Raw genomic sequence first — 63,583 nt, 5'->3', positions numbered from 1 at the left:
TTGATGCCAATCCCTCTAAAGTCAAAGCGGCGCTCGACCTTCCTGAGCCAAAAACGAAGCGGGATGTTCAGCGGCTCACCGGAAGAATGGCAGCCCTCTCGAGGTTCATTTCCAGAGCTTCGGATAAGGGGTTACCTTTCTTCAAAGCCCTAAAACTCCCGAAAACAAAAGAGCTCGTTTGGGAGGAAGAGCAAAAAGACGCTTTTAAACAGCTTTGGGAGCATCTGGCTCGACTCCCAACGCTGGCTAGCCCAGCTGAAGGAGAAACTTTATACCTATATGTGGCCGTTAGCCCGGCCACCATCAGCGCAGTATTGCTGAAGGAAGAGAGTAAGAGTCAGCAACCGATCTACTTCGTCAGTCATACACTGACGGATGCCGAGACTCGCTACCCTCTACTCGAGAAAGTTGCTTTCGCGGTAGTAGTAGCTGCTCGGAAGCTGAGGCCCTATTTTGATTGCCATCAGATAGTGGTCTTAACTGATCAGCCGTTGGAAAAAGTTCTCGGCAAGGTTGAAAAATCTGGTAGGCTAGCCAAGTGGGCTTTTGAGCTCACCGAATTCAGCATCAGATACCGTCCGAGGGCTGCCATTAAGGCTCAAGCCCTAGCGGATTTCTTGGCCGAATGCTCATACCAAGAAGCGCTAGACAGTGAAAAGAAAGTCTGGACCGTGTTTACGGATGGGTCTTCCACCGAAAACGGTTCGGGGGCAGGAGTAGTGATAACTTCTCCGAAGGCAAATCCTTTGAGTATGCACTAAAGTTTTCTTTTAAGGCCTCGAACAATGAAGCCGAGTATGAGGCAGCAATCGCCGGCCTAAAATTGTGCATCTCCTTGGAAGCCGATCATGTCTGCTTAAAAACAGACTCTCAGCTAGTTGCATATCAGATCAGTGGCAGCTACGAGGCCAAAGAGCCCTCCATGATAGCTTATCTTGCCAAGATCAAATCAGTCATTGCAGAGCTGAAAACTTTTGAGGTTCAGCTGATCCCAAGGGGTCAGAATACTCAAGCCGATGCACTCTCCAAACTTGCTAGTTCATCTTTTACCGAGCTGAACAGGTCTGTATATGTAGAAGTGCGTCGAGAGAGAAGTGTCGACGAAGCACCTGAAGTGTGCTGCGCTGACCCAGAGCCTAGTTGGATGGACCCCATCCTAGCTTACAAGCTTCGGGGAGAAACTCCCGAAGATAAAGCTTCGGCCTCCAAGATGAAGAGAACCAGTTCTAGGTTCATTGTCTTCAGGGGGGAACTTCTGAAAAAGTCCTTCTCAGACCCATTGCTGAAATGCGTGGGACCAACAGATGCAGATTATATCCTACGGGAGATTCACCTCGGCATCTGTGGGAACCACATTGGGGGAAGAACCTTAGCCCACAAGGCATTGAGGGCTGGATATTACTGGCCCACCATGATCGCAGATGCTAAGGAGCTGGTTCGGAAATGCGAAAAATGTCAAAAATATGCTCCAGTTATCCATCAGCCAGCAAGGGATCTTCAGCCGATCCTTAATCCACTCCCGTTTGCCCAATGGGGACTGGATATACTGGGACCGTTTCCAGAGGCTGTGTACCAGAAAAAATGGCTGATAGTTGGTGTCGACTACTTCAGTAAATGGATCGAGGCCGAAGCAGCCTCGAACATTACAGAGCAAACTGTCAGAAAATTTATCTGGCAGAATATCATCACTCGCTTTGGCATCCCGAGAGTATTTGTCTTCGATCATGGGAGGCAATTTGATAACTTACCGCTGAAGCGGTATACAGATCAGTTCGGCATCAGACTGGCATATTCAGCGGTATGCCACCCGCAAAGTAACGGACAAGCCGAGGCTGCAAATAAACAGATCTTAAATGCCCTCAAGAAGAGGGTGGAAGATCAAAAGTCCAAATGGCTAGAGGAGCTCCCTGGAACCCTTTGGTCCCTTCGGACAACTGAAAAAGAGGCAACGGGCCACTCACCTTTTGAACTGGTGTATGGTGCCGAAGCCGTCCTTCCAGTGGAAATTGGCTCTGAGAGCCTTCGAGTGCACCACTTCTCGGCTGAGAATGAGCGACTGATGAGGGAATCTCTTGATTTCCTCGACGAAGTAAGAGACTCAGCCCGAGATAGAATGGCCGCCTATAAGCAGAGAATCAGCAAATTTTATAACCGAATGGTCCATGCAAGGCCTCTCAAAATTGGAGACCTTGTCCTTCGGAATGCTGCTGCAGTCCAGAAAGGCCGAATCCATGGGAAACTCTCAGCTACATGGGAAGGACCTTATGAAATTTATGATGAGCTTCAGCCAGGGACATACCGCCTTCGGCAGTTGGATGGAACTGAGTTGAAGAATCACTGGAACGCTGATGTACTGAAAAAATACCATGTGTAAACCCTTCGGGGCAGAACAATCTTTGTAAGTACATTTTGAACTAATGAAAGGCCTTGGAGCCGCCATTTATATAAATGTCTACAACTTTTTATCCTTTCAAAATTTTCTTTGTTCTATCTACTCTTTAAGGGTTTTTTATTCAGCCTCGTCTGAAACCTTCGCCTTCGGGTAACTACGTTTCAGATTGCTGACAAAACTCGTCTTTTTAAAGAACACTGGTCTTTCAGCTGAAGTCAAACTTCAGTAAGACTTGTTCTCCAAAGACATGAGTCCATGGACAATTCTGGGATATTGCCTTAACTGAGCCTTGTATCCCAGAGAGCCATTATCCGAAACATTGCCTTAAGTTGGCCCTGTGTTTCGGGTATCCATTTTTCAAAGATAGAAAGAAAATCAAGGATAACAGCAACAGTTGAAAATTTTTAAATCAGCCTCGTCTGAAACCTTCGCCTTCGGGTAACTGGGTTTCAGATTGCTGACAAAACTCGTCTTTTTAAAGAACACTGGTCTTTCAGCTGAAGTCAAACTTCAGTAAGACTTGTTCTCCAAAGACATGAGTCCATGGACAATTCTGGGATATTGCCTTAACTGAGCCTTGTATCCCAGAAAGCTAATATCCGAAGCATTGCCTTCAGTTGGCCCTGTGTTTCGGATATCCAACTTTCAGATGAAGTCAATCTTCAGTAAGACTTGTATCCCAGAAGCATTGCCTTCAGTTGGCCCTGTGTTTCGGATACTCATTTCGAAGAAGTGAAGAAATTGCTTATTCAGCTGAAGTCATACTTCAATTTCTGGGGGGGCAAGAAGCACTATCAGTGCAAGTATGTTCGGCAGAATTGAAGAAACAGAAACAGTAAAGCATTCAAAAATAAAGCAACTGAAGAAAAGAGCATCAGATTAATAATTCATGCTCTAAAATTGAGCTACAAGTTCAATTTAACAGTATCGGCAGCCGCCCACAAGCGGAAAATAACAGCTGCCGAAATACGTACATAAGCAAAAAAAAAAATAAAACTGCTGTACGACAAGGCAAGCTGAAGCAAAAAAACAAGGCAAAAAATTCAGAAAGCGGCAAGTCTAAAGTTAAGCACATGATGAACCGCAAGATTCTGAAGACGACTGCCCGAGTTCCTATGCTTCAGCCTGAGGATCAGACTGATCAGCGTTGAGCCCCATGGTGGCCTCAGCCCCAGCAGCAGAAGAAGCGGGCTTTGCACTCTGCCGAGCCTCCCTTTCCCTCTGTTCAGCTTCCAACTCCATTCTCTCAGCTTCCTCTTCGGCTTCCTCAGCCTTAAGGATTTCAGCTTCGGCTGGAGTTGCATACTTCATATGAGGGTCTTCGGGATTCTGGACCCACTCAGCACATTTAGACCAGTCCAGCTTCGGTTCAGCATGAAGGCAGACTCTTCGGCATACTCGGAACCCGTTTCTGAAACCCATCTCATATTCCTCTTGGGTATAGACACGGACTTTGAGTAAAGCCTCAGCATCAGCCAGCTTCTTCTGGGTCTCCTCCAAGTCTTCCTTGGATTTCTTCAGCTCATCAGCGAGCTTGGAGGAGGAACCTTTCAGCTCATTCAGCTCCTGCTGAACTCGGGAAGCCTTTGTCTGAGCTTGGGCCACTTCGACTTTCTGGGTCATCAGTTGATCCTCAGCCTCATGAAGTTTAGCTCTTTGGGCTTCGGCAGCAGCAGCAGCCTCTGAGAGTTGGACATCTTTGGCCTGGAGCAGCTCTTCAGCAGCCATTCGGCTGGCTTCAACAGCCTCTAGACGTTGCTGCACTTCAGCTTGTGCAGCAGCTCCTTCCTGAATTCGGCTCTCAACAGCAGCCTTGAATTTGGAGACGTCCACTCCCATATGCTCCTGGAGGAATTTTTCCCCTTCCATCAGTGGGGGAAAAACTTCCTTATCCATAGCGTCGCAGAAGGTTTTGAGGGCTTCAGCAGCTCTTTTCTCATACTCCTCACCCTTCTGCTGCTTCTCTTCAGCTGCTGCTTGCTTCAGCTTAGCAAGCTTTAATTCCTCTTCAGCCACCTTCTTGTCGTGCACAGCAGCGTCTACCCTATCTTGTAGGGTATCTATCAGCTCTACAGTGAGAGTCTGATTGTGCACGAACTGAAAACAGGAAGACAAAAAAAAATAATAAATAAATAAAAAATAAAAAAAAATATATAGAGCTGAATTTCAGAGGAAATGAAGACAAGGAAAATTACCTGCATCATCAGCAGTTGGTTAGACCTGGCTGGGTCAGGAACTGATCTGCTGGATTCGCCCATCCCAGCAGTGGCCTTCAGCGACCAGATCCTTGCCCTATCTACTTCGGACATGCCAGCAAAATCGCCGAAGTAGGCTGCAGCTCCTTCTCGGTTCTGACCCCATATGAGGTCCCAGATGTGGTCTGGGATTGGAATTCGGGGGGCCGAGAAACCCATTTCTCCAGATTGCAGAGTCTGGAAAGAAGGGAAGGATGACGATGGAGCTTGATTAGCTTTGGATGGCTCAGCATCATCCTTCTCAGAGGAGTCAATTACTATGACCTCCTCTTCTTCAGGGGTGAGGACGAAAGCCTCAACCTCTCTTGCGATGTCTGCCGTGAAGCCCTCAGCACTGGACATCACGGCATCCTTGTTTTGGTGCTCAGCAGCACTCTCCTTAATTTCTTCTTGGACCCCTCCCTTAGATTCGGGAGTTTTCTGATCCACCTCCATCTCAGGAGGTGGCGGAGGGGTCTTTTGAGGTGATTGGGGTGGTGGCCGGGGAACCCTCGGCGATCCATTGCCTTCATCGGGTTCCCTTATTGCAACGCCGATGGTCATCGGCCTCCTCTGAAAGTCATGAGGGCCGATGATGGCCATCCTTCGGCGCCTTTTCAGAAGGGGCTGCTCGTCCATATCTGAGTCTGAGGAATCTCCTTGTATTTGGTCTTCGGGACGAACAGGAGCTTTGCCTTCTCTGTGTCTGTTACTCTCTTCAGACTGTAACAGACAGGGGGGAGGAAGAATGTGAGTAAAAAAAAAAAAAAAAAAAAAAAAGAAGAAAGAAAAAAGAAAAAGTTAAGTCTGAAAGCTCACCGAGGTATTCAGCAAAGCCTCGTCTTCTTCAGCTGCTCTAGCTGCAGCTTCGGCTTCAGCAGCTCTGGAGGACCCTTCTCCTCCTTCGCAAGCTTCGAGAACCCGTGCAACCTCTTCGGCTGTGCGGGCAGCTTCAGCTTCTTCGTCCAGCAGCTGAAACCAGGGGTCTCTCTTCTTCCACCAAGGCTTCTGCCTCTGATACAGAGCAACAGCCTCAATTTGGAAGTGGGAAGAGTCTAGATGAACTTCCCTATGCCTCGGCTCAGTGATAGACGGGGCCCGTTCAGTTACAACTCGTTCTCGGTTGACACCAAGACGAGCGTAGTTAATGCCAACGTTGGTCTCGTCCCGCTCTGAAAAAAGGAAAGGGGAAAGGTTAGCTCAGATAGGTTGGCACAGCATAAAAAAAGCGAAGCGAGAGAAGAAAAAGAGATAGTTAAAAAGCCTCGGCCCCAGCCGAAGAAGCTTACCATCCTTAAACTTTCGGCTGAGGCCAACAGCTGCTAGCATGTTCTCTTGGAAAACGTAATGCGTATCGGGGAGCCAAGTCTCCGGGATATGCTGCATTCGGCCACTGCCCCCCCGGTTCGGCAGCTTTCCGAAGATATGTTGCTGATCCAGGTTCGGATCCGCCCCGTTATCTGCGGGGGGACCTAGACTTCCCATTTCGGGATCAGGCTCAGCGAGGTACCGGGGAGCGCTGAAGACGCAAGGGTGGCCCGGATCTGTGGGTGCCCTAACCCAAATCCATTGACCTCTCCAGTCCTTGTCTGAAGAGTCGTTTGGCCACATGGTTAGGTATTGGGGCCGGGACTCAATCCGGTACCACCCAGAACCATGGCTTCCGTGCCCACTTTGAATATTTGGCACTAGCCGATGGAGCTTTTTGAAGCAGTGCAGGTTCGGCACGTACTTGAAGAACTTGCAGACCCATAAGTAAGTCATCACCCTTCGGATGCTGGTGGGAGTTAACTGACATAGTGAGATGTTGTAATGGATCAGCAAGTCTCGGATAAATACGTCCAAAGGGAACCTCAGCCCGTACTGAAGCTGTCTCGTGTACACCCCCACATACCCCGGGGGTGGACGATGGATTCTATCGGATGCCGAGGGCATTCGGCACCAGTACCCATCAGCTTCAAAAATGCCGTAATGCAACTCAATTTGCTCGGCAAATCGATATTGATCGGCATTCTCCACCCACCATGAGTAGGGGCGGTTCTTTATCATGGCCGAAGCAACTTCGGCATTCTCCCATTCTGAGAACCCGGGGAGGATATCCCAAAGGACAGCGGGAACTTCATCATCCCGTCCAGAAGCGCTCGGCTCCTCCGTTCTCTGAGGAGGAGCCGAGGAAAGGGGAGTCGCCCTAATCCCTTCAGCAGGATCAGACTCTGGCCTTTGTCCATTCCAGGTCCCAATCCTGTTCCTAGGATCGGGAATCGGCCTTGCTCTTCTTGGAGCACGGGCTCTACCTCTAACTCCTCTTGCCATTGATTATTTCGAAGAAAAAAGTCGAAAGAAAAGGGGAAGGAGTTCAAATTCGAAGAAAAATAAACTGAAATCAAAGGAATTTACCTTAATCTGAAGCGAAAGTTGCCGATTTACGAGTTCGTAGTGGCAAGTCTCAATTTCTAAGCTTAATGCTCGGGGAATTTGCGAAGTTTTGATGCGGGTTCTTGGTTTCTCTCTCGAGAATTCTGGGTTTGTGTTGGTGAATAAGTGAGGAGAGATGACGCGCCTCTGTTTATATCTCCAGGTACGGGATACGAGGAGTCTGCGTTTTAATTTCTCTTAAATACTCCACTAAGTAACCATTAAACACATGATCTTGTGATTAAACTGCCCATTATCCGTCCAACTTCCACAATCATTAACCGTTGTTATCTCATTAATTACGGTTTAAATTCAAATTTTTGGGTTAATTAAATCATTTACTTCCCTCCTTTTCTGAATTAAATCAAACCCGACCCGTCATCCTTCCAAATCGGGTCTGGGGGGCAAGTTGTTTGGGTCCAATTTAGTCCAATTGGGCCTAAGCACTAAATGATCCAATTAAAAGCCCAAGGTCAAGGTTCAACTCTCCAATTGTGCTAAAGTCAAAGGTCAGCCCACAAAGCAAGCCAATTGGGCTGAGGCCCAACCTTTCCATGTATGATGAGGTATAAAAGCCATCATATTGATACATTCAAAAGGGGATTCATATTCTGATTCATTCATAGATTCATATGCTCATTCATATATTCTGAGATATTCCACAAAAGCCTCAAGCAACAAACTCTCTTGCATAGTGTCTTCTTCTTACACATTGTACTGACTTTAGCATCGGAGGGGCCTTCCTCGGCAACACCCCCGAGGCTAGTTTACGTGTGTTTACTGTGCAGGAAATCCTCGGCCCAACATAACTTGGACCGAATCCAGCCTTCTCCATTTCAGCGGACCTTCGGCAAGGTCCCATTGTTTTCACCCGAAACACCAAGTATTGTTCTATTACAAGCGTACATGACAATATAAGAGTATACATATTTGATAATTAAGCTTAAGGTTTCATATGGTCCATTAATTTTGTTTTTGCCACAAGACATAATGGAATTTTCTTATGCATAGCAATGCAGGAATTACATCAGTGTCGATGTCCTCCCTTTCTAAAGCAGCTGGCAATTCCCAATCAAAAGAGTGCAATAAATTGGCAAGTGCAACCTCCATGTTAGCTACACCAAGATGTAAGCCAGGACACGATCTTCTTCCAGCTCCAAAAGGAATTAACTCGAAGTCACACCCAATAAAGTCTATCGAACTTCCAAAAACCTCTCTGGAACAAAATTTTCGGGGTCCTTCCAAGAGTTAGGATCTCTTCCAATAGCACATACACTAATGTTTTTGGGTAGAATGTCATACCCTTCTAATGTACTTCTATGGATTGTTTCGTTGCTATTAGTTTTGGGCTTGCAGGGTGTAGCCTAAAGGTTTCCTTCACCACTGCCTTGAAGTATCGTCGATCTTTAAGGTCATCACTGTGTATGTAACGACTCTTGTTTTGCATTGCATTTCTTAGTTCTTCTTGTACCTTCTTCATTGAATTGGAATGCTTTATTAGCTCGGTCATTGCCCATATTACCATAGCTGCACTAGTATCGGTTGATGCGATAAATATATTATGAAAAAAAGGAATCTAACCTTTTGTCAAGAAGAAATTTATTTTAATTCGGAGTACATAACAATTTTGAGTGAAACTGTCTCAAATCATCTCTAATTAAGTACCGAAAAACTTAATTAATACCTTTGAATCACTTCTCACTTAACATGACCTCAAGTTTATATACGAAGTATTAAAGACTTAACCACTAAACCATGTAACATATTTATTATATTCTTTTCATTAAAGTACATTAAATGATGATATAGTGAGTAAAAAATTAAAAATCAAACCTTTGCTTAATAAAAAATGGCTTCGTTTAGCACTTTTTTTTTTTTAGACCGATCATGTAGTATCTAAATGCTATTGCACATTACTTCCTCAATCCCCTTTTGTTTGGACCATATGCCCACTTTATATGAGAGATTTTTGGGTCAAATGGTATAAACAATAAAAGACAGAGGGACTGTAATATAATCAATCAATAATAAGAGATATTTTTCTCATGCAAAACTGTTGTTGGATTTCTAACAAACACATACAAATTGATCATTAATTGTCATTCATAAAACAATGTGCGGTATGGCCTTTATGGCCTGGCCGGGGTAGCTTGGTATATTCAGTGTTCTCCGGTAGTGGAGGGAAGCATGGGCCAATGTGCTACTCTGCAAGAAGAGTTACACTTAGCTTGGATAATTCTTGTTTGTTATCTTTTTCAGCTTCATAAATACACAGGAGTTAATGAGGTACGTAACTTAGTTTCTTCCAACTAACTTTGCTCCCCCATTTACACTATTACACAAACTCTTATACGTGGCTGGTCACATCGTGTGGCCAACCATCATAAGGGTTACTTCGTTAGTGTTATATGGGTTACTCGGTCGGTGTTACAGGAGTTACTTCGTCAGTGTGTAGAGGTTAATCGGTTAGTGTTATAGGGGTTACTCGGTCAGTATTACAGGGGTTACTTAATCAGTGTTATAGAGTTACTTTATTATTTTACAAGCGGCCACATGGTGTGACTAGCCGCACAAAAGACAAGCTAACTTTTACCTACACTAGGGTAGCTAACGCGCGCGATGTGCACGCCATAGCTAGTCATATTTGGGGAGCTATTCAATCGTTGGTTACATTAATAAGGGAAAATATGTAAACAAATATTTTAGGGGTATAAATGTCCGCACACTATTCTAAACAGTTCAATAAAAAGGTAATTAACATTAATGAAGACAAAATAACAACTTGCACATAGTATATATTAACGAGAGTAAACATGTAAATGCACATTTTAAAGGATATAATTGGCAACACATTATTTATAAGAATAATCTTGTACTTTTTATAACGTAGGGATTTAGTTGCGGGCTCTTCGATCCCTAACGATCGACTTATTTTCATGGTTCAATATTGTAAAAATTGTACTTATTACACGATAATATATAATGAATTAAAACCTAGGTTTTGATCATCACATTAAGGTTTCATTTGGCCTTAATATTTTTTAGCCACCAGGCACAATGGATTTTTCTTATGCATAGCGATACCAGGAAGCACATCAGTGTCAATGTCTTCTTTCTTAACACCACTAGGCAATTCCCAATCGAACGAGTGCAACAAATTGGCAAGTACGAGCTCTACGTTAGCAACACCGAGATGTAAACCAGGACATATTCTTCTTCCAGCCCCGAAAGGAATTAGCTCAAAGTCACATCCTTTGAAACTTATTGTACTTTCTAAAAACCTTTCGGGCATGAATTTTTCGGGATCTATCCAAGACTCGGGATCTCTTCCAATAGCCCACGCGTTCACATGTACTAATGTTCCGGGTAGAATATCATACCCTTCAATCTTGGTTTTTTGAATTGCTTCGCGCGCAACTAACAATGGCGCTGCAGGGTGTAGCCTAAATGTTTCCTTCATTACTGCTTGAAAGTATTTAAGCTCCTTAAAGTTACATTTGTTGATGCAATTCGTGTTTTGAATAGCATTCCTAAGCTCTTCTTGTACTTTGTTCATTGATTCGGGGTGCTTGATCAACTCCGTCATTGCCCAAACAACCATCACTACACTTGTATCTGCTCCCGCAACAAATATATTCTGTGAAAAAAACAATAGTAACCTATGTCAAGAAGAATTATAGTGAATAAGTTTTAGTTACCATGAGACCAGTTATTCTAAAGTTAAAGTTTATCTTTCCTTCAAATATTAAAGTATACTCCACAAAAGAGCTGAATCTTTGACATGATATGGCACGACAATATGATGAAAATCGAAATGAACATGAACATGAAATTATTGAGAAAGGGCACAAAGTCCACGTGTCATGAAAATCTGAACACAACCTATTTAGATAAATTGGTCAAATTACACAACTATCCTACATAATACATTATTTTTGATGGATTTTGTTAATAACACAAAAGAACAAAAGACATGACATGAACATGTCACGACACAACTATTTTCTTAGTCTTTTAAAAGATTGATCTAAATCACAATTCTTTTTTTGGTATGTCCCTTTAAAATTGCTCAATTTCCTATTTAAGTAACGTGGTCCCTACGACTCCTCTTAACTCTTTTGTCCACCGCATCAAGATTATATAACCACTCAATACTCTCAATACAACTTTGGGATAAACAAAATATATTTAAACCATCATATACTTACCATTAAAATTGCTTTGATGTGGTCCAAAGTGAGTTGATAAGAGGGATGGTGTTTTCTAAGGCGGAGTAGAATGTCAATTATATCCTCCCTCTCAGATTTAGGCTTGTTAGGGTCAAGATGGTCATTTATGATCTCTTCATAAAATGCATCCATTTCCTTAAATATCTTCTCAAGTCTAGAAAACTTTCCAGTTACTTTATCAAGCCACCCAATAATAGGAAAATAATCACTAAAAAAGAAGCTTGTGAACATGGCTTCTGCTTCATTTAGCATGCTATGAAATTTGCTCCTTGATAATCCTTCATCATCTTCGTACCTATCCATGCATGTAAGCCTATGTATTAGGACAAAGACGATATCTTTGATTGACATGAATCGATATTAATAGCGAAAGTTGTACAAGTAGAAGTTTTTGACCTAGTTTTAAACTTTTAAAAATCACTTTTGATCATCAGTAAAAATTAGTGACTACATGACAAAAACAATATAGTGAATCTTTCAATTTATTTTGATTCGAAAAGGCAGTGTATTAATCAATAAAAATTGATTTTATGCAACAAAAATCGATTCGATCAGTTGAGTAAAATCAATGGAAGTAGTCATCATATAGGCACTAATGTTCGTTAAAAAGAACTTTGTATATTATGTTATTCTCATAACTACATTCTTAGCTCTATTTTGATTATTTTAAAAGATGCATGAATTAAGATTTCTCTCAACTTGCCCCCCTTCCCATTCCACTTTGAAATCCCATTATTCAAAATTTAAAATTCAACGAGTTTTCATAATCATAATGTACAAGTATTATACACAATTATCTATACATGTATGCATGATTTATTTTTGAGTTACTAGAAAAAGTAATATAGGCGCATAGCACGGTGTAAAAGCTATTCACGGTTGATTTTACTCTAACTCTCTAAGCATCACCTTGATATTAGGAAAAATAAGTATCTCACACAGTATAACCCTAGAATTGCATATAAAAAGCTAAAGTAAACTATTTAGCTAAAATAAACATTAATTACACCAATCATATGCATGATTTTAATTTGTCATGCATTAATCAAGTAAAGATTCAAGCTATATATATAGTATGTCATAACACTAAAATTAAAGATAGCTTTATGGGATAGAGTTGTACCTCTTGCCGAAAGCAATCCTACATATATTTGAAGCTGAAAATCCCATAAGCAATTCACTTAAATTAACAATTTTCGAAGCAGAAGAAAGAGAGGAGATCTTCTTCATAACCCTTGAGACTTCTTCTTGTCGAATCGGAGCAAACGACTCTACTCTCTTAGAGCTAAGGAGATGAACAATACTTATCTTCCTTATTTCTCTTTGATATTCATTATATGGAGCAAAAGCCATGTCTAATCCATTATAACTTAGCCTTTGCATACTAACCAAGGGTGGTCTACTACAAAAGTTGAGGTCTTGTGTTTGAAGGACCTCCTTGGCTAGTTTGGCTGAATGAACCGCAACAACCGGCACATGTCCGAATCTCAAGCTTAAGATTGGACCATATGTCTTAGCAAGCTCAGCAAGGTATACATGAGGTTTCGAGGTGTCCAAATGGTGTAGGTTTCCTATGAAAGGGATTCCTTTAGGTCCAGGAGGATGATTAAATGATGGCTCATTTTTTGTGTTCTTTGGAAGAAGAAACAGATATAGTATGGTGAGGGAGAAGATTGCTAGTAAGGGAAAGAACAGCAACATCTCTTAATCTCTTATGGTAAAGCCGTAAAAGTATTAAGTATGTATAGATAAACAAAATTAAGCTACACCTTATACAGTGGCGGACCCAGGAATTTCCGACTGGTGAGTCACAATCGATAATCAAATATGTAAAAAAAAAATTTTACCAAACAACCAAATAATAGTACTAAAAAATACATCTAAATATTCAAACAGTACAAAATACAACCAAATGTTCATATAATACTACAAAAGATAATTAAATAGTAATGCAAACTTATTACAATAGTTCTCGACGAGTTTTCATGTTTTGATATCGATTTATGATATCTTCCATGCTAACATTCAAAAACAAATCATTCTCCAAATAAGTAATTAAACAATCATTCAACATTTGATTTAAAATAATCACTCAGGCACTCAGCAAGTCAGCACTTCAGCATTATCATTATTATCATTATTACCCCTAAAACAAAAACTTAGAATTCAAACAATATAGATTTAAAATAATAATAATCATAATTGTGAAAACTAAATAATAGCAGAGACAAAGAAAAGCTTAAGTTTGATAAAATCTGGAAAATTATAATCTTACTCGTCCCACTTCGCTAGAAGATCGTCCGTAAACTTATCGAGGTTAGTGCTATCCCATGGATCTGCATCCCGAAACTCAGTTAGAGGAGGAATAGAACAAAAAAGACGAACAGGGATAGAGTCATCCATTTTTCTTTAAAGTTTTTTCTCAATTTCTATTGCTTCTCTTCGATTAGGGTTTTCTGGAAAATTTGAGAGGAAAGAGGTTTGCAATTCAGTAATCTAAACTGCAATTTTATAACCTGCAAGTATTTGGAGTCGGTTTTGGTTTTAATCTTTTTTCTAATATCAGGCCTCCTGTTTTTCTTTCCTTTTTCTTTCGAGCAATAAAAATCTCAGCCCTTCACTACCCTTTTCCTGTTATTGTCCACCGTCCACGACTCCACGGAGACGGAGCAGGCGAAGAGAACGGTGGCTGGGTGGAGAACTGGAGATGAAGCGAAGAGGCGAAGAGAACTAGAGAAGAAGGCTAGGGTTTGAACTTTGAGGAACAGAGGAAGACAGTAACTCGGGAAGCTAAAGAAAGTTTTTTTTTTTTTTTTAAATAACTTAAAAAAAAATTTGGGCCCTGGTGAGTCACTTGACCCACCAGACACAAGCCCAGGTCCGCCACTGACCTTATATTTCTAGACTAGCAAAAATAGATAACGGTTCATTTTAATCTGTTTATCACTAAGTTGTATTATATTGGTAGATCCAAAAAGGACCAAATGTCAATGCATGATCATGGACCAATGTAAAAAAAAAAAAAAAAAAAAAAGGTAAATTTTTTTTCTTCTTATCTAGTCACATACTGTATAGTGTCTAGAAGGAACGTTGTATTGTATCACACGTATCTTTCGAAAATCTATTCTCAATTTCTACAATTTGAACTTCTAAATTAAATAAGTAATCGTCCAAAAATGGCTAACAAACTCTATATTTTTGAATAGGAAAATGTATACAATGCAGTTACAAAATAACACAAATTTTATTTTATATGTGGCTGGCCACACTATGTGGCAGGGTTACTCGTTTGGCCTGGTTAGGGGTTACTTGTAAGGGTTATTTATTCAAGGGTTACTCGTTTGGTCAGAGATTACGCGTTTGGTTAGGGGTAAATGATAGAGGTTACTTATTCAGGGGTTACTTATTCAAGGGTTACTCGGTCGGTTAGGGGATACTCTCACACAAAAAACGCACTAAATGACTGAGTAAGTAACCTCTGAATAAGTAACCCCTGAATAAGTAACGCCTACAAGTAACCCCTAAGTAGGTAAATCCTACATATAACCCCTGAATAAGTAACCTATACAAGTAAGCCTTGAATAAGGTGTTGTTTGGTTTACATAAAAAAAACATAGAAATTTTATAAGTAACCTATACAAGTAACCCCTACAAGTAACCCCTGTCACATGGTGTGGCCAAACAAAAAAGTTGATGTTACAGATTCAATAAATCTAAAGCTAAACACGTACAAATATAGAGTACAACAGAACAAATTTGCCATTTATTAGTCTTTTTACGTAATAGACTAAACAGTAATATCACATATGGACTGTCTAGGACGTCATCTGAAGCCCCAGATCAATCTTCGTCCAGCCAAGCGGAGATAAACTTAATTATTCGTAGTAATCTTATTTTATTTTTTAATATCAGTAAAACCTTTATAATATAATGTGTTAAAGTCAATAAATTGATGCGTTTACTAAACATATGTCTACAAATTCAACATAAGTTAGTTAACAAGTTACCATGTGAAATATAGGCTAATTAGTAATTATAGAGGTTTTGGTGTCGAAATTTTAGATAACTAACATGTCTTAACAACTCTATTCTTTTAGAGTTTAATATTTTCAATATCAACATAATTTGAGTTTTCGTATATTACGGAGTAGCTAATTAGTTTCTCTTTACTAAGAGAAGAGCCTAAAATTCGTCTTCAAACTTTCATTGCGTGCATATAAAACTTTAGTGTAGCCGTACTAATTTAATTAATATATAAGAAGTTTTGATGACAAATAACACGTGATAGAATGTAAGAATGATCACAATATCCCCCACAAATAATTATATTTGGCAACTACTAAGTCGATGGTATCTGCCTTGATGTGCCATCTAAATGATTTATATGTTCCCTACTTAATAGTGAATTGAATTATGCTGGCCCTAGTAAGGATTACACTCAATCAACTCCACAAAAGGACTGTACGATGCTACAACAATCATCTATCTAGTCCACACTAGGACTCTATGCTCCCTCTTTTCTATAATAATCTTTTCGTTATTATTTTTTTAATTTTTATCTTTTCTAACAAATCAGATACATATTATCACGACACGCCTTAATATTGTCCTTTTTAATCAATTGATATACGGTGGCCCGTACGTGATACAATTATATCATACTCACACATAAAATATTATTGTTTCCCCATGATATGGAGTATAAAATTATAAATAATTATTGTTCTAAAATTACATGCATTAACTAATTACCTCTAGGCATTGTTTGGGGCAATGACAAAATATTACAAATCTTATACCGATTAATGGAGAGAAAATGAAATCGTCATAGCTATCTAGGGTTGATCACTTGTTTCAAATCATGTGGATCCGATTGAAAGACTAAATTTATTTTTTCATTTTGGTGGGGTTTTCTTTTTTTCTTTCTTTTTTTTTTTTCAAAAAAATAGCATCATGTATATCACTATATCTTAAATACAATAGAAAAACCACGAGTAATCTACAAAACATGAGAGTGAGGGATAGCTCAAGTGGTTAGAGCTTCCCTCCCGGTGTCAGGTGATTTTGGGATCGATTCTCATCATTCGCCCTTGTGACTCTCCAAACACACACACACAAAAAAAAAAAAAAAAAAAAATCTATAAAACATGTACAAGCAGTGGCGGACCTGGGCTTGTGCCTGGTGGGTCAAGTGACTCACCAGGGCCCAAATTTTTTTTTAAGTTATTTAAAAAAAAAAAAAAACTTTCTTTAGCTTCCCGAGTTACTGTCTTCCTCTGTTCCTCAAAGTTCAAACCCTAGCCTTCTTCTCTAGTTCTCTTCGCCTCTTCGCTTCATCTCCAGTTCTCCACCCAGCCACCGTTCTCTTCGCCTGCTCCGTCTCCGTGGAGTCGTGGACGGTGGACAATAACAGGAAAAGGGTAGTGAAGGGCTGAGATTTTTATTGCTCGAAAGAAAAAGGAAAGAAAAACAGGAGGCCTGATATTAGAAAAAAGATTAAAACCAAAACCGACTCCAAATACTTGCAGGTTATAAAATTGCAGTTTAGATTACTGAATTGCAAACCTCTTTCCTCTCAAATTTTCCAGAAAACCCTAATCGAAGAGAAGCAATAGAAATTGAGAAAAAACTTTAAAGAAAAATGGATGACTCTATCCCTGTTCGTCTTTTTTGTTCTATTCCTCCTCTAACTGAGTTTCGGGATGCAGATCCATGGGATAGCACTAACCTCGATAAGTTTACGGACGATCTTCTAGCGAAGTGGGACGAGTAAGATTATAATTTTCCAGATTTTATCAAACTTAAGCTTTTCTTTGTCTCTGCTATTATTTAGTTTTCACAATTATGATTATTATTATTTTAAATCTATATTGTTTGAATTCTAAGTTTTTGTTTTAGGGGTAATAATGATAATAATGATAATGCTGAAGTGCTGACTTGCTGAGTGCCTGAGTGATTATTTTAAATCAAATGTTGAATGATTGTTTAATTACTTATTTGGAGAATGATTTGTTTTTGAATGTTAGCATGGAAGATATCATAAATCGATATCAAAACATGAAAACTCGTCGAGAACTATTGTAATAAGTTTGCATTACTATTTAATTATCTTTTGTAGTATTATATGAACATTTGGTTGTATTTTGTACTGTTTGAATATTTAGATGTATTTTTTAGTACTATTATTTGGTTGTTTGGTAAAATTTTTTTTTTACATATTTGATTATCGATTGTGACTCACCAGTCGGAAATTCCTGGGTCCGCCACTGTGTACAAGAATCATTTTTGTTAAATTGGGCACCAAATAGGAGCTCAGAGACATTAGGAACCTCGAAAAACACCTCAATGTATGTCAATAATTTAAGCAATATGATGGTGAGGATGGATCTGGGAGTCATAAAATGTTTTTAAAAAATCATATATGTCCACTAATCAGTCATATATATATGCTCATGGTAGCCTTTAAGTCCATGATGGGATTAGAGGTATGTCTGTAACCGATTACGTTGATAGTTAAGGGGCAAAATGGTTTCAACCACCTAAAAGTGACCTCTCGGAATCTCGTGAAGCACCTCGATCTCTTTTAATTTGTATATGAAAAACACTTGATTTTTTCAGTTATTGAGAGTGATTTTGATTTGATGAGCTCCTTTCGAATCAACTTGTTGCATCTTTGCAATGAATGTAGCCCCATTATTTTGTCAAAAACTGAATTTGAAAAGGATGCTCGCTGGGACCGCAGTAGTCTATTGGTGGCTTATTGGGGCTTACGGCTTGATCTAGTTGTCTTGAAATGTAGCTGTGTTTGTCACTTAAGACTTCTCCTAATCGAGACAAAGACATCCAGGTCCTGCGCGAATTTTTATAAAATTGGATCCTTTACTTCATGTAAGTAGTCCAAAATCAATACCGACATGTACATGTTATTTCATATAGTGTATTTGGGCCTAACACTTCGCGCGAGTGCGCGACTGATCCAGAATTTATTTTCCTCATTTTGTTATAAAATTGTTAGATTATTTGACTCATTTTGATTGTTACACTCGTTTTACTTGACATGACTTTTTTTATTTTTTATTTTAGAGCAGTGGCGGAGCCAGGATTTGTAACCCGGGGGGGGGGAATTTTAGATGTTTAATAATCGACAATAATTTTAAGAAAAAAATTGATTACATAAATTGTTTAATATATATTTGAAATCGCGTATGAGATATGACAATTATTCTTATGTGGTGAAAGAGGAGTTGTTAAGAGATTAATTGCATATTAAGAAAATTATTAACCAAAACAAATATTTTTTTTGCTGGTAAACCCCATTTTTAAGGTATGTAATCCTCAATAATCGATATATACGATTTATCAAATGATAAGCATTTAAACAAATTGATAGTAGATGTAAAGGGATTTGGGTTACATAAAAAAAAATGGAATTTAGGCACACATAGTTAAAAATATAAAAAAAATACGGAGACATGTGTTCATTACAAATAGTTTAATAACACATTAGTAATCACTATCAACAAGGCGGTACTTGATTAAACAGTTAAATGAGAGTAGTTAGAGGTTTGAATACTTATAATACTTTGTATATATAAATAATACTTTGTATATATAAATTATATACTATAAAATGAAATTCAAAAACAAGTAAAAAAAAAAAAAAGGGCAAAATCCAAAAACAAAAAAAAGAAGTTAAATGGGAGCACTTTGTATAAACTATATAATGAAATAAAAATAAAGTCCAAAAATAGCAAAAAGAAACGAAAAAATGATTGGGTAATGATTCCATTTTTAAGGTATGTAATCCTCAATAATCGATATATACGATTTATCAAATGATAAGCATTTAAACAAATTGATAGTAGATGTAAAGGGATTTGGGTTACATTAAAAAAAAATGGAATTTAGGCACACATAATTAAAAATATAAAAAAAATACGGAGACATGTGTTCATTACAAATAGTTTAATAACACATTAGTAATCACTATCAACAAGGCGGTACTTGATTAAACAGTTAAATGAGAGTAGTTAGAGGTTTGAATACTTATAATACTTTGTATATATAAATAATACTTTGTATATATAAATTATATACTATAAAATGAAATTCAAAAACAAGTAAAAAAAAAAAAAAGGGCAAAATCCAAAAACAAAAAAAAGAAGTTAAATGGGAGCACTTTGTATAAACTATAAAATGAAATAAAAATAAAGTCCAAAAATAGCAAAAAGAAACGAAAAAATGATTGGGTAATGAATCGAACTTAGGATTAAAGAGAAATACAAGCCTTACTCAAGCCCATCAACCACCAGACCAAATGTTGTCTATATACAAGCTATACATGTAATGTATTTATTCTTATTTTCAACATCTACTTAAGCTAACATAAAACATTATTTTTTTTTTTTGGAAAATGGGGGGACAACTGTCCCCCCATGTTCCTACGTGGCTCCACCACTGTTTTAGAGATCCTTTCTTTTAAAATTTACAAAGTAATGATGACTGTCTTATGTTCTTATATACTCTGTATATTTCTTAAACTTACTGTATACATTCATAAGTCCTTTATTTCTTTAATTATTAATAGAAGTAAATATATTTATATACGACAAGTCAAAAGTTAATCAATGAAAATTATACATACGAAGTAAAAATATTTCTTAAAAAATTAGTATTGAGAATTCGCAATTTGCTGATGAGATCTCATAGGTCCTTTGTTTTTTGTTTGTTCCTGGTTGTTGGGGTCTTTCCCCAAGTTTTGCATCAAAAAAAAAAAAAAAAAAAAAAAAGGATATTTTCTCATGTACTATAAGAAAAAAAAAGATATTTTCTCATGTACTATTATTCATTGGAATTTTTAACATGAGTGGACAAACCTTTGCCCGCTTCTCCAATAATGGACTGACCTTTAAATCTGCCCGTATTAGACACAAGTTTAACATTTTTCTCCCAAAATGAACTCAAATAACTGGTGACCTGTACAACCGGTTATTTTTCTTTAATTATCTTTTTTTTTAATTAAAAATCTTTAATTTTCTTTTTTAAATTAACAAAATAATTTTTTTTTTATTAAAAAAAAAAAACAGCCCCTCACCTCATTGCCAGCCACCCCCTTCTCCACCTCTCCTCCCTTTTCGACCATCCCCTCACTCATTCCTCCATCACCTTCCTCCATCTCATTTGCCATGGATGAACCAACTCAAGCTTCATCTATCCTCTCCAATTTTTTTTTTTAATTTTTTTAATTTCAATTTTTTTAAACTTATTGTTGGGTTTTTTTTCCCTCTCTCCTCCCAAAGTACACCACCATTGCTCCACCTGCACACCATCTCCGGCAGCCCCTAACCCCAGCCCAACCATCGAAGACCTCTTCCTCCCCTTCCCCCGCCACGAAACCACCCCTCCTCCTTCTCACCCCTCAATCTCCCCTGCTTCCTCACTCCAAACCCACGCACGACCGTCCACAACAACCGCAAGCCACAACCACCACACTCACACTATCTTAACCCACCGAAATCACCATACCAACCCACCCCACTACCACCAAGATCCAAAAACCCACCTCCTACCTACCCGAAAACCACCCTCTCACCAACACCAAGATTTGAAACCCACCCCACCCATCTCGCATTCAAACCACGAAGCTACCCCACACCCACCTTGTAACCAACACCACACCTTTCCTCCTATCTTTCACCATTTTTGCTTTAGATATGAGGTTTCAAGCTCAACATCAAAATATCTTGTCTAGGGTTTCAACTTCGAAGAAGTGCCGACATCTCCGATGAGAAGGAGAGCAGGCGACTCTGATTGAGAGGGATGTGAGACTCCGATGGTGGTCGTGGGGTAGTGGTTGTTAGATAAGAGAGAAGAGAAGGAGAGTTAACGACAACAAGAAGGCTGGTGGTGGTGTGGTGGTTGAGAGACTCCGACGAGAAGGCCGACAACTTGATTTGGACCGTGGTGGAGGTGTGGTGGTTGTGAGAGAAGAAAGAAGAGAGAGAAAAGTGGCGGTGGCTGAGAGGGAGGAAAGGGAAAAGGGATCAGGAGGAAAGGGAAATTAAAAAAAAAAAAACCTTGACCAATGATAAAATGACAAGTGGCGTTTTACCTGATATAACAGGTTGGGTGACCTGTTTGGTCCATTTTGGGAGAAAAAATGCAAACTTCTATCCAAAATGGGAAGATTTAAAGGTCAGTCTATTATTGGAGAACCGGGCAAAGGTTTCTCCACTCATGTTAAAAATTCCATTTTCATTTGCATTTGTCTACCACTTGCATGATATTTATTAATTTGTATAGCTAGTTACTAGACCAAGACATGCATGAATTAAACACATTTGATACCATAATAAATCCATAAAAAATAATGCTAATTATTCTCCTCTTCTTCCTAGCAACCCTTTCTCTTATTTTTCTTCTTCTTACAAAGCACCAAAAAAATGAACCATTTCATCCTCCATCCGGACCTAAAGGCCTCCCCTTTATCGGAAACTTACACCAATTCGATTTCTCGAAACCACACTTATCTTTTGCAAAACTCGCTAAGATCCATGGCCCTATATACACACTGCGATTTGGAAGTAAAAATGTTGTTGTTATTCAATCATCGACGATGGCAAAAGAAGTCCTGCAAACGCAGGACTTAAACTTTTGCCATCGACCTATATCAGTTGGCATGCGAAGACTAAGTTATAATGGTTCAGACATAATGTTTGCGAAAGACTTTGAGTACTTCAGAGAAATAAGAAAGATTTCTGCTCTTCATTTGTTTAGTGTAAAAAGAGTGCAGTCTTTTGCTCCAATTCTTCAAGATGAATTTACAAGGCTTATTCATAAGATTTCTTCTCTTGCTTCTGCTTCTAAAGTTGTCGATTTGAGTGAATTGTTGTTTCTTTCTGCGAGCTCCAATATATGCAGGCTTGCCTTTGGTAGGAGGTATGTAATTATTTCTTCGTTCTTTAATACTTGCATCATTGCACTTTTATGTTATTTACATTTTTTTTTCTTTTTTTTCTTTTATAATTTTTACCAAATAGATGACTAAAAATATTCATGATTGAAGTCATGCATTAGTAAACTAAAACTTTAAATGGTGCAAGTGACAATAAACTGCGAAAATAGTCCACTTGTTTCAAAATATTGGTGATGCGAGTGAAAAATAGGATAAAAGTTCAAATAGAAGTAATACACTCCGTGATAATGTGGGCCATAACCATTAATTCAAAATGCAGTAATGAAGAGAGTATACGGTGTCATTTATTCATTTTCTCTATTTTTGAAATTTCTTCTTATATATGTTAATCTAGCTAAATTGACCTGTATTTGATGATTCAATTCGAAATTTAATATTATCTAAAATCATTTGTACTATCTTTGAAATTTCTTCTAAAACAACGAAGTTTTTGTTAATCTAGCAAAATTGACAACATGATTATGATTATTCATGGTTCCAAAATTTTTAATCCTTACAAAATTACTTGACAAATAATTAACCCAACTCAAACTGACTCGCCGATAATATATTTAATAAATATACAATTATTATAATAAATCTATAGGCTATAGAATATATGACTACTCCTCATATTTCAACCCAATCCGAGCCTAAAATGAACTCAAACAAGTATTTGTCAATGCACGATCCGACTTGCATTGTCTCGACTTGGACCGGACCCGAAAGTTCAATTGTTAGCTCCAAATATATGATATTCTCTCTGTCTCAAAATAATTGACCATGTCAATATGCTATTTTGACCTTAAAATATGTATAATTAAACATTGGTTAAAATAAAAATACAAAAAATATTGATATAATGAAGCTTGATATTAATAAATATTTAGCAATATATTTCGTGACAAAATTTGTTTTTAATATGTTATGACAAAAACAATGATCAAAATTAGTATACAAATAGTAAATGTCAAACATGCCAAATATTTCGAGAAATATCATTTAAAATAGAATTAGAATTTAGAAATTCACATATTCGGCCAATTCGGGTAAGATATAATGTGTACTTTTATTTATTTTGGGGGGCTGGCTGGGTGTTGGGTGATGAGGTGGGATGATTAGACGTGTGTCCTTGGATTCTTCGAGCTGCCATCAAGCTTCGGATGAGGGGAGAGTTGAATATCTATCATTACCCATACATTAAGGTTGATAATCGTCATGATGAGCAAGATAAGATAAAGATAAAATGTCATTATTGTCTAATTTTTTTCCCCTAATTTATTTGTCTAGATCATTGTATGTACTCCTTTCATAGCTAAAATTATCACAATTATTTAATCATCCCATCAAATCTAAATAATTAAAACTATTTAATTGCCCCTTCAAATCTAAATTATCGCAACTATTTAATTAATTGTCCCATTAAATTTAAGGCCCTTGTTGTTTGAAGGGATTTGGATAAAAAAGAAAAGAAAGGAAATGGTTTTAATTATGTTCCCATGTTTGATTGAATAAATGACATGAGAATTCAAAGGAAAGGAAGGGAAGTGAGAGGAAAGTCCCTTTACAAATTTTTAGCTTTCCTTTCCTCTTAAAATTGGAGGAATTTGACTGGAAAGAGAAAAATAAAAGTTATGCATTATAAATTTCCTTTCTTTTCCTTTTATTTCCTTACGTTAACCAAATATTGGAAAATAAAATCACCTTCCTTTCCCTTCTCTTCCTTTTGAAAGGAATGGTGTCCTTCCAACAAGTGTATTTTTCCGATAGAGGGTTCAGAATTATTACGGAGCTAATTCTTCAGTAAGGTCAAGTGATCGGGATGCCTAGGTGGAGGCCGCTTCCGATCAGTAATATCGAGGTACAATTGATATTACAACTTAATCTTAACTGAACCCTTCGGGTCGAACCCAATCGAATCACCGATCCGAGACGACGAATTAATCCGAAAGGATTTAATGAGTCGACAGAGTTTTACGAATACAGACGTCGGACATCGAGCCTAAGGCATCGAGACCGAGCGTCGCAAAATCACAATCGACAAGTATGAGCATAGCCATAGCTAGGCTAGGCTAGCTCATCATAGGCATTAGGCGCGCCATAGCAGCCTTAGCATCATGCCTAGGCGCTATCGCAGCCTTAGCGTGATGGCTAGGCACCATGGCTGGCTATCGCTAGCACCAGGCGCGCCAACACAGCCCTGGCATCATGCCTAGGCGCTATCGCAGCCCTAGCATAATGCTGGGCGCCATCGCAACCCATCGCAAGCCAGGCAGCATCACTAGGCGCACCATGCGTGCCCTAGGATGGTTGGGCACCATCGCAGCCCAGGCAGCATCACTAGGCGCACCATGCGTGCCCTAGGATGGCCTGATACCGTAGAGGCCTTAGCACAATGTTGGGCGCATGGCAGGACCACACGCACCAAGCACAACTAGTGCTAGGCACTGGCGCATGCATGGTGCGTGGTGCTTGGGCGAGGCATGTGCGTGCATGGTGCATGGCCGAGGCTGATGCATGTGGCTGTGCGAGTGTATGCGAGGGACTAGCAAGCTAGCAACGTCAAGCCAAGCATGCGTGGCTTGCTAGCAGCACGCATGCTAGGCATTGCGTGCGAGAGGGGCTGATGCGTGGCGCGCATAGTGTGCGAGTGTGATGCGAAGCAAGAGGCCAGCATGCGTGGCTCGCTAGCAGCGCGTATGCTGGGCCATGCAAGCATACGGTGCAACGATGATGCGTGGGATGCTGGCACCAGCGCCAGCACGCACCAGCAAGCACCAGCGCCAGCACGCACCAGCAAGCACCAGCGCCAGCACGAGCAAGCACCAGCGCTGCTGCTGGGCTTGTGCTAGCATGCTGGGCTAGCTGGCACAACCAGCTGGCCAGCAGCCTTAGGTGATGCGGTTTTGTGAGGGTGGGGACCAAGGCTTTGGGAAAGCCTTGGGGAGCAAGGCATTGGTCCCCCCACCTCTCCATGGTCCTCACCTAATGCTCTCTCTCCCTTTGACACTTGTCGAATTGTGATTGCATTTACTTATTAATTTATTTTAGAAATAAATTAATTAGCAAATGAAACATTCTCCCACATTGGTTGGGGAATGAAATACAAGGGTTCATTTCCCTATAAATACCAAGCTTGGGTATTGGGAAATGAACAACCTTGAGTGGAATTAAAAAGGCAACTCTAAGAAAGAGTAAACCTTTGATTCGTAAAACTCATAGTTATTTTGTCCGGGTCTTGACTAACCTTCAACACTTAGGACGCTCGGGTCGGGTCGAGGGTACGATCCGTCGGAGATATCGTCTTTTCGGGATTTTGAAGTAAGAGCTCTTTGGGAGCGAAGCACGCGTCAAAGGTATAATTCTCGTTCTTAATCTTGTTTGATTAAGTTTATTATGCTTGTTTAATTGCTTTAATTAAGGGGCGGGTCTTGGTGGGTTTCCTTCCGCGTAGTGTCGGGTCACTACGAAACCCTACACCTTTCTCTTCTTTTCCTTTACTAATATTGAACAAAATAAAGCCTACTAGCCACAACTATTTAATTGACCCATTTGCTAATGCACAATGTCTATTACGTAATTAACATCGTGTAATTATTACACTCTCTTCAATTTGTCTGATAATCTAGTACTATTTCATTTGCATGGTCCTAAGATGTGTTTTTGACTATCAATATATATACGAAGTAATATTTTCAATTATTTGACCCCAAACCAATTTATTTTTACCTTGTTAATAATTGGTTAAGTAGTACGATCAAATGTATTATGTGTGAGAGTAATATAAAGTTGTAGCTTCCATTATTAATTTGAAACAATCCATCCGACTTTAAATGAAATATAAGAAAAATAAAGGACGAAGGGAATAATCATTAATATCATGAGACAATTGAAAATAACAGATCAAAAAGAAAATAGTGCAAACAAAAGGGGATGTAAAGAGCATCCATCATATTAGCATCACCATTTCACATGATAAATTATTTATTTTATGTGCATTTATGTAAAACTATAGTCAAAGTTGATATATACTTCTGTAGCATAAAATTCAAATGAGTATTTTTGAGATTTTTTTAAAGAAAAACTACGTTAAACATTTTAAATTTTATGAAGAACTAGTTTATACAAAATGTTGTACGAAACTACCTTATAAAAATATTGAATGTTGTAAGGAGCTATCTTATGCCAGATTAAATGATGAAAGGGAAGAAGAATTCGGGGATAAAAAGCTACTATTGGGAAACTGGGCATGAAAAGGGGAAAAGGGTGGGAAAAAGATCATTAAACATCTCTTATGCAAAGCGTAATTTCGTCAGAGGGTAGCTCTAGCTTCTTACTCCCTATGTGTTTTATTACTTTTTTACGTACAACATTTATTGTTTTATATAGTTTCTTACAAGATTTTTTTGTACAGTTTTTCACAAATTCTAAAATGTATAAGGTAGTTTTGTTTTTTAATTTTATTTTATTTATTTTTTATTTACTAAAATTCTATTTTTACAAAATTAATCTTCTTACTCGTATCTACATACAGTTATGAAGAGGAAGAAGAATTTGAAAGAAGGAGATTTCACAGCCTCTTTAATGAATTTCAGGCCATGTCGACGGCCTTCTTCATCGCTGATTATTTCCCCTCCATTGGCTGGCTTGATAAGCTGACCGGAAAATACTCTAGGCTTGACAAGGTGTTCAACGACTTGGATTTATTTTATGAGGAGATTATTGACGAGCATCTTGACCCAAATCGACTCGAATCTGACCAAAAGGATGTCATTGATGTTCTGCTAAACCTTATGAAAGCGCGTAACCTTTCATTTGAGCTAACCTTGGATCACATTAAAGCAATTCTTATGGTAATTTGTTCTCTTAAATCTTATTCATGATACATTATTATTGCTGATAATGACTTGTTTAGTACTGACATTTGATCGTAAGGGATGGAGGAGGAAGATTTTTGTTGATGACTATACGGAATAATTACTTTTGGTTTATGTAGCCGACCTCACTTATGAGACTAAGCCTTCGATTGATTGATTGATAGTACTAACATGGTACGTCTTTCACAGAATATATTCGTAGCAGGAACAGATACGAGTACAATCATGGTCATTTGGGCAATGACTGAGCTAATCAAGAACCCAACAATCATGAGTAAAGTACAAGAAGAGCTTCGGAATAATTTATCCGACAGTAAGGGTTGTATCACAATGGACAATCTTTTAAAGTGTAAATACTTTAAGGCAGTAGTGAAAGAAACATTAAGATTTCACCCTGCAGCTCCAGTAACATTTCGAGAAACACTTAAAAAAAGCAACATAGAAGGGTACGATATTCTACCTAAAACTCACATATACGTGAGCATATGGGCTCTTGGAAGAGATCCCGAACATTGGGAAAACCCGGAAAAATTCATGCCCGAGAGGTTTATGGAGAGTTCAATTGATTATAAAGGGAACGACTTCGAACTTATTCCATTCGGGGCTGGTAGAAAAATATGCCCGGGAATGGTTCTTGGTGTAGCTAGTTATGAGCTTGCACTTGCCAATTTGTTGTATAATTTTCAATGGGAATTGCCTAATAGTATGAGCAAGGACGACATTGACACTGATACGTTGCCTGGTCTTGTGATGAGTAAGAAAGATCCACTTTGTCTTTTGGCTAGGAAATTCACATAGTTTGTTATGGTTTAAGTGGTTTGATCCCGCCACCCAAAGTCGGCCTTCGCCACAAAATGATGAGACAGCCGGAAAGGTGGAGGCCGGGGTGGCTCAGCTTGAGAAGAACTACATACTATTTTTTGTAAAATATATATAAGTCACGAAATGTAGTTGAAGTCGAGTATGTGAATTGTGCATACTATTGATATGTTGTACTTAAAACAAAATTATATATATAAAAAATCTTTTAGCTTATGTTTTCTTTACCTTATTTTTGTTAAATTGAATTTTTTTTATCGATTAACTTATTTTTACAGGTACTCTTTTATATTAGTTCTTTAACGTCATTAATTTTTTAATAATTAAAAATTATTTTTATTAAACTGAATTATTTTTTATTAAATATTTTATTAAGATGATTCTCTGATGAAATAAGCTACCAAGGCTCCATATAATAAACACATATTAAAACCCTAACCTTTGGAAGTGAAATTAAGAGAGCTCCTATATAGATTTGTAACACAGTACATTAATTATCAATAAAATTAATATTTTCGTATATTTTCTTGCCTCTTTATCAGTATATTGTAGGTTTAAAATTTTTATGATTAACACAAACTTGTAACCAATTTTTAAACGCCGCCTTGATATTGATGTCATTAACTAATTCTTGCATGTAATTTTAGGATTTTAACAAAAAAAACTTTTGTGAACTTGAGGTTTGACATTATGTTGAACATAGGGACCCTAATTTAACATAGTGACTTTTTTTTAAAACTTGTGTGGACTTGATTCACGTTAATATTATTGCGAACTTAAGATCCACGTGTATCAACTAACATTATGTTGAATATATAGTCACGCTATTTTTAACATACGGATCTTTATAATTCATATTGTCTAGTATATTAAAAACATTCATTATAAAATATTTTGATCTTATATGATCTTTATTATAACACAATAACTTTTATTTCAACATAATATAACCTCTATTTTGAAATAGTCACCTTTTTATTAATATAACAACCTTTATTTTTTATTAAAAAAATATTTAAACATAGTGACCTTAATACTAATTGTCCACAATAAATTAATGTGATCAGGTCTGTTTGGTATGAAAACAATAGGACCTTCGGCAGGCCCTTTTCAAGGAAGAAGACTGATCTCGGACCAACTGATGAATGGACTGAGGGTTTCTTGCACAACAAACACACGTAAACTAGCCTCGGGGGTGGTTGCCGAGGAAGGCCCATCCGATGCTAAAGTCAGTTAAGTGTGTTGAGAGATAAAAGCTATATAAGTGAATTAATTTCTCGAGGCTATTTCTGAATCCATGATATGTGAGACAATTGATTGCTTTTATACCTTTGCTCAAAATATGAGGACTAGGCCCTGAAGTCATATGGGCTTGCCATGCTGACTGAGCTTGATTGACTTTAGCATGTTTTGGAGAGTTGAACCTTGCTTTAGGCTTTTGTAATTAAATCATTTGGATTGGCCCAATTAGGTTGACTAAATTGGACCCAAACAAGGTCTATTTAAGATTTTACAAGATTTTATTTTAAACTTGATTTTATTAAAAACATCTTAAATACTCGTATAATTATTTGCCACAAGACAAAGTGGATTTTTTTTATACATTGTTAATCCAAGTTGCACATCAGTGTCAATGTCTTCCCTTCTTAAACCACCAGGCAATTCCCAATCAAAAAAGTACAATAAATTGGCAAGCATAATATCCAAGCTAGCAACACCAAGATGTATGCCAGGACATATTCTTCTTCCAGCTCCAAAAGGAATAAGCTCAAAATCTTGTCCAAGAAAATTAATCGAACTTTTCATAAACCTCTCGGGCTTGAATAAATCGGGGTCTTTCCAAATTTTAGGATCCCTACCAGTAGCCCATACGTTGACATATAGTAAAGTCTTGGATGGAATATCAAATCCCTCTATGGTGCAATTTTGCAATGTTTCCCGTGGAACTAATAATGGAGCTGCTGGATGTAATCGGAATGATTCTTTTACTACTGCCTTGAAGTATTCAAGATTTGAGAGATCATTTTCTTCGATATACCCTTTGTTTTGAATCGCATTCCTAAGCTCATTCTGGACTTTCTTCATTACATTTAGTGGCGGACCTGGGCTTGTGCCTGGTGGGTCAAGTGACTCACCAGGGCCCAAATTTTTTTTTAAGTTATTTAAAAAAAAAAAAAAAAACTTTCTTTAGCTTTCCGAGTTACTGTCTTCCTCTGTTCCTCAAAGTTCAAACCCTAGCCTTCTTCTCTAGTTCTCTTCGCCTCTTCGCTTCATCTCCAGTTCTCCACCCAGCCACCGTTCTCTTCGCCTGCTCCGTCTCCGTGGAGTCGTGGACGGTGGACAATAACAGGAAAAGGGTAGTGAAGGGCTGAGATTTTTATTGCTCGAAAGAAAAAGGAAAGAAAAACAGGAGGCCTGATATTAGAAAAAAGATTAAAACCAAAACCGACTCCAAATACTTGCAGGTTATAAAATTGCAGTTTAGATTACTGAATTGCAAACCTCTTTCCTCTCAAATTTTCCAGAAAACCCTAATCGAAGAGAAGCAATAGAAATTGAGAAAAAACTTTAAAGAAAAATGGATGACTCTATCCCTGTTCGTCTTTTTTGTTCTATTCCTCCTCTAACTGAGTTTCGGGATGCAGATCCATGGGATAGCACTAACCTCGATAAGTTTACGGACGATCTTCTAGCGAAGTGGGACGAGTAAGATTATAATTTTCCAGATTTTATCAAACTTAAGCTTTTCTTTGTCTCTGCTATTATTTAGTTTTCACAATTATGATTATTATTATTTTAAATCTATATTGTTTGAATTCTAAGTTTTTGTTTTAGGGGTAATAATGATAATAATGATAATGCTGAAGTGCTGACTTGCTGAGTGCCTGAGTGATTATTTTAAATCAAATGTTGAATGATTGTTTAATTACTTATTTGGAGAATGATTTGTTTTTGAATGTTAGCATGGAAGATATCATAAATCGATATCAAAACATGAAAACTCGTCGAGAACTATTGTAATAAGTTTGCATTACTATTTAATAATCTTTTGTAGTATTATATGAACATTTGGTTGTATTTTGTACTGTTTGAATATTTAGATGTATTTTTTAGTACTATTATTTGGTTGTTTGGTAAAAAAATTTTTTTACATATTTGATTATCGATTGTGACTCACCAGTCGGAAATTCCTGGGTCCGCCACTGATTACATTGGGGTTTTTCATTATCATCGTCATTGCCCAAATTACCATAGTTGTACTAGTATCAGTTCCTGCTACTATGATATCCTGAAAATCAGTTAAAGTTTAGTGTTAAGATAGTATTTTTCCTACAGGTATTGTAGATTTCGTATTAAGGAAATATATCTTTTTATATTTGTAGAATAACATAATTAATAAGGAAGATAAAAAAATAAAAAATAAAAAAAATAGAAAGGAAGATTGGAGGGATTATTGTACTATTTTAAGTAATCACCATTATGACTTAATTACCGAACGATGTAATTGAAGTTGTGAACGTAATCAGTAATCAATATCAATAATTTTTTATATTTGCTGGTTAAAAATTTTGCCTCCATTTTTCATTTCCTTTAAATTTTAATTTTTAAATTTTTTTTTTTGCTAAATATTCATTAATTTTTTAAAATTAAATTATTTTCCTTCCATTTTTTATATAATTTTTTTATATAAATATTATTTTTTAATATTTATATAATTTTTTTTTTTCCAAATACACTCTAATAGAATAATTTGATATATTTTTCATATATTTATATTAGGTGTTTTAAAAATAAATGAACATAGATAAGGTAATATGTTTACAATAGTATCATCATTCAATAATCTTGTATTATTATCATTCGATTTTTTTAATTTCTCCAAATTTATTATTTTAGCATTAAATTTTGTTTCAATTAAAAAAGAAAAATAATTTTGGTACTATACATTATTGTACATTTTTACTTCAATTTTTAGAAGTAATATTAATAATACCATGCATCCGTAAAAACATAATGCTAATTGTACATGGACGGGCAAGTATCATATACTAACCTATTCAACCTGATTTGAAACTGACCCAATCAAAACCTGATTATGATTTCGACTTGTATGGACACAAAAATTAGCATGACTCAAATTTAATATAGCCTCGACCCAACCCATCAAACCTAACCCATTTACCCGAGTTCACACCTGATCAATGTAGTATATGCCAAAATTTGTGCAAAAATTACCCACCATTTATATTTTCAACTAAAGAAAGGCATTCTTAACTATTCTATTAAATATTGGGTCGGTCAAAATGTTTCAACAATGGAGGTTTATATGCTTATATTTAGCACTGTCAAATTTCAAACCGAAACCATTTAACTGCCCGAATCCAACCGACCCTAATGAGAACCGAACCAATTAATAACCGATTTTTTGAAATCGAAAATCGACCCGAACCGTATTTTAGTGAACCCGAAACCAAACCGATCCGAGTAACTTTAAACCGTTTAAGAACCGAACCAAATCTAAACCGAACTGAAAGAAAACTGAACCGAAAATGAATCGAACCGTTTCTAACTCGAAACCGTTTAAACTGGCATAAAAAACCGTTTACACCGAATCGTTAACAAATTGCTACCTGTTTGCACCGAACCGTTTATAACCGAACTGATTATAAACCGAATCACTTATAAACCAAACCATTTATGAACCGAATCACTTATAAATCGAACCGTTTACAAATCGCTTACTATAAAGAAAAGATTAAAACCAAGTTAAAAGGTATTTTAAATGAAATCTATGCACACATGTGTTTTTTTTTTTTTTTGAAACATAATTATTATGCACACATGTTTATTAATTAATTAGATGCATTCAATTAGCCAAAGTGAAAGCAACATTAAACACACCTCAATGAGCACATCCAAATCATTTAGAAATAACTATACACACCACTATACTAGCACTAATCAATCGAAAACAATCACTTTCCCCCTCTACACTACTCATAATCTAAATTACAATCTAGGAAAACAAGATTACAAAACAAAGATTAAAAGTACAAAACTAAGATTATAACTAAATCTAAGCCTAAACTAATCTAGGAAAACTAAGATTACAAAACAAAGATAAAAATACAAAACTAACTAAATCTTCATATATAACTTTATGCAAATATATAATGATAAACGAGTCTTAATTATCAGTCTTGTTGACTAATTAAGTATCGAATACCAAATTGCAAATTTCGATGTCACAACAACTCATCAAAACGTGATTATGACACTATTAATTAAATGATCAAATAAGAAGCAGATAATAATCTGATAGTAAAACAATAATACATTAATGCACTAAACTTTTATAATCTACTTCGTAATAAACTAGTAAGATCGGTATGGCTAAACTTGAAACATAACATGATATGTATTTATAAAATTAATGAGAATTTGTATATAATATGATGTCTAAATATGAAGTGATGAAGTCTCGGCTTGATATAAAACTTGTTAACCAGCAAAAAGTTAGAAAGTACTATCAAATTTCAAACCAAAACTGTTTAATTGCCCGAATCCAAACGACTCGATAAAAAATCAATTTTTTGAAATCAAAAATAGACTCGAACCGTAATTTAGTAAACCTGAAATAAAACCGATCCAAATAATGTTAAATTGTAGAAGAATCGGACCCGTTAACGAATCCAACCAGTTAAAAACCGAACTAAAATAAAACTGAACCAAAAAAGAACCAAACCGTTTCTAACCCGAAACCGTTTACACCGAACCGTTAACAAACCGCAACCCGTCTGCACCGAACCGTTTACTACCCGGACCGTTTACAACCCTAACCGAATTTAAACAGCTCAAGAATAAACCGAAACCGAATCGAACCGATAATTATTTAAACCGAACTGAAACCGACCCGTAAGACACTTGAACCGATTTCAAACCGACCCGATTTCAAAACGACCCGATTTCAAACCGAACCGATTTCAAACCGAACTGAAACCGAACTGTCAAACCGTTTTGACAGTACTACGTATATTGCATGGGAGTTAACTTAAAAATATTCTTTTATTAAATACAAAACCTTAATTTTTCTTAAATTTCTTTCGTTTTTAATAAGGCCTAATGCCTCATTATTTATACCCTTAATGTCTTTGGTAAGGTATTAAAATCAATTTAATTATTTTGTTTCACTTACATAATTAATTGTTGTTTATTGTTAAATTATTGTATAATTAACACCATAATTTATAAGGGTAAGAATAATTACCATTAACACTGCCTTAATGTGATCCAGAGTGAGCTCAAATGAAAAGCAACGCTCTTTCTTGAGTTGGAGCAGAATGTCAACCATGTTTTCTCTTTCAAATTTATGCTTCTTTAGGTCAAGATGCTCACCAATGACCTCTTCATAAAATTCTTCCAATTTCTTGAATGTTTTCTCAAGTTTTGAATATTTTCCAGTTAGCTTATCAAGCCAACCGAAGTAAGGGAAGTAATCTGAAGTGAAGAAGCCGGCGAGCATGGCTTGAGCTTCAGTCAAAATGTCATGGAACTTACTCCTTATCCCTTCATCATCCTCGTACCTGTATATTGAGACATAAGAGAATAATATCAATACTCCCTCTATTTCTAAATAAGCATCACATATCAATTACCAAAGTGCCATTACTAATCTATTCATTTTGGACGGTCAGATCTATTCAAATCTCACGGTCCAGATTAGTTCTTATATATAATGGGTTCTTATATAGAGGAGGGTTCTTATATGAGCCTTCCTCTATATATATATATATATATTATGTGATACTATCTCAAAGATATTATTGAAAATTATAAGATAATTATCTTGCTCTTTTAATCTAGGATTTCATAATGTTATGCTCTAATGAAATAAGTCGACAAAGCCCTAACCTTTAAAAATGAATTAAGAGAACAACTAGATTTGTAACACATAAAGTATCAATAAAAGTATTATTTTCTTGTATTTTTTTTTATGGACATATTGTAGGTTTAAAATTCTTATAATTTACATAAATTCATACAGAGTAACAAATTTTGAATCGCCCTTGATATTGATGTCATTATTGCATGAAATTTAAAGATTTTAAATCAGGTTCTTACTAAATATCTTAAATACTACTATATTTATTTGCTACAAGACAAAGTGGATTTTTTTTATACATTGTTAGTCCAAAGCTGCACATCAGTGTCAATGTCGTCTCTTCTTAAACCGCCAGGCAATTCCCAATCAAAAAAGTATAATAAATTGGCAAGCATAATATCCAAGCTAGCAACACCAAGATGTAAGCCAGGACATATTCTTCTTCCAGCTCCGAAAGGAATTAGCTCAAAATCTTGCCCAAGAAAATTTATCGAGCTTTTCAGAAACCTCTCAGGCTTAAATAAATTGGGGTCTTTCCAAATTTTAGGGTCCCTACCAATAGCCCATAAGTTTTTTTTTTTGATCTGATCTGAACAGTGAACCCCATTGTTTCAATTTTTTTTTTTTTTTTTTCTTTTTTGTTCTACTCACTTTCTATGCATATTAGTCCATCCTCTTTTTTTGAAGAAATTCTTCTTTTTTTTTTTTTTTTTTTTTTTTTTTTTTGTTCTAATCACTTTATTTTACTCTATTTTTGTCTTACTCCTTTTTTTCATCTAATTAACTCTCGGGTTTTTAACTACACATTATTATACCATTTTCACACAATATCTCTTACTACTTATGTTGATTATTTTTTTTTCCTTTCTTTTTTTTTTAATGCAACATTTCGACCTACACAAAGTAATAAGTGGTTGAGTTGCATTTGCATTGTAAAATATTTTGCACGTTATTAGCTTTGTCAGATATTACTCCATCTGTTCCATATTATTAATTTGTCACATTTGTCATCTTTAGCTAGCGCTTCTTTTTGTATGTTATGTTTCAATAATTTCATCAATTAAAATAATCATTTACACATTTTTCCTCATATTTACCTACTCCAATTTAAGAGTAAACTGCTAATTAATGAAGTTAGCGATTTTACCATACCCTTTCTACCCCAAATTATATTGAAAATTCTATGGTAGTCATCCTTAAAATGACTACCATTATACAAAATTTTTTATTTACTGATTTTTGATTTATTTTTTTATGTCAAAATTAATTATAAATGTATTTTCTTATTTATAAAATTTATTTTTTATTTTTTTGTATTTTCATATTTAATTTATGATTTTTTTTAATATAGTAATAATAAAAAGAAAATTTTGAGAATTAATTAGGAAAATTATTAAAAAAATTCCAAAATTATTTCAAAATTAATAAGTGAATTTTAAAATTAGATAAATAATTTATAATTAATTTTGAAATTAAAAAATAAATTAAAATCAGCCAATAAAAAATTAGTATAATGGTAGTCATTATAAATTAAAATAAAAATAAATTATACCCATTTTTCCACCAAATATACTTAAATAAAAAAAATTATATCCGTTATAAAAAATAAAATATATACCTAATATAGCTAATGTACTTAAATTAAAATAGTAACCTAATATATACCTAATAAACTTAATGTATTTAAAATAAGTTATATACCTAATACCTAATATACTCCTTTCAAAAAAAAAAAATACCTAATATACTTAAATAATAAGTTAAAATAAAAAATAAATCTTATCCATTATAATGGTAGTCCTTATAAATGAAAATAAAAATTAAATTAAAATCAATCAATAAAAAATTAGTATAATAGTAGTTGATTAGGGGATTTTTATCCACCAATCACCGTCTGACAAGTGGACCAACCAGGTTCCGCCACGTGTCCTTCACGTAGGCCAATAGGAGCCTGCCACGTGTCAATCACAGATACGTCCTCTACGGACCAATTGAGACACGCCACGTGTCCACCCATGCCAAATGGGAAAACCGGCCAACAAGGCCCAATCCTGTTTAGAGGCCCGGTCAGCCCTAGGTTTACCCTAAACCTAGAGAGTGGAACGCTTCTCAAGACTATAAATACTTAATTAATCCTCATTAAGTAAAAAAAACAGAACAGAAACATTACGGAACACACTAATAACTGGCTGATCTTGCTAACAAAGCAGATTACCAACATTAAACACTCTCACCTAGAGAGATCTTATTACTTTAATTTCCGCATTAATTACTCCTTAATCAGGTACTAACTTGACCGTTGGAGGCGGAGCTCTCAGGAGTCTCCGTTATTTTGCAGGTACAGGCGTCCGGTTCCAGTCTCGGAATTGTAACTCTCCCGCAGGACATCAGAAAACCCCGAAACATTTGGCGCCGTCTGTGGGGAGAGTACTTCAGAGATGGCATCCAAGTCTGTACCGACTCCTGAAGAGAGGCGTCCCCTAAACGACCCTCAAGTTCAGTCGGACCATGACACCGAAAGTGAATTTGAAGTTGAAACTCATACAGCTCCAGACGGGACCCTAAGGGCCCGACGTACCCGTCATACCGAAAGGAGGGAACGGGAGCATCTTCAAACAGGAAGCGAGCCAGCAGGCGCACTGCCTGCTCGGCAACAGCCGACTGATGGGTCTGCTCCCATCACAAGGAACGAACTCATGACCTTCATGAGGGACTTCAAGGGAGAGATTCAAGAGTTGATCAACAAGAAGCCGCCTGCTTCAGTCAAGGAGCAGTCGGCCAAGAAACCCTCCACTTCACTGAAGAGGAAGCCAGTTCAAGGGCGAGAGGCGACTCCTCATCCTAAATCTAGGAAGCGGGAGCCACCTGCCCTTGATTTCACAAAATTCCGTTATCCTACAGGAAATAGGAAACCGGTTCGTCATATTCAGGCGGACGGGTCAAAGCAAACATTCACAGATGCTCGGCTACTGCTAGAGCAGAAGAAGAGTGACCGATTGTCAGAGTCGGCTTCTACTTCAGACTTTCAAGACAGTTTGCGAAATGCCTCAATGAGGCATACTCAGTCGTACCATGAGAGTTAGTCAGGCGGCACCTCCCGTCAGTCCGGCTTTCATAGTGCCCAGGCGGTACCAAACTTACCATTTGTGCCGCAACAGTATTTTATGCAGCCACCTCCATTTGGTGGACCTACAGCAAAAAACGTCCAACCTATGGACTGGCAGCTACGGTTGCTTAGACTTGGTGAACAGCCGTCGGCCTTCTCCAAGGAAATTACTGAAGCCGCTCAGCCGGCCAAAGTGAAAAATGTACTAGTAGGCGCCTATGACGGCACTACTAACCCAGAAGACCATCTGATGGCATTCACCAACCTGATGTACCTTCAAGGGTTGGATGATCCCACTTGGTGCAAGTGTTTCCCAGCGACTCTCAAAGGAATCGCACAGCAATGGTTCGGCAACTTGCCGACTGGTTGTGTAAATAGCTTCAGGACGCTTGCTTACTTATTTGCCTCCAACTTCGCCATGAACATCCCTGCGAAGAAAACGACCTTGATTTGGGAACAATTCAGCAGGGCGAGAAGGAGGGGCTTCGCTCTTACATCAGGCGGTTCAACCTGATGAGAATACAGATTCAAGGGTTACCGGATGAGGTAGCTTATACCGACTTTTTTAGAGGTCTCAAAGACGGGTCTACCTTCAAATTTGATTTGGTTCGAAAAAGGGTGGCGACTCTTCAAGAGGCCTTGATTGAAGCAGAAGCCTATATACAGGCGACTGATCTGTGTACGGTTAAACAGTCGGACGGGAAAAGGTTCGACAAAAGAGAAGGACGACAGAAACAATCGTCAAACAAAGATGAGAAAAGAAAAGAGGTCTGGGCGGCTGATTCCTCTAAACAGCCGGCCTAGAAAAAGAAAAAAGAATTCAAACCATACTCCCCAAAGTATGCGTTTAACAAGGATAACCAGTTTATCCTAAAAGAAATCAAGGGACGGATCTCAATTGAGAAGCCGGTCCCCATGAAGGGTTCTGCAAACAACCGGAACCAAGATAAAATCTGTGCTTATCATGATGACGTTGGTCATCACACCAATGACTGCATTAGTCTCATGCGGTACCTAGACCGCCTGGCTGAGCAAGGTGATCTTGACACTTATGTCAAGAAATCTACGGGGAACACTTCCTCAAAAAAGCTGTCGGCCAAAAAGAATCAACAGGCCGACAGCTCCGATACAGATGATGCAGTCGTCTACTCCATTGCAGGCGGCTTCTCAGGAGGCGGCCCCACTATTAGGGGCAACAAAGATAATATAAGGCGGTTAGATGTAAATTCCGTTCACCAAGAACGGCCGTCCAAATATACATTTCCTGAGATTGTCATCACTGAAGAGGATCTAGGAGGGGTAAGGGGGCCGCATGACGACCCTCTCGTTATTGAATGTAAAGTGGCCAACCAGAGGGTTGGCCGAATCCTCATAGATACCGGGAGTTCCTCAGATCTCATCAGCAGCAAATGTCTGTCGAAACTGAAATATCAGACTGACTGCATACATCCGGCCTCCCACCCTTTAATAGGGTTTGGAGGAGGAGTCGTCCACCCACTGGGACGAGTAGATTTACCCATTCGCTTGGGCGAAAAAGGGGAAGGACGAAACATGGTAGTCCGGTTCCTAGTAGTAGAGGAACTCTCGGCCTACAACATGATTCTGGGTCGACCAACCCTGAATAATTCCAAGGCTGTTATAATCCCGTCTCTTATGTTGCTCAAGTTTGAGAGGGATAATGGAACTGTCGGCTCCCTAAGGGGAGATCAGAGGATGGCCCGAGAGTGCTATCTCTCGGATGTCAAGCCCACTGTTATGGCCACTGGGTCAAGTGGAGAAAAAACAGACCTTGACAATGTCAAGGAGAGTGCGCCTGTTCAAGAAGCAGGCGGCAAAAAGAGAAAGGCGTCCCAGACAGATTCCACAAGAAAAGCAAGGAAATAGCAATCATTGGCAGAGGAGCGGCCGGATGAGTTCCGCCCTCAGCCGGCTGGTGAGCATGCGGACCTGATCTTAGACGACTCACGTCCTGACCGAACAGTCAAAGTTGGGACGACTGCTCTGAGAAACCTTGGTGACGACTTTCACAACCTACTGAAAGAATACAAGGACATCTTTGCATTTGAAGTCCATGAAATGCCAGGCATTAGTCCTGATCTGGCGGTACATAAACTCGCTGTGGATCCGAAAAAGAAGCCGGTACGGCAAAAGAAGCGGAACCATGGCGAAGAAATAAGTCAGGCGGCAGCCGCCGAAGTTAAAAAATTACTTGATGCAGGGTTCATTCGGCAATGTTACTTCCCAGACTGGGTTGCAAATGTGGTGCTTGTTAAAAAGCCGAATGGCACCTGGCGAATGTGTGTAGACTACACAGACTTAAACAAGGCGTGCCCCAAAGACAGTTACCCTCTGCCTAAAATTGATAACCTGGTCGACTCAACAGCCGGCCATGCCTTGATGAGTTTCATGGACGCCTATTCTGGTTTCCATCAAATTCCCTTATGGAAGAAAGATCAGGAGAAGACGGCCTTCGTCACTGATCAGGGGTTATACTGTTACACGGTCATGCCGTTTGGTCTTAAGAATGCCCCGGCTACCTTCCAACGAATGATAAACACAGTGTTCTTTGATCAGATTGGGAGAAACGGCGAGGCATATATTGATGATATGATTGTCAAGACTAAACTTCAGAAAGATCATCTGTCGGACCTCCGAGAAACTTTCGCCACACTCAGGCGGCACCATGTCATGCTCAATCCCAAGAAATGTGTATTTGGAGTTGAGTCTGGGAAATTTCTCGGATTCCTTATCAATCAGAGAGGAATAGAAGCGAACCCTGAGAAGGTGCAGGCGGTCATTGACATGCAGTCGCCTCGTACCATCCGAGAGGTTCAGAAGTTAACAGGTTGTTTGACGGCCTTGGGAAGATTTCTAAGCCGATCAGGCGACAAATGCCTATACTTTTTCCAGGCAATTAAGAAAAAGGCAAGGTTTGAATGGGGGCCGGATGCTGAGGCCGCCTTCCAGAAATTAAAAGTTCACTTGCATTCCTTGCCGAGGCTGGTCAGCCCTTTGCCCAAAGAGGTTCTCTACATGTACCTGGCCGTCTCTGATCATGCGTTAAGCGCTGTTCTCCTTGGTGAAAGGGACGGCTGTCAGCTCCCGGTCTACTTTGTCAGTCACGTACTGAAAAATGCCGAGTTGAGGTATCCCCTAGTGGAGAAATTTGGTCTTGCACTCTTCATGGCTGTTAAAAAAATTGAAGCCCTACTTTTTGGCACATACAGTCGTCGTGTATACAGACCAACCTATCAAGCGGCCGCTGACCATCATGGAGTCGTCAGGCCGAATGATCAAATGGGCCATAGAAATACAGAGCCTCGAAGTTACTTTCGAGCCTAGAAAAGCAGTGAAGGGGCAAGCCTTTGCTGACTTTATTGTAGAGATGACTCGTCCTCCTGACTCTCAAGTTTCAGACCAAGTATGGAAGGTATATGTGGACGGAAGCTCTACTTCAAATGGTTGTGGAGCAGGCGTCATATGTCAGTCGCCAGAGGGCGACCGGTTCGAGTATGCTCTACGCTTCAGTTTTCAGGCTTCAAACAATGAGGCAGAATATGAAGCTTTACTAGCTGGGATCCGCATGTCCAAGGCGGCAGGGGCAAGAAAAATAGACGCCTGTTCCGATTCACAATTGATAGTGAGTCAGTACAATGGCGAATACGAAGCAACCCATCCGGCCATGATCAAGTATTTACAGGCGGTCCGACAAGCAGTCGGCTCCCTTGAGGATTTCCATCTGATCCAAGTGCCGAGATCAGAAAACAACCAGGCGGATGCACTGTCAAAATTAGCATCATCCGCCTCCTCTGATACTCCTCGAACTGTTTTTTGGGAAGTAATGGAGAAGAGAAGCATCGAGGAAGACCCTATTGGAATCCTAGACAGAAGCTCAACCTGGATGGATTCAATCAGGGCATATCTGACAAACGGTACACAGCCGGATGATCCTCAACAGGCGGCAGCACTGAAAAAACGAGCCTCCTGTTTTGAAATGATAAAGGGAGAACTTCACAAGAGGGGGTACCTTCAACCCTTCTTAAAGTGTGTTACTCCAAAAAAGGGACGAGAGATACTAGATGATCTTCACTCTGGTTACTGTGCTTCTCATATAGGTGGTAGGATGCTTGCTCAAAGGGCAAGGCGGCAGGGCTACTTTTGGCCTACTTTGGAAGCAGATGCAATGGAGATGGTGAAAAAATGTGACAAGTGCCAAAGGTTTGGCAAACTAATTCACCGTTCGGCTACTGACCTCACTACCATTCACAGCCCACTACCGTTTGCTAAGTGGGGCATGGACATTCTGGGTCCATATACGCCTGCTACAGGCGGAAGGAGGTACATACTTGTTGCCGTCGACTACTTCACTAAATGGGTAGAGGCGGAGGCTGTAAAGGGAATCAAGACGAAGGATGTAATTTCATTCATTTGGAAAAATGTCATCACTCGGTTCGGGGTTCCCATGTCTATGGTTTTTGATAATGGTCCCCAATTTGAGACGCCTGTTCTCAAAAGCTGGTTGGGAGACCAAGGAATTGCACACTACTTTGCATCTGTCGGCCGTCCACAAGCAAACGGCCAGGTAGAAGCCTTTAATAAAATCATCTCAGAAGGTCTCAAGAAAAAGATTGAACGAGCAGGCGGCCTATGGGCGGATGAACTACCACATGTTCTCTGGGCCATTAGGACGACTGAAAAAGGGGCGACTGGAGAAACTCCATTCCTCCTAACTTACGGTGCGGAAGCTGTTCTTCCAATAGAACACTACGAGCCAACTCTTCGAGTAATGCTATATGACGAAGAGGCAAACTGGGAAGCCATGCGCCTGGCATTAGACTCACTTCCTGAAAAGAGGGGCAATGCTGTCTTGCGCCATGAGATCTATCGCCTGAGAATGACTAGATCATACAACAAAAAAGTACACAGGCGTCCACTCAAAGTAGAGGACTTTATACTTAGAAAAATGGAAGCAGTTGGTAGGGCTAATGAGTCTGGCAAACTAACTCCCAACTGGGAAGGACCCTACCGAATCTATGAGGAAGTCAGGGACGGTACCTACCGTCTGGAAACACCAGATGGACAACCGTTGCCTCGAACTTGGAATGTAGATAATCTTAAAAAATATTTCTATTGAATGATGTAAAGTAAAGAGCTACTTAATAAAAGTTTGCACTTACTATTCAATTTTGTATTACGAGGGGCATGCCGTCTGTACCTTTACAGTCGGCTACTCTCCAATGAGTTTTACACTCTATCTTCAGAGGGGCATGCCGTCTGTACCTTTACAGTCGGCTACTCTACATTGAGTATTTCACTCACAATAGGGGCATGTCGCCTGGGCATATAGTCGGCTACTCTCCATAAGAAGATGGCCGACTGGTTCCAAGCACATAGCCACCCCCTAATACTTAGCTAAAAAGATTAGGGCCTGGCCGACCCTGTGCCTAACAGGCGGCTACCCTCCTTTTACTTAGCACCAACGTTCACCAAGAACTTACCAAGGCCACAGGCCGAATGATCAGACCAGGCGCCAAGCCAACTGATCAAATCTACAAAACTAATACGACCTGTCCCAACATCATAGCAGGCGTCCGACGGCATCCCTCCGGATGAAATTCGTCGCAGAGAGCAGCTCCCTTTTGGGTGGAACATTGTTCTATAAACTAATTACACGGCACCTATACGACTGTCCCCAAGGGCAACCACGTAGCCGTTTTTGAGACAAGGATAACTCTATCACTAACCAAACCAGTGGTAGCAGTTGACATCTGAGTCAGATGACCGCCTGTATTACTTGGGATAAATGCAGGGGGTAGCTATTGAGTTAATAGCCAACAAACATTGGCGAATCAAGGGGTCTAGCCGGCCTAAGCCGCCTGGTACCTCTACTTCTCAAACAAAAGTGACGGCGACTGAGTAACTCCAACGTTAACTCATAGTCACTCCCTCAAATTTGGTATGGAACCTAAAAGGTTTGAGTCGTCCGCCTGTTTTTAACAAACAAGGGCACTCAAACCCCTATTCCTACTAGGTAACCTATTGAGTTAATAGCCAACAAACATTGGCAAATCAAGAGGATCAGCCGGCCTCTGCCGCCTGTACCTCTACTACTCAATCTAGATTGTGACGAAGATAAAGTAACTCCTATGTTCACTTAATAGTCACTCAAACTTAGTATTGAGCCTAAAAGGTATGAGTCGTCCGCCTGTTTTTAACAAACAGGGGATCTCAACCACTACTCTTGCTAGGTTAACAAATTATGAGTTAAAAGCCAACATTGGCATAAAAAGAAACAACTGGTACCCGCCGCTTGCTATCTTTACTAAATTCCTTGGCGACTAGGTAATACTCTATTTACTTGGTCAGACCACTTTCCTACTTGGTTAAAATTACAAAAAGACAGGCACGCCTGCCTAAAAAGGATCCAGACAAAATAGTTCGAATACCGATTGAATAAATGGCCGACTGATCGTCTATCCTGGAAACAAACAACCAGTCGTCCAGGGGCACAGGCGGCGTACTAACTATCCGTTCCTGTCTGCAACGTTCGGCCATGTACAACAGTCGGTCTAGTAAACAATTGGATATTAGATATGGAATACTTGGACAAAGTAGAAGCAAAACAAAAATTCATTAAAAATAAGCCGGTCATTAAAGACCAGCAAAATATTCAAAGCCCCGGCCCCCTGGCCGGGTAAATACAAAGCAAACGGCACGCAGGCTGTGGAAAGAATACATTAAGCTTAAGAAGGGGGCAGTTCAGTATTAGCAGCTGCCGCCTGGTCAGCACTCTTCTTGCTGGACTCGGCTTCAGCTGCATCCTTTTTTGATGCCTCACCCCCAAGTGGCACAAGCGCCACAACCGGCTCCTCCTCCTCCTCCAACGCATCTCCCAACGCCTCTTCTTCAGCAGCCGCCAGGATCTCTTGATTATATGTTTCCGAACACTGGCGGTACGTTCTTTCCCAAGAGGCAAAGTCGGCATTGGGGAACAGGCGGCCCCAGGTCATGCGCTGGATTTGAGCGGAGTCTTCCATCATCTCCCGGACGAGCTCTTTCTTCTCTTGCTCGGCCTTTTCCGAGAGCTCTTGGGTAAGACTCTTCTCTTGGCTCACTAGGCGTTCTTTTACGCTGGCCAAGGATTTCTCCATGGCTTCGTAAGAGTACATTTTTTGGCGAAGAGGTTTCAGCTCGGCCTTAAGATTTGTGATGGTCGCCTCCAGCTCGTCATTCTTCTTCTGGGCCGCCTCTAACTGAGCCCGAACAGCGGCGGTAGCCTGCGCCTGATAATAAAGAATATCAATGGTCAGTACTTCATTTTGGGAAATTTGAAACATTGCCTTGTCACAGTCAGAGGCGGCCATAGCTTTTGCAGCCTTTACCTCTTTGTTCTTCCGATCAAGCGGCTTGCGAAGGCCGTTAACTCGGAGCAGGGCCTAAGTACAAAAAAAAAAAAACAAAAACAACAGGCGTCAGTTTCCAAACAAAAAAGATAACAGGCGTCCTGGAATTCAAATACTCAAAAGAGTATACCTCAGCAAGGACCCCTGCAATCCCATCAAGGTCAAGGGTGCCGACACCCCTGACCGCCTCCCTTTCAGATGGAGGAACTACTTTGATCATTGACTTGGCTACCTCTACCAAGTCAAGCCCCTGAGGGCCGGCTGCATCAAGCGTAAAAAAGCAAGTTAGACCTAGTCAAGAAGGAAGCAAGTGTAAAAGTTTTTACGAGTAATTGTCCATACTTCTAGGCGGCCCCGCCGGGGTTTTAGAAGAAGTGGCCGGCTGCTTCTCAGCCGCCACTGTTTTCCTGGAAGACCCAGGAGAGCTTGCAACAGTCGTCCTCCGGGCCTTGGGGTCCGGCTGTTGCGAGGAAGAAGCTCTTGGAGTGCCCGACTAAAAAAAAAAAAAAAAAAAGTTAGTATATGCATAAGACAACTCCTAAAAGAGGAAGAGTTTCGAAGCCTACCAAGGGTGCCCCCTTGTTGGGGGAGTCGGTACAAGACTGTTTCATGAGAGAGGCCCGCAACATGGCCGCCGCAGTCTTGGATGCTGTTATTTTACTCATGGCGTCAGCTGCAAAAAATAAACAGCAAAGTTAGTAAAGATCCCAAGCAAACAAGGCGTGAAAAAACAGAGTATTTGTCAGGCCGGCTACCTCTAGAGCACCGACTGCTGAGGCCACAGGCGGCCAAAAAGTACTCGTCATAGAGCCACTTGAAGCTCGGGACGCAGTTTAGGGGTACTTGCTCTCGTACCCCTGAAGTAGAGTTCACCCTAGTCTCTACTTTGAAGAGTCCTTTGTCTAGGATCTCTTTTTTAGCCTTTGGGGGAACAGGCGGCATGCTGCGGCCGCCTGCGAGAAGAGGCGGATCCCTATTCCACTTGTTAAAGCGTTTGTTCAGCTCCGTGTCTGAACCCTCGATAATAAGGAAGGTGTTCCGCCAATCCTTCCATTTGTTCGCCTTACCTCTCGTCATGAGGTAGCCCCTATGGCTTGTTAATTGATACTAGCCGGTACCTCCCGACTTAGGGGTCCGGCTGAGATAGTTCATGTGGGCGAAAGCCTCAAAGCTTGGCTCCACCCCGTACATTTCGCACCCGGCCACATAGCCGAGTACGTTTACCCAAGAGTTGGGGGCTAACTGCCATAACCCCAAATCATACCCATCTAAAATCCGCTGAACAGCCGGATGTAATGGGAAGCGCAGTCCAGCTTTGATGGCCGCCACATAGCAGCCAAAGCAGCCGTCATCATAGCTGGTACCAGCCGGCCAGACGACAGTGTCTTCTGGATCCGGCACGAACAGTAAAAATTCGGGGCCCATTCTGTGGTTAGCTATAAAGCTCTCCACTTTGTCTTGCATGGCTGCGATCCGGCCCCGGGGTACCGTGCAGTAGTAGGGGGTGTTTTCCTCTCTGTAAGAGGCGGACGGCTCCGCCCAATTGTCCCCCTTCTCAACTGCATGAGAAAGCCTCGCCTCTTGTAGGCGGCTGTTTCTTTCTTCTGAGCCTGGAGAAGCGTGGCCAGAAGAGCTGGACTCGGACTCATCCTCTGACGAGTCCGAAGAGGACGACTCCTCCCCTCTCCCAGAGGGGCCCGCCTCCTCTCCCTTAGAAGGAGCAGGAGGAAAATTAGACATATCAACGGTGAAATGGGAAGGGACCACCTTGACCCCTCCCTCAGAACTGTCGGCTTGGCAGCCGCCTCGTTTCACTTCTACATCTGGCGCCTGGTCAGATGTTTCACTAATGAGCACCCTTTGGGAGGAGCCGTCCGAGTTTGAGATCATAGCAGTCTTTTTTGTTCTGGCCATCACGTTCTGCATAGACACAGATACAGTCGGACTTTGTATAAAGTGCAAAGATGGGTCCAGAAAAGGGCAGGCGGCACTCCTAGTCCTAGATTCAGCCGTCCCCGGTGACCGGCTGATCACTAACTTAGGTCGTGTCGTGTGCTTCCGTGGTGCCATTTCAAAAAAATAAAAAGAAAATTAAGAGTAAGAGAACTGAGTTACCTGAACGAGTGACGGTTGATGAAGTTCTGAAAATCCTGTGCAGTCGGCTTGTCAGAACAGGCGGTAGGCAGAAAAGGTCCGAAATGTCAGAGCAAGTTCAGGGGTCCGAATGTTCTCGCAAAGTTCTCAAATGTGAAAATGACCGAAGTCAGCACTTCCTTATATAGGCAAAGTGAGAAGGCGAAGGGTTGCTTCCAAATTCAAAATTTGGGCGGGAAAATCTCTCGGCCATTTGCAAGGTGACACCTGTAGCAGGCCGTCGCCTGTCACCGTGCGGCACCTGTCACAGGTGACACGTGACCAGTCACGTGCCACCTGTGAGGGGCAAATGATTAGGGGATTTTTATCCACCAATCACCGTCTGACAAGTGGACCAACCAGGTTCCGCCACGTGTCCTTCACGTAGGCCAATAGGAGCCTGCCACGTGTCAATCACAGATACGTCCTCTACGGACCAATTGAGACACGCCACGTGTCCACCCATGCCAAATGGGAAAACCGGCCAACAAGGCCCAATCCTGTTTAGAGGCCCGGTCAGCCCTAGGTTTACCCTAAACCTAGAGAGTGGCACACTTCTCAAGACTATAAATACTTAATTAATCCTCATTAAGTAAAAAAAACAGAACAGAAACATTACGGAACACACTAATAACTGGCTGATCTCGCTAACAAAGCAGATTACCAACATTAAACACTCTCACCTAGAAAGATCTTATTACTTTAATTTCCGCATTAATTACTCCTTAATCAGGTACTAACTTGACCGTTGGAGGCGGAGCTCTCAAGAGTCTCCGTTATTTTGCAGGTACAGGCGTCCGGTTCCAGTCTCGGAATTGTAACTCTCCCGCAGGACATCAGAAAACCCCGAAACAGTAGTCATTTTAAGGATGACTACCATAAAATCATCCTACATATATCCATCGTTCCACCTGCTAACTTAAAGTGTCTCCTAGCCTCCCGGGCTGATTATTATTGGCAGTGGCGGACCTGGGCTTGTGCCTGGTGGGTCAAGTGACTCACCAGGGCCCAAATTTTTTTTTTAAGTTATTTAAAAAAAAAAAAAAAAACTTTCTTTAGCTTCCCGAGTTACTATCTTCCTCTGTTCCTCAAAGTTCAAACCCTAGCGTTCTTCTCTAGTTCTCTTCGCTCTTCGCTTCATCTCCAGTTCTCCACCCAGCCACCGTTCTCTTCGCCTGCTCCGTCTCCGTGGAGTCGTGGACGGTGGACAATAACAGGAAAAGGGTAGTGAAGGGCTGAGATTTTTATTGCTCGAAAGAAAAAGGAAAGAAAAACAGGAGGCCTGATATTAGAAAAAAGATTAAAACCAAAACCGACTCCAAATACTTGCAGGTTATAAAATTGCAGTTTAGATTACTGAATTGCAAACCTCTTTCCTCTCAAATTTTCCAGAAAACCCTAATCGAAGAGAAGCAATAGAAATTGAGAAAAAACTTTAAAGAAAAATGGATGACTCTATCCCTGTTCGTCTTTTTTGTTCTATTCCTCCTCTAACTGAGTTTCGGGATGCAGATCCATGGGATAACACTAACCTCGATAAGTTTACGGACGATCTTCTAGCGAAGTGGGACGAGTAAGATTATAATTTTCCAGATTTTATCAAACTTAAGCTTTTCTTTGTCTCTGCTATTATTTAGTTTTCACAATTATGATTATTATTATTTTAAATCTATATTGTTTGAATTCTAAGTTTTTGTTTTAGGGGTAATAATGATAATGCTGAAGTGCTGACTTGCTGAGTGCCTAAGTGATTATTTTAAATCAAATGTTGAATGATTGTTTAATTACTTATTTGGAGAATGATTTGTTTTTGAATGTTAGCATGGAAGATATCATAAATCGATATCAAAACATGAAAACTCGTCGAGAACTATTGTAATAAGTTTGCATTACTATTTAATTATCTTTTGTAGTATTATATGAACATTTGATTGTATTTTGTACTGTTTGAATATTTAGATGTATTTTTTAGTACTATTATTTGGTTGTTTGGTAAAAAATTTTTTTTACATATTTGATTATCGATTGTGACTCACCAGTCGGAAATTCCTGGGTCCGCCACTGATTATTGGGGCCACCTCAATAATAACAACTACTCTATATCTTCTTTTACATGTTCTCAATATTTATGCTTGTATTACTTTGAATAAAACTACTAAGTATAAGATTATTAGTATTGAATTTTCTTTGGCGTTCCTTTAAATAATAGTTTAAAGTGTTTCTTACGTTTGATTATAATCGATATAGAGTACATTTGAGTATATGACTATTGTCACTATTTATTATTTTTTTTTAAAGATGTCACGCTATTTATTAATTAACTTTGATTATATATATATATATATATATATATATATATATATATATATATTGCTAACGTAGTAATTTTTTTTTTATCATGAAACATGTTATTATGTACGATAAATTTTAATATGAAGTTTCACAATATCTAAAATTTTTACAATAAGGCAAATTTTTGTTACTCTTTTGTTCGTGAATAATTGTTACAGTCAAATATGATACACATGCTAATGCACTAGTTTGATCTAAAATATATTTACTTAAATATTAGTAAATAATATTAAAAAGTTAATATTATGAAACTCTATATTAATATCTATTCAACAATATATTTGATGATAAAATTTATTTTTCATATGCTCCTAAAAAACAATGATCAAAGTTAATATATAAATAGTGAAAAAAAGTCAAACACGTCAATTATTTAAGAACGAAGGGAGTAATTTTTAATGGAAGACGGTCAATTTGAGAGTAACTTTAACAATTTTACTAATTCATTTAAGGAAAACTCTTAATTTTTGATATGTTTGATTGTAATTTACTATGTATTTTTTAATGGATACATGTGATAAAAGCTAATACGAATAATCTATTACATTATGAATGTTTTTTACGGGGAAAAAGTATGTTAAAAAAAATAGTAACTTTTACATTATTAAAAGATAACATTAAATACATTTAGAGTACCTATAATCTGTCATACAATGAATTAATAAAAGTCTATCTTACTCCAAAAATTGTGAATTTTTTATACTCCATAACATTTATCACTTTTGTCAGGCATCGTGAAGACGTAAAGTACCTATTTTGCATCAATTACCTTAATAAAATCAATAAACCCATTTGGACCAAAATTAATGTGATAAGCCCAAAATCCAAGTAATCGAGTAAAACTTGAGACAAAGTCCAAATTGATGCTTTGTTACGTGATAAGCTCAATTATAATTGGCAGTTTGGCACATTTACAAATCACAATACGAGTACTTATCTTATAGGTCATACTAGCTTTTTTTTGTTTTTGAAGGTGAGCAAAAAGCTTAACCATTAATAGCAAGGAAATCCATGTGTACATAATGGGCAATAACATGAGGGACAAAATTCTCCCAAACTTGTTCTAGGCCATGAGGAAGAAACTTTGCTAATTTATGAGCCACCACATTTCCTTCACACTTGCATCCAGTGGAGACTAGTATAAGAAGGGCCCAGATCAATAGCATCAGTGAGTATAGCATCGAGTTTTGTTAAGTGCGTAGCTCCTTTCGTCAAGCGGTTTATGGCAACCTGGCAGTCTAATTCAATGATGGCTCTATCACAACCATACTTTCGCCCCAGCCTCAACGCCATCACTATGGCTTTTGCCTCCGCAACTTCCATGCGCCACCACACCTAAACCCACCCAGCCCTCATCCACCAGGGACGCATCAGTGTTGATTTTTATTACATCATTGGGTGGGAGTTGCCAGATACCAGGGCTAGAGCGATAAGAGTTCAAAGACGTAGAGTAGATAGCTTTGACATACCTTTCGTTTTCGTCCACCCACCTGAAGACACGATCTAGCAACATAGAAGAAAGTGTTTCCTTCTGTTGAAAAACCTTCAAATTACGCTCCTGCCAGTTCCCCTAAGCAGATACAACCCTCGAATTTTTGTCTTCGGGCTAATCTCTTTCCAGCTATCAATTAACTCACAGGGTGTACCAGAATTTTTTTTTGCACAGATCTCTGAACAGTCAGCATATTCCCGCAAACTACTAGTTCTCTCACATTCGAAAAAAATATGACTCCAAGACTCCACGTTGTTCTCGCACCAGGGGCAACTATCATCATCAGTCAAATGTCGATATTTCAGCAAGCTTCGCACAGGGAAGATTTGGGTGCACAGACGCCACAGGAAATTCCTTGCCTTCAGACAGACATTTGCCTTCCAAATTTCAACCCACGCATTATGAAAATCATCAAATCACACCCCTTGCCTAGCATACATGCCATCTTTACGGAATAGTTCCCGTCTTTTGAAAACGCCCAAGTCAATTCATCACGAGGGAGACGAGAGCTTAAGGGAATAACCATAATGTCATTCCTGACACGTTCGTTGAAGTGCGAATTCACCACATCCCAGTCCCACTCCAATTTTTTAAATTTAATCAAGTCACTAACTTTCTCAACTTCGGTTGAAGGGGGGCTAGTTGCAAAGCGAGAATGATCATCAACCAACCAGGGCTCATTCCAGATTCCGATTTGATCACCATTTCCGACCTTCCATAGCATATTCTCCTTAATTAGAGCCTTCAAACTCCAAATACTACGCCAAGAAAAGCTACCACCATATCTAAATGAGAGTCAAGGAAATCACATCGAGGATAATATTTTGCCTTCATCACCTTACCAAGCAAAGAATCGGTTTTACTAGTAAGTCTCCACGCTTGTCGTCCCAAAAGAGCATCATTAAAAATGGCTAAGTCCCTAAACCCCATACCCCCTAAGCATTTGAGAGTGCATAGGGAGTCCCAACTCTTCCAATCATTGTTATTAAAATCCCGATTTGAATCTTAGATCTTACGATTTTATGATTTACATATGTTATACGATTCGATTTACGATTCTACCTGATTTTACATATTTCTCTTAACTAACGAAATCCTTACAAATTTAAAACATACCTACATAGTTATTTATAAATATATATTGTCAATTATTTGTTTCTTAATGGGTAAATAACTATTTCCTATTAATAGTTTAGGTTTCAAATTCATAATTTAAATATATTTAATTAAATTTAGATATGACCTCTTAATTATGCATGTCGGTTAAATTTTACGATTCTACGATTCGATTTTACGATTTGATTCTGAGAGCCCTTTCCAATTCAAAGTAGAATCCCAATTTTAATAACTTTGTTTCCAATGTATACGTCTTTTATCTCCATTCTCACCCCGTCATCAGAGAATGCAATTTATTAATAACCTCCATTGGAAACTTGTAAACCCCCATAAGATAAGTCGAGATTGCTTGGATAACTGACTTGAGCAAGATCTCCTTTCCCGCCTGAGACAATAGCTAGCTAGCTTTTCCTTCCAACCTTGGAGCTTTTTCCAAATTCTGTCATGTCAAGCGAAGCTTTGAACACAATTCTTTTTAAACAAACAAGAACATTCGGGATCCCGAGATATTTCTCGTGCTTCTCCACCTGTCTTATACTCAAAATCCTCATAAGCTCCTCCTTTTGCTCCACCCTCACTCCTCTACTAAAAGACACCTCTGATTTTTCATAATTATTTTTTTCTCCGAATGCTGCTTCGTACTGGTTGAGAATATCAACAATTACTGAGCATTCTTGTCTAGTGGCCCTAGTAAAGAAAAGGCTATCATCTGCAAAAAGAATGAGCCATTCTTGCTAGCCTTCACACCGTGAATCTCCCCTAAAGACACCTTCTTCCGTAACATGTGAGAGAAAGCATCAATCACAATAATAAAGAGATACAGAGACAGGGTCTCCCTGTCGCAAACCATTAAAAGGAGTCATACTAGCTTAATTGAATCAAATATGGATTCTCTAGGAAAACAATTTTGAATTGCGTGTAAAAAAATCATAAATTATCCGTTTTGTGCATGAGACAACCAAAAAAATAATGTCCTTAATCCTCAGCTAATAGTGGCATCGAGTGAATTTTGATTTCGGGGTAATTTTTTAACCTTAATATGGCAAACAAAGTAGGCAAAAAAGTTGAAAATATGTGGTTATAACATTAAAGTGTGATGAACAAATAATAAAAATCAATTTAAAAAGGCTAGAAGAATTATTTAATCAAATTAATTACTTAATCAGAAAAAATATATTTATGTTTAAAAAATATATAAGTCTTTACTTTTTTTTTTTTTTTTTTTTTTTTTTTTGAGGAAATGTCTTTCCTCCTTATAGTACACATTATTGTAATTTTTAGACGATTTGAATATTAAAAGAGATAGGGGTAATATAGGTATTTATGTGGACCCTCACCCCACACCTTAATAGAGATAGTAATAGAAATAATGGAGATGAGTTGCCATGATACAGAATTTTCTTTAGCCATAAATTTATTTTAGAGGCATATTAATTATCTTGCTTATTTAAGCAAATTTTTCCATAATCAACTAAGCTAATGTGTTTTCCTCCCAAAAAAAAAAAAAATACTTAAGCTAATTTGAGACCAATTAACTGTTGGTGCAGTGGTAATTGTGATTGCACATGGTAGGAAGCACCGCATATTCGATCCCAAAAGGTGAAATTGGTGAAACACAAAAAAATAAAAAAAAATATAAAAAAAAAACTAATTTGACTTTAATTTCCTATTATTTTTCTTGATAAATTTTAAATCTCTATTTTATAGTATACATAGGCGATAGGCTAAGGGAGGAGGTCATGGTGTCCAAGGGTAGAAGGGTAACGTAATTTCATGAGACACCACAACCTCCTCCCTGCCTTATATAATAGAGATATGATAGGATCTTAATTTGTGATGGTACATAGTAAATTCTCACTGATAGAATTGTCATATTTTAGATGAAGATTTAGGCCCTGCTCTCTTCATCTTTATAAAATTCACATGTCAAATTCTTATACTTTCTCTGTTTCTTAATACTTGCAACACTTCTCTTTTCACGCTTGTCAATGCACTATTTCAATCATTAATATCTTTGATTACCAATTTATAAAAATTTGGTATTTTGAAAGTATAAATCGAGACGAGTAAAACAAGGTCCCACATGACTATATTTTTCCCAACCTATAAATCACCAAAGCTAGTCAAAGTGAGATATGTGAATAGTGTAAAAGTCAAACTGTTGCAAGTAAAAAAAAACGAAGGAAGTATGTGGTTGGCCACACGAGGTTACTTCGTTAGTGTTTTAGGGGTTACTCGATCAGTGTTACAGAGGTTACTTCGTGAGTATTATAAGGGTTACTAGGTGAGTGTTATAGGGGTATTTTGGTCAATAATATTACATGGGTTACTCGGTCAGTGTTATAGGGATTACTCGGTCAGCGTTACAGGGGTAACTCGGTCAGTGTTAAGGGATTACTCGATTTTTTTTACAAGTGGCCACATGGTGTGGCCAGCCGCACAGGTGGTTATTGTTTATTGTTTTGCAATTAAGATAGGAGAAAGTGAGAACAATAATAATATTTGATTGTGTGTTTAAGATGAATTAACAAAAGAAAAACAACAAAAGACAACATAGAAAAAGAAATTACTCGTGTTAAATGATTAAGCTCAATCAAGGAACCTTAAACAAATTGTAAGAAAAATGCACTTTAATAATCCCAACTGTTGCCGATTTACTTTTAATAATCCCAACTAAGGTTTATTATCTAATAATCCCAACTACGTGTCATTTTGCCTCTAATAGTTCCAACCGGTCAACAACCTTTTATTACAGATTACCAAGCCGCGTGTCACACGTGATATGATTAATCCAAAAAAAATATAATTAAAAAAAAAATTACAAATTTTTTTTAAAAAAACACCTTTCACCACGCCAGCCACCCCACTGCCACCTATTCCCAGCCTGACAACCTTGCCCCCGGCGCCGGCCAGCGCCCAAAACCCCCCTCCCCCGATCGCCGGCGCCGGCTATACCCCCTGACTTAACCACCGCAACCCTCCACTGCACGTAACCCTCCACTTTCGAAAATTAGAACCCCTTATAACTCTTCCCCAACTGCCGGAAACACCCAGCCAAACTCCCCCCCCCACGAAACCCTGCTAGGGTTTCAGGGTGGAGGAAAGTTTAGCCGGGTGTTTTCGACGGTCGGAGTGGAGTCATAAGGGGTTTTAATTTTCGAGGGGAGGGGAGGAGTTAGGGACCGAGAAGGGGGAAGGGAAGGGTTACAGTGATCTCAAGGGTGGTAGGTCAACCGTTTTCAGGGGTTAAGGGGGAGGCTGGCCGGTTTCTTTCCGGGGAGGTTTGTGGGTGGGCTAGGGTTTCATTGTGGGGTTTGGGGTGGCAGGGATTGATTTTTCTTTTGTTTTTTTTTTTAAAAAAAAATTTGGAGCAATCAGTTGCTGACACGTGGCTTTTTAATTAAAAAAAATTATTACCCTTTCAATTGGTTACCGGTTATTGTGATTACTAGAGGCAAAGTGACCCCATAATTGGAATATTAGATAATAAATCTTAGTTGGGATTATTAGAAGTAAATCGCTAATAGTTGGGATTATGAAGGTGTAATTTTCACAAATTGTATTGATACGTAACAATTTTTTTAACGCCTTGGTATTGATGTCATTACTCCATACATATCTGAAATTTAAACATCTTAATAATATTTATTTGCTAAAAGACAAAGAGGATTTTTCTTATGCATTGTTACTCCAAGCTGCACCTCAGTGTCAATGTCGTCCCTCCTTAAACCACTAGGCAGTTCCCAATCAAAAAAGTATAGTAAATTGGCAAGCATAATATCCAAGCTAGCAACACCAAGATGAAGGCCAGGACATATTCTTCTTCCAGCTCCAAAAGGAATTAGCTCGAAATCTTGCCCTAGGAAATTTATTGAACATTCCAAAAACCTCTCTGGCATAAATACATCAGGGTCTTTCCAAATTTTAGGATCTCTACTAATAGCCCATAAGTTGACATATAATATAGTCTTGGATTGAATATCAAATCCTTCGATGGTGCAATTTTGCAATGTTTTTCGTGGAATCAATAATGGAGCTGCTGGGTGTAGTCGGAATGTTTCCTTCACTACTGCCTTGAAATATTCGAGATTTGAGAGATCACCTTCTTCGATAAAACATTTGTTTTGAATTTTATTCCTAAGCTCGCTTTGAACTTTCTTCATTGCGTTGGGATTTTTTAGTAACATAGTCATTACCCAAATTACCATAGTTGCACTGGTGTCTGTTCCTGCTAATATGATATCCTGAGATTTTATGAGCATTTAACAATTAAATACTCTGCTCCTGCTAATATGAAAATCTGAGAAATTATGAGCATTTAGCACTTAAATTCTCTGTTCTCGCTAACATATGTTTTAAACATTTAATTCATGAGAATGATGAGAAAAGCTAAATTGTTGACTAAGACACATTTATTTTGAAATATGAATAGCTTGATTGTCATTTTATACATATATATTTTTTTAATTCTTGCAACATAAAGCTTAATTATTATTTTTTTTCCTACGATCTCTTGCCATTTATGACCTAACCGGACAATGTAATTGTAGTTGTACTTGTACGTGATCGTCGTACAAGTAAATTACTATGTGTATATGGCCAATATGGGATTACCAAATAAAAATTGGCCTAGTTTTTAGATTTCACTAGGCCCAAGTGGAGAGCCTATTATCATTTCACCCTATTTCCAAAGGTTATTGCATGCTAAGACGGATTAATTTTAACTAATATACTTATTTTTACTTAGCTAAGCTTTACTTATATTTTCCGAACTCAATTTAATTTTGTTTTTTCTTTTTTTTTTTTTTGCTGATTTTTTTTAATAATTTGAGGAGAACTATGCTTTAGTTAGACCATCAAAATAATGACTCCATCGCCTATATTTCCTTCGTTCTTCAAATACTTGTTGCACTTTAAACTCAAAAGTCGCAACACAGCGTTCCAATTTGTCTGGTTGTCTCTAACCTCTATCATCATGGTAGCATCCCTTATTTTTTTTTTTTATTTTTTTAAGTATCTCTTATAGTCATATATAGGCTTCTTAAAACTTGTGAAATTTGAAAGGTTTTACTATAAATCTTCAAACAAAGAAATGTTATTTGAATAAATGTGTATTATATAAATGAGTGAATGTAAGAATATTTACCATTAACATTGCCTTAATGTGATCCATAGTGAGCTCAAATGAAAAGAGACGCTCTTTCTTGAGTTGGAGTAGAATGTCAACCATGTCTTCTCTATCAGATTTAGGTCTCTTTAGGTCAAGATGTTCATCAATGACTTCTTTATAAAACTCTTCGAATTTCTTGAATGTTTTCTCAAGTTTTGAATATTTTCCAGTAATTAGCTTATCAAGCCAGCCGGTGTAAGGGAAGTAATCCGTAAAGAAGAAGCCGGCGAACAAGGCTTGAGCTTCATTCAAAAGGTCATGGAATCTACTCCTTGTCCCTTCATCATCCTCGTAACTGTATATGAAGCAAGGCATAAGAATTTCTCCGTAATAAACTTCCTCTATTTCTAAGTAACAGTACGAGTCACATTTTTTATCTGAACTACTAATAAGCAACTTTTATCATTTTCCTTTAACTTTGCAACAATGATATTTGAAAAAACCCAATAAAAAAAATAGGCCTTGCCGCCTTCGACCTTGTTTTTTTGAACTGTATTGAAGTAGATTAATAATAAATTGAGTTAAGCTGAGCTGAACTAAAAACATTGTCTAAAATGAAAAATATTATCATATTTCATTGATGACTAAAGCAATTTCGAAAAAGTTTATTTATTTATTTATTTATTTTAATTTTTTTTTGGCCGACTTTGGTTATCAAATTAGAAAATGCTTTGTAATCTAAAGAAAAAAAAAAGGGGGGATCTTTAAATGATGATCAACAAAAATTGATAGTTAAAAGTTTACCACCTTATCTATATCGTAGTATTTCTTATACACTCAACTAGACTTATTAATTTGGACAAAAATTCTTTATTTTTTTAACTATTAATTCCATTTTTTTTTGAAGTGTTTGTTTGTATGTATGCATTTAAGCCAATAAGCCATGGATTATGTTTATTAGATGTTTTCTTTTAATATGCATAAAAAAAAAATGCAATTATAATTTCTAAAAATCCACACTATTCGAGATGATATACAATTTAACATCATGCAGTTAATTGCGTTCACCTCCTAATAAATAAAATTTGTTAGCGAGCTTGGGCAAGAGTAGTACGTACCGTTTTCCAAAAGCAATCTTGCATATGGTAGAACATGCACAATTAAACAACAATTCACTCAAATTGACAACTTTGTTTTCAGACGAAAGAGATGAGATCTTTTGAATGATCCTTGAGACTTCTTCGTGTCGAATTGGAGCAAAAGACTGCACTCTCTTGGAACTTAGTAGATGAACCACAAAAATCTTCTTAATTTCTCTGTAATACTCACCATATGGAGCAAAAACAACGTCTAAACCATTGTAAGTTAGCCTTTTTCCACCAACCAACACTTGTCTGTTACAAAAGTTTTTATCTTGTACTTGTAACACCTCTTTGGCCATCTTAGCTGATTGAATCACAACCATCAATCGATTTCCGATTCGAAAACTAAAGATAGGGCCATAGATTTTTCCTTGCTTGGTAAAGTAGAGATGAGGGTTTATGGGATCAAATTGGTGAAGGTTTCCAATAATAGGAAGGCCTTTAGGTCCGGGTGGTAGATTAAATTGTTCATTTTTTTTGCGTTTTAGATGAAGATAAATAAGAGAAATTGATGCAATGAATAAGAGGAAGAGTAACATATTTTCTTTTTCTTGCTATTCTTCAACTATATATTCATGAATGTGTGTAATTAATTAGTATTTTGCAACAAAGTAGGGAGATTTATAGTTATTAATGTAGTCGGTGAAGTCTTAAGAGTGATGCTATCTTATCAGCGATTTTATCACATGCATTTAAGCAGTGTATGGCTCTCCACAAACACTTGATATGTCGCTAGCGTATAAGGCCTAACTTGCGATTAGGATCACATATTTATATTGTTATTAATTTTGATACTTTTTCTTTCTTTTTTTTTCTTTTTTTTTTTAACTACGGAATTTATTGTTGTGATAAAGTTGATATGATTTATTATTATTATTATTATTATTATTATTATTATTATTATTATTATTATTATTATTATTATTATTATTATTATTATAAGAAAATAGATGTTAATTTAAGTACAATTTCAATAAAGAACATACAAGTATGAAATATATCAACTACTATATTGTAATAATATTACAACAATCTTCTTTTAACATGCTCACAATATATATACTCGTAACATGTAAATAACAAACCAAAATTCATATGAAAAGTTGTATATGATACTGTAATGAAAATTTGTATATGATACTTAAAAAAAAACAAAAATACAATTTATACGTAAAGAGTATTTCAAGAAGATTTAACAACTACTATGTATTAATACTGAATTACTTTTTTTTTTAATTATTGGATGACATTTCATGTTTTAGAATTTTTTTTTTTTTTTCAAATAATATAAAGGTTAGGGAGTTAAACCTTTTTTATTGTTAAAAAATTTATGAAAATAAAACCATATCACTTCAGAGATGATGACAGTAATATAAGAAAGTCTAGGCTAAATAATTTAATTTAAAATCATTTTAAGTAACAGGGATTAGAGGAGTATATCAAAAGATTTTGGAATATTTAAAATTTACCCAATAAGTATAATAAGAGGTTAGTCTATTAGTATAAGGGTTACTCTGTTAGTGTTATAGGGTCATACGTTATAGCCCTTAAAACTAAGAATTAACAATTTAATATTAGCGTAATTAATGTTATATATATATATATATATATATATATATATATATATATATATATATATATATATATATATATATATATAGCTTTAATGGCTGTAAATAGCTTTTTTTCTTTACAAAATATTGAAATAAATAATTGTACTTCGTATCATTTATGTGGGTCAATTAATTAAAATCTTCTCAACCACAACAATTCAGCACATGCATTACAAATATGAGGAGAGTAATCCGTTATTAACAATCGTTTGTACAAACAACAATCAATAATTGTTTTTGTTTTCTTATGGCGTAGCTAGGGGAGCATGTCTTATTCCAAATTTGGGTTTGGTGATCTTTTGATTTGATCTGACAATTTGTCTCAACTCTCAAATTGTGTTATCTCTATGTGTGTCAAACCAATAATTGCAATATTGGTCTAAGCTTGGAAAACGACTTATTTGGATGAGAGGATCCACAGATATTTCCTATCCTTAGTGCTCGTTTGGTTTATATGGAAATTAACTTTTCATGGAAATTTATATTTTATGGAAAAAAATTTCCTTTATGATTTTTTTAGGAATTAAGCTAAATTGTTTGGTTGACAGTATATGAAATTGCATTTTTTAGGAAATTCAACTCACTAAGGGGGGAGTTGGTGAGTAATTTCCCATGGGTTGTGGGAATTTGTATTTCCCTTGAAATTGCTATTTCCCGTGTTTAGCTTATTTCCCTCCAACCAAACACACCCTCATTTTAATACTTCCTAGGAAATTCCATTTCCAAGAAAATTATCTTCCAATCAAACCACCTTATACTACCTCTATACAGAGTAATCTTTAAAAATACAATACTTATATTTTTTTGGCACGGTTTTATAAGAGTTGATTAAAGTAGGTAAATGAGTAACTTTATTAAAATAATTTGAATATTAAGATTAGAGAAAGGTTAAATATATACTATATGCATGTATAAATTATTTTGATTAATTTATCGGTTTACAATTGCTTAATGTCACAAAATGGATATCAAGAAAGTGTGTTGCATTTAAAATAAAATGAAAGAAATATTAAACTTGTTCTACATACACAGATGCATGCGTAAATATATATACAAGAAAATAAAATTAAATAAAAAAGATTAGGGCTTTTTTTAAGAAAAAAATTCCTAATAAAAGTACTCGTGATATAATCTTTCTCTTGTCACCCATTTTATTTTTTTGTACTAATATGCGAGTGGACTAAAATGGCTATACATATGCAATAATGTCATATGTATGTTTGCTTAACTTTATTTGCTTCTTAGTTGAAACATGAATATTGTATATGATATGTCTTTTTGATTATCTTTTGGTATTTTTAAAAAATATACTTGTATATATATTTGAGGATTATCATAAAAAAGAAAAACATCTCCATCTCCCTCCCTTCCAATATGATTTATTATTTATTTCTATTTTGCACGATGTTCTAAATGTATCTTTGACCATCAATATATTTAATTATGTATTAACAAAAAAAAAAAAAAATTGATATTATATAAGTTGACAAAAATGAATCCATCAATATCTCACATAACTATATATTTATTAAATGTATTAATGGAAATATTTAGTCACAATTATTAGAGTTTGACCATAAGAAATTGAGCATATCATTTTGGTGAGATTGAATGTGATTTGACTTGCATGGTAAATAATTTATGTGAGTTAATTAGGCCATAACATGAAGTAATTAAGACTCTGTAGACACCTGATTGTGTCTCCCCAAAAACCAAACCCAGTGATGAGTATCTTTCACATATTTGATTATTGAATAAGGTGAAATGTTGAAGAGTCTCGTAAATTTCTCCTTTTCTAATCTCTTTTCTAAAATGTTTTGATTCATTTCGTATTTCTAAAATCATTCTAAACGTCCAATCCAGTTTATTTTGACCCATAATCTGGATCCAATAATTGTGTAATTGGATGGGGTTTGAAAAGAGCTTTCCAACGATATATTATAAGCCCAAATCCAAGTTATAACCGCAAGTTATGGCCATAATACTAAATTATGGTCCAAACCGAGCTTTATATGCGGACCCAATGATCATGTGGAGGGTCCATTATATTTCTAAAACCATTAGGATTTATCTTAATCTTCTAGAATCTTCTAGAAGGTTGTTTTAGATTCTAATTATCCTGTTTTGGAAAGATAATGATTAAGAATTTTATTTCGAATAAAACGAGTGTTTTTTTATAGATTTCATCTGATAATAAGGATAAGTACGAATATTCGACTAACCCAATTTTATTGGAAGTCGGATTCTGTACGAGTCTTTATCTTCTGAATAGCATCGCACAGCGATGAAAATATCGCGACGCGATATCCCCATCGCGACGCGATGGATCCATCGCCACGCGATGAAACCTGTTTTATTCCGGATGGAATTCGGATCGTTTTCTGATCTTTTCAGTCGTTTTTTCTCTATAACTAGAGGTCGTTTCACCCCGTTTTCAATCATCAACAAGCTTGATCACCAACAATCATCATCCTTCTCTCTCTCGAAGCTAAAGCTTATTCATTTTCTCTCTCTCTTGATTTTCTTAACCTCAGCCTAAACACATATACCTAGCCAAGCTCGAAGTTGCCTTCGCCTTCGACGTGAAAGCTAAGGTTGATAATTCTGAGGGTTTGGTCCCTAATCTATATTTCGATTCTTATTTGATTTATGTGGTTTGTTTGATTTAATCTTTCTTGAAGTTACTAACAAGTGTATTGTTTTGATAGGAAGAGATACGAGGCATCAAAGTGAGTAGATCTACTATCTTTATTCCTCGCTTTTGATATAAGAATCATGCTTAGAATATTATTTTAATTCCTATTACCATGTTTAGATGCTTTTATACTTTCTAGTATCATGTTAGGATGCCTTTATAATTCCTAGTATCATGTTAGGATGTTGATTTTGATTCCTAGTATCATGTTTAGGTTAAATCTTTGATTTTTATTGTTTAGTGACATGCTAGGGTTTGTTATTAATCCATTTAGTATCATGCCTAGGATCTTGCTAATATTATTTTGGAGGTATTGTTTTATTATTATGATAATGATTTGTTGTGGCAATTATTAATTATTATGTTGCTTGATTATTCAATATTTATTGTTATTGCTTGATCACGCCCTTTCTTGCAAGTTTAAAAGGAATTTGTACTTGAAATCACGCCTAATAAGATAATTAATAATTTGTTTTAGGCTTAATATGATTTTAATTCAAGTGATCGCCAATAATAGATTTATTTGTGCATTAATAATCAACCAACGTAGATTAAACAAGTTTAGGGCTAATTTGTTGTATGTATGTTGATTGGAAAGCGCACATGTATATCATAAGA

General features: G+C 37.7%; 4 protein-coding genes across 4 annotated transcripts; 1 reads left to right on the top strand and 3 right to left on the bottom strand.

Annotated features, from left to right (window-relative positions):
* Window positions 1-9,896: 9,896 nt before the first annotated feature.
* On the bottom strand, window positions 9,897-13,007 carry LOC110709847 (cytochrome P450 83B1-like). Its single transcript, XM_021888107.1, has 3 exons — window positions 12,394-13,007; window positions 11,250-11,565; window positions 9,897-10,678 (listed from the first exon to the last, which is right to left on the bottom strand). The coding sequence occupies exons 1-3, from the start codon at window positions 12,969-12,971 to the stop codon at window positions 10,073-10,075; spliced, it is 1,500 nt and encodes a 499-aa protein (XP_021743799.1). The 5' UTR covers window positions 12,972-13,007; the 3' UTR covers window positions 9,897-10,072.
* A 7,044-nt stretch (window positions 13,008-20,051) lies between these two features.
* Window positions 20,052-28,138, top strand: LOC110709846 (cytochrome P450 71B23-like). The gene is made up of 3 exons (XM_021888106.1): window positions 20,052-22,208; window positions 26,759-27,077; window positions 27,291-28,138. Exons 1-3 carry the CDS (start codon window positions 21,640-21,642, stop codon window positions 27,897-27,899), a joined length of 1,497 nt encoding a protein of 498 aa, XP_021743798.1. The 5' UTR covers window positions 20,052-21,639; the 3' UTR covers window positions 27,900-28,138.
* A 1,333-nt stretch (window positions 28,139-29,471) lies between these two features.
* Window positions 29,472-30,005, bottom strand: LOC110709686 (cytochrome P450 71A1-like). Its single transcript, XM_021887908.1, has one exon. It carries the CDS (start codon window positions 30,003-30,005, stop codon window positions 29,472-29,474), a length of 534 nt encoding a protein of 177 aa, XP_021743600.1.
* A 25,744-nt stretch (window positions 30,006-55,749) lies between these two features.
* On the bottom strand, window positions 55,750-59,522 carry LOC110709844 (cytochrome P450 83B1-like). The gene is made up of 3 exons (XM_021888105.1): window positions 58,634-59,522; window positions 57,552-57,870; window positions 55,750-56,649 (listed from the first exon to the last, which is right to left on the bottom strand). Exons 1-3 carry the CDS (start codon window positions 59,194-59,196, stop codon window positions 56,041-56,043), a joined length of 1,491 nt encoding a protein of 496 aa, XP_021743797.1. The 5' UTR covers window positions 59,197-59,522; the 3' UTR covers window positions 55,750-56,040.
* Between the last annotated feature and the right edge of the window lie 4,061 nt (window positions 59,523-63,583).

Source organism: Chenopodium quinoa, unplaced genomic scaffold, assembly GCF_001683475.1.
Source record: "Chenopodium quinoa cultivar QQ74 unplaced genomic scaffold, ASM168347v1, whole genome shotgun sequence".
NCBI lineage: Eukaryota > Viridiplantae > Streptophyta > Magnoliopsida > Caryophyllales > Amaranthaceae > Chenopodium > Chenopodium quinoa.
Note: the sequence above shows the minus strand (reverse complement) of the source record. Positions and strands in the feature narration are given on the sequence as shown.

Bases quoted from the DNA above. Each gene is read 5' to 3' on its own strand.
- LOC110709846 (XM_021888106.1), top strand. From the start codon at position 21,640: ATGCTAATTATTCTCCTCTTCTTCCTAGCAACCCTTTCTCTTATTTTT. The intron at 22,209-26,758 runs GTATGTAATTAT...ATCTACATACAG, and splicing joins AGGCTTGCCTTTGGTAGGAG to TTATGAAGAGGAAGAAGAAT. The intron at 27,078-27,290 runs GTAATTTGTTCT...CGTCTTTCACAG, and splicing joins ACATTAAAGCAATTCTTATG to AATATATTCGTAGCAGGAAC.
- LOC110709844 (XM_021888105.1), bottom strand. From the start codon at position 59,196: ATGTTACTCTTCCTCTTATTCATTGCATCAATTTCTCTTATTTATCTT. The intron at 57,871-58,633 runs GTACGTACTACT...CTTCATATACAG, and splicing joins AAGATTGCTTTTGGAAAACG to TTACGAGGATGATGAAGGGA. The intron at 56,650-57,551 runs GTAAATATTCTT...ATAAAATCTCAG, and splicing joins ACATTAAGGCAATGTTAATG to GATATCATATTAGCAGGAAC.
- LOC110709686 (XM_021887908.1), bottom strand. From the start codon at position 30,005: ATGAAGAAAGTCCAGAATGAGCTTAGGAATGCGATTCAAAACAAAGGG.
- LOC110709847 (XM_021888107.1), bottom strand. From the start codon at position 12,971: ATGTTGCTGTTCTTTCCCTTACTAGCAATCTTCTCCCTCACCATACTA. The intron at 11,566-12,393 runs GTACAACTCTAT...ATGCATGGATAG, and splicing joins AGGATTGCTTTCGGCAAGAG to GTACGAAGATGATGAAGGAT. The intron at 10,679-11,249 runs GTAAGTATATGA...TTTTTTTCACAG, and splicing joins ACATCAAAGCAATTTTAATG to AATATATTTGTTGCGGGAGC.